Source organism: Heloderma suspectum, chromosome 2, assembly GCF_057233095.1.
Source record: "Heloderma suspectum isolate Gila_16-S chromosome 2, 16-S_ref, whole genome shotgun sequence".
Lineage (NCBI taxonomy): Eukaryota > Metazoa > Chordata > Lepidosauria > Squamata > Helodermatidae > Heloderma > Heloderma suspectum.
The window spans coordinates 13,342,946-13,415,034 of record NC_139459.1 but is presented as its reverse complement, the minus strand read 5'-3'; the positions used below and the strand labels follow the sequence as shown (position 1 = coordinate 13,415,034).

Genomic DNA, 72,089 nt, shown 5'->3' with positions numbered 1-72,089 from the left:
TCCTTCATGTGACAAGCATCATCACCCTCCTCCCAGGTAGGACTCCCTGGGCCCGTTTTCTGTCCCCAAAGTATCATTCCACCACCATTCCTATACTTTCTCCAAGCTGGAGAGTAGCAGAGTCTCTGGGACACAACCTGTAGCATCTGGCCTCTCCGGCACTCAGGGCTGTGATGTCAGGATTTCTTTTTGTCTGTGCAGGAGAAGATAGAGCTGGGTTTGCGTTGGGTCAGCAAAGCTCCGTTCCCTGTCCTTAACACCATTGAACTTCCTTGGTTGCAGTTTCCTCACTCAAGGGGTGGGATCAAGCAACACCCAGGGTCCAAACCCAGTGCAAGGGCCCTCATGAGGATGACAATCCAGCCATTGGTCTGCTAATGGCTACTTGTTAGCAATTATTTGCCAGCCACAGTTCCTTCATAGCTATTGGACATGAAATAGAATCACCATGTTCAGAGGAAGAACCTAAGAAGAGCCACTCTCTTTACACACTGCTGACTAGCTGCCTATGAGCAACCCACAAGTATTTACGTAGCCTATCACGGCAAAAATGGGGAAGCGAGTGGTGGCCGCTGATGTGGCTGCCGTTCGCAAAGCAGCGTGAACGGCACCAGGCAAGTGTTCCGTGTCATGCACCTTTCTCGGGGTGGTGGGTGGGGGGCTTCGTTCCGCCATGGATTTCGGGGGGCCGAATGCCAGTGCATTCTGAGATATCATTCTGATTTCACTGAGATCCTTGGCAGAATTCTCTGACATCCCTATGGTACAGTCAGTGCTCGTTCTGGGTTTCCCCTTTGCAGATATTTCAATAAATGTGGCCCAATTTCAATCCAAGCTAGGGATGTACGAAATTCACTTACCTTTTCGGGGAATCTTTCACAGTGGGGGGGATGGGGGAGGCGATCCAGTCCTCCCCCCTGGAATCCTCGATGGCTGGCTCCGCTCCGCGGCCAGGCCGCAGAGCAGCTGTCCAGGGCCGTCTGCAGCCAGATTTCTGGCCGCGGATGGGCTACTGCAGATGCATATGGTGGCCGCTGTAGCGGCCACCATTTGCATCCAGCCAGGCAGCTGTGATAGGCTACGTAAGAATTTACGTAGCCTATCACTGCTAACCCCCCCCAAACCCAGCGTACGCAAATGGCGGCAGCTACGGCGGCCGCCATTTGTGTTCCCTATTTTTCGCCGATTTATCTTACATAAATATTTACGTAGGCTAGAATGGCGAAAAATAAAGGAACGCAAATAGTGCCTACTACGCTATTTGCGTTCCCCTTTTTTTCGCTGTTTTATCTTACGTAAATATTTACGAAAGATAAATCGGCAAAAAATAGGGAACGCAAATGGAGGGCGCCGTAGCTGCCACCATTTGCATATGCTGGTTTTTTTTTGGGGGGTAGCTTTGATAGGCTATGTAAATTCTTACGTAGCCTATCACGGCTGCAAGGACGGCAATGGCGGCGGCAGCAGCAGCCCAGCTGTGGCTGGCCAAGAGACCAGCCACCGGAGCTGCTGCCGCTGGAGCCGCCGGCGGAGCCACTGCTGGAGCTGCCGCCACCACTGAATCCGTCACATCTGCCCCAGGTAAGTGCCATCCCGGGGGGATTCCGAAGGGGGGCAGGGGGGCAGGAGGCCGTTCCGCCACAGATTCTGGGGGGCCTCACTGGAATCCATGGTGGAATTCTCTGCCATCCCTAATCCAAGCTATTGTTGTCTGTCTCTTCATTACCCCATCTCTGCTCGCTATTGCCACTCTGGCCCTCCAACAATAGATACTGTTGATATCCATTGATATCCAATGTTTGGACGCTTAGCAGAATCAGTTCCTTTTTGACAACAATGGCCAAACCAAATCAGCTTCTATTTTTATTTTCTTTTGGGGGGGTCTGTTCAGCTACCCAAGAGAACATTCCAAGTACAGCTGGGGAAAAAATGTGGAAATATTCAAAATTTGCCCATTAAGGTTTTGAGCACGGAATTTCAAACTCCGAATGTGAATTTTCATTGGTGCAGCTAACTGGAGCAGCCTGCAGCTCAGGAAAACCCCAAATGGCCACCCAGAGAGCAGCCGGTGATGGGGCAGGGGCAGACAGGCCTGGCATCAGCACCTGGGCCACCAATGCCACGTCCTGCTGTGTTGCCTCCACTCCCTGCAGCATTATTGCTCCTTCTCTTTAACACATTGTATAGTCAGGGGGCAGCTGGCCCGACATGCGCATTGGTACAGAAGCTCATTTTACCACTTTAAAAACATATTATCCTTTTCTACAACAAAATGGTGCTTATTCCCAAGTGAATGCTGATTATTATTGTTATTATTGTTGTTATTATTGTTATTATTATTATTATTATTATTGTTGTTGTTATTGTTGTTGTTGTTGTTGTTGTTATTACATTTATATCCCATCCCCCCCCTTTGTAAGGAACCCAAGGCTGCTCACATGGTCCCCCTCCTCTCCATTTTATCCTCACAACAACACTGTGAAGCAGGTTAGGCTGAGAGTCAGTGACTGGCCCAAAGTTACCCAATGAGCTTCATGGACAAATGGGGACTAGAACCTGGGTCTCCCAAGTTCCAGTCCAAGCGCTACATCACACTGGTGTAGTTAGAATCAGGGCAGCAGAAGCAAACTCCTTTTTATTCCTGTAGTCATGATGCTGCTATGATTTAAGTGACTTCAAAATGAGAAACATGTTCACAGTTTTCCTTTCCTTTCCTTTCCTTTCCTTTCCTTTCCTTTCCTTTCCTTTCCTTTCCTTTCCTTTCCTTTCCTTTCCTTTCCTTTCCTTTCCTTTCCTTTCCTTCCTTCCTTCCTTCCTTCCTTCCTTCCTTCCTTCCTTCCCTCCCTCTTTCTTTCTTTCTTTCTTTCTTTCTTTCTTTTAACCAGGGTTAGCAAACAGTTTTTGTTTGTTAATTTGCCCACTCTAGCATATCAGGAATGTAAAAGGCACAGCTGTACAGCATGGAGTGACAGTGAAGGCTGGGGGAGAGAAATGTTAGTTGAGCACTTGCGTTAGCTGTGTAATACACATGACAGTCTAAATGGGTGGGTGGGTGAGTTCTGAGACCATTAAGTCCAGGGTCCAAAATTACCTACCTGTTGTTGTTGTTCAGTCGTTCAGTCATGTCCGACTCTTCGTGACCCCATGGACCACAGCACGCCAGGCCTTCCTGTCCTGCGCTCTCTCCCGGAGTGTGCTCAGGTTCATATTCATTGCATTGGTGATGCTATCTAGCCATCTCATCCTCTGCCGTCCCCTTCTCCTATTGCCTTCAGTCTTTCCCAGCATCAGGGTCTTTTCCAGAGAGTTTTCCCTTCGCATTAGGTGGCCAAAATATTTGAGCTTCAGCTTCAGTATCTGTCCTTCCAATGAGCAGTCTATTGATCTTTTAGCTTTGCTTGTTGGTTTTTGTAGGCTACCAAAAACAATGCACAGTCTCATAAAGTGTCTGCTATGAACACTGTCAAATATGAAATGCTGTTTTTGTTCACTTATACTATCAAAAATAATACAATTTCATGCCAGCTATGATAAATACCATTTTGCCATCTGTCAACTACTGTACTATACATGCCAATGGCAACCATCAGAAACTGCCAAGTACCAAATATACTGCATGCTAGCTTTTAAAAATCAAGGAAATATTAATTATATTGTTAGCTATTCAAATAATGCTGAATGCTAAGTACCATTGCATGTCAACTAACACATAAAGTGAGTCAAATACGAAATAACATGTGTAACTTCTCAAATATTGTCATATTTTCAATACTATTGCAGGGCAACTATCATGTACAGTGAATCAAATATTACATACCATCGTATGATCAATCAAATATTGTCAAATTTCCCATACTGTTGCATGTCACTGCATCTCAACCACCAAATACTTTTTACTATTGTATGCCAATGATCAAATAATGTCAAATATGAAACACGATTGCATGCCATCTATCAAATGCTTTCAGGTATTACCATTCCATGTCAGCTTTTACATAACGTCAGCTACTCAACAGCATTGCATGCCAACTATCCGAATATATCAAATACAAGAGCAAACATTCAGGGAGCCAGTTAATTTCCAGAGACTGTTCAACATTAAAAAAAATTCACAGAGAGGAATTTCTGAGGAGGCCAAACTTGGTTTGGCTTTAGAGCACAGAGTTTTAATTTCCTTAGTATAAAATATCTGTGGACCACTAGTGAACAACAGGGCCACATAAGGAAACTTTTTTTTCCTTTTCCTCCCCTCGCCCTCTTTACTAAGAAAACTGAAGATTCTCAAGAAATCTCAAAGCTTGCCATGTGAAAAAATGACACATCTGATTGATAATGACCAAGGACCATTCACACACGGACTGCTGCCCACTGCCTCACGTGACACCAGCTCAGTTGACATCTCCCTGCAACCCCAGTGCAGCGTCAAATATCAGCCAGCAGGGGGCAGCGTAGCCTAATGAGATAAAGCTTAGACCTGGCTAGGGGAGTAAAACATAGGACTGTGTCAAACACCCAGAACACCCAGAGGATACCTCTTGACACAACCCGGTGATACCAACTCATGCTGCTGGTGATTTTCTGCTCCAGACAGGCCTCTGGAGCTTGTTATCACCCATCCATTCATTCCCAGTGAGGCAGTAATGTATGTCCTAAAATGGCCAGTCTTTTCCAAAGGACAGATGAAAGGCAACGTTGGACACACGTTTCCTCTAGGTACTTGCACAAGGCAAAAATTCACATTGATGGACAGAAAGAAAGGAAGATTGTGCTGAAGGCACAATAAACAAGGCTCAGCATGGTGTTTTATTTCATTTGTTGATTCGTTTCTTTGAAATATGTATGACATGCACAACGTCTCCAAAGTGATGCTCGATTGCAAGCGTTAGAAATGACTTACAAATAAAAATTAAAACTTTTTTTAAAGAGTTTTTTTTTTAAAGTATCCCAAATAAAACCAGAAGAATAGAGTCTTGGTGAATAAGAAGGTCTTAACCTGCTGCCTAAATCACCGTAGTGTAAACACATCGACAGGCTGTTTAAGGAGGGTATTCCAAAGATGGGTAGCCATCCAGAAGACTCCCTTTCTAGTTGTTCCACTCTGTCTAGTGGTCACAGTGCTGGTACTGGATGTGGGAGACTCTGGTTCAAACTACCCTTCAATCCGGAAACCATATGGGCCCTGGGTTTGGGACCATAGGTTACCAAAGAATGTCCAAGGCTGACCTGATCTGACATCACTTGGAAGAATTACATAGTGTGTAATAGCTTCTGTTTCAACCACATTACAAAGATGTCAGCAGAAATTAATAGGGTTTTTGGCCTGCTCCCATCCAAACCATCTCTTCCCGTGATCATTTCTCATCTAGACTGCTGCAATCTTCTCCTCCATGGGCTTCTGTTGTCTGTCTCACCTTGCTCCTTCCGCAGCTATCCAGCACTTGGCTGCCAAAATCATTCACCTCTCTTGTTGGTCTCTGATTACATGACACTCCGCTTAAACCCCTACACTGGCTCCCTGTCCACTCCTGGATCTAGCACAAGCTCATTGTCCTGAGCCTTCAAAGACCTCTGCTGCTCCCCCTGCCTTTATCTCCCTGCTCTTGTGCCCTGATTCATCTCTGCTTGGAGATACATCTCCAGTTCCACCACCCTCTGCTGTCTGAAAGTCTCCTGCTCCCTCAAGGGACTCCACCTTTGCTGCTCCATATGCCTGCGACTGCCCCCCCCAGAACACCTGCAAGAAGCCACCTAACTCACTTCCCTCCAGCCCCTCCTTAAGACTCACTTTTTCCATGAGGCCTTTGGCTCAACACCCTAGTTCCCATCTTCTACTGCAATTAAGCCTGTAACCAGGGCTGGCTTCACGTTTTGAGGGCCCTTGGGGCAAGACACCCTCACTGGGCCCCTTTCCACAGGGACTCTACCTGTTCATCACCATTGTCACCAGCCACAATTGCTCCCCCTCTTTCTTATCATTGCTACAACTTGCTTGCATGACAGGCAGAGTAAGGAGGCAGTGGCATCAACCAGTCACCCTTCTCACCACCACTGTTTTCTGGGTCGGAATGAGAGGCAGATGATCAAGCAGGTCTCAAGGGTGAAGAGGAGGACCAAATCCAGGGGGCTCTTCTCAGTGGGCCCCTGCTGCTGTGTAGGCCCTCAGCTGGTGCCCTACCATGCCTACCCTTGATGCTGGCCCTGTCTGTAACCAAGCGTAAGTCTGTGTAAATGAAATGAGAATGTATTTCTTCTCTATCTGCCACTGCCTCCACTTCCCTCTCATTCCATTTTCACCCCTCCCCCATCATGTCAAGTTGTAGATTGTAAGCTCCTTGGGGCAGAGATCTGTCATTTTGTATTCTATAAAACAACATGCACACTGATGGTTCTCTCTCTCTCTCTCTCTCTCTCCCCCCCCCCCATCTATCATAAATATACTGCTTGCAACTTTTGGAATCACAGAGAAGTAAGAGCTTCCCTTCGACAACAGAAAGGAACACAAACAAATAATCAGGCAGTTTATCTGGTAAAGCCAGGGGGACTGTCCTGATTATGAGATGTAGCTGTCCTAAAATTCAACTTTTTTACCTTATTGTTAACATACTTGACTGGGGGTAGCAGCCTTAGAGGCCATCATGTCCAGTTTGAAGGACATGATTGTAGTACAAAGCACGTCCATTAGTGAGTAAGTCCTATTGAACTCAATTGGATGGACTTGGGTTGGTTTGTGCATTTTCATCACCACCACCACCACCACCTCCACCATACATGGTATTACTTCTGTTAGTAGTTTTCTAAGAGTTTTAATTTCATGGGCATTTGGTAATGAGGACCAAACCAGTTTGGTTCTCTTACTGGATTGTTCCCAGTTCTACCATTCCCCTGATTTATACAGAGCTCCAAAGAACTGGACAAGGACCCTTACAGTAGAGCAGGGATGGGGAACCTCTAGTGTGCAGGCCCAATCCAGCCCATGGAACTTCCCGATCTGGCCCGCAAAGCCTTCTTGGAGTGGCCTCCAAGCCCCACCCCCAGGAGGAATCCCCATCATTATCTCCAATCACTGATGGGGTGAGAGAAAAGTGCACATGTGATGAGCACCGCACTCAAAAACGCATAGACATTATTGTGCAAATTGTACACTGATGCTGAAATGAAGTTAAAGTCAGAAAATGAGAAACTAAGCAGAACTGAAATTGACACATTTGCCTACCGTCATGGCTTCTACCAAAGACTCCTTGAAATTGTAGTTTGGTGAAGATGCTTGGAATTCTCCGCTCACATCTCCCTAGGGTAAAGCTGGTGATGTCGGTGGTGTAGACAAGCAAGGGAGGCTATTGTCCAATCCAGGAAGGGTTGGTATGCCTACCGAAGTCTAATGCTGGATAGGGTACCATGCAAAAGAACATAAGACAGAACAGCCCTGGCGGATCAGACCAAAGATGAAGATGGCCATATTTGCTGGGTCTTTTGAATATGCTTTTTACTGATTGTCATTTGGAGTTTTATCTGCTGCTTCTGAAGTATTTTAATGCTGAATGTTCTATATTTTGATATATTTTTAATGTGGTGCCACTCTATTATCACATCTGTGGGTCTGTGTTTATTTTTAATTCTTTTGATTCTTAGCAAGCCTGAATGGTCCCCAGATGATGTGGGTTATATAAATCTATTAGATGAATGAATAAATGTCCATCTAGAATAGGGCTTCCCTAGCCTGATGCTCAGCAGAGGAGTTGAACTCCCAACTCAGTCTATCACATCTGGAGGACACCAGGTTGGGGAAGGCCAAACTAGAAGGACCTCTTTCAAGGGATGGATCTAGGGATGTCAGAGAATTCCGCCACAGACTGAAATGGGATCGAATTCCCTTCAATCTGTGCCATGGAATCCTCTGCGGAATGGCACCACGAGGTCCTGCAGAGCCAGCAGTCATGCAGCTTTTTTTTTTTGTCATCTGCACAGAGTTGTGAAATTTTCGTAAATAAAAACTTAAGGTAGTATATTCGATAATAAATACATAAGTTTTTTTTTTAATGAATCGTGCTCACTGCCTTGTTTATGGGTATTCTTTTTCAATTGAAATCATGATGAGTTTCATAACATGAGTTTCATGAGTTTCATAACAGAAGTATGATCTAGTGGTGAGAGTCCAGCCAAAGTCACCCAGTGAGATAACTAACAGGAGGTTTGCTAATGAGCTGGATGTGGAAATACAAAGCTGAGCTGGGGGCAAGTGGGGTTCTGACATGTGTAGGAGTAAGTTGCATTGAACTCAGTAAGACTTACTTCTGAGTAGACATGCACAGAGTTGGTTCTCCTCTCCATTTTAGCCTCACCATGTCACCAACAAGGCTGGATGTGGAAATAGAAAGCCTAGCAGGGGGAATAATACTCGTGCAGGGCTCCAGACCGGCATGGTCATTTTAAAAGGTCCTTCCTTCCTTCCTTCCTTCCTTCCTTCCTTCCTTCCTTCCTTCCTTCCTTTCAAACAGCGTTGCTTTAAACCAAGAGTGCATCGCTCAGGCACACCTAGGGCAGCCTTGTTTTGGGAAGCCCCGAGGAGGAGGAAGTATTTTGGCTGAAAGTAATTACTGCACGTCTCAGGGCAGGGGGAAAAAATATTTAAATATCTACAAAAAATAGCCTTTCTTACGGAAGTTATGCAGAATTACGGCTGTCGGTACAGATTTATCTTCGTAATTCTTGGAGCGGAAAAAAAAAGAGGAGAATTCCGGGGGCTTGCGAACGACGGTACGGAGCACTGGCTGCAAACTGCGGAAGTCAAGCGGCACGGAAGGTACACAGTTCGTACATCCCTAGATGGATCAGCCTGTCTGTTTCGCTTTCTCACTGATTTGAATGTTTAAAATCTCAAGTTGTTTCTCTCCTAAATATAAAGAACTTTAGAATTTTGGTAAATTCTTATAAAAAATGGATGGAACTGAAATTTTCACTCATCTGCACCAGCCAAATGCAATAGCTATAACTATTTGGAGTGCCTCTCCCGTCTCAAACATACTTGTACACTATGCTCAATTTCTAAGGTCCTCCTCCGGGTCCCTCTTCCAAGGGAAGCTCAGAAGACAACAACAATGGAGAGGGCCCTCTTGGTGGTGGCCCCCCAATTGTGAAATGATTTCCCCAATGAGGCACGCCTGGCACCAACATTGTTACCTTTTCAGCGCTAGTCAAGACTTTTTTCTTTTCCCAGGCATTTGGCAGCACAATGAGTTTTAATTGATCCTGGATTTGTTTTATGGTTTCGCTGATTGCTCCAAGTTCTTCATGTATATGTATATGTATATGTATATGTATATGTGTGTGTGTGTGTGTGTGTGTGTGTATATATATATATATATATGTTGTCTTTGTATATAACTGTCTGTTTGTGTGTTTTTTATATTTTAAATTTTACATATTGTACTTTTAATGTTCTAATCTTTGTAAACCGCCCAGCTTTGGCTATGGGGCAGTATAGAAATGTATTTCATCATCATCATCGAATCACAGAATCATAGAATAGTAGGGTTGGAAGTGGCCTACAAGACCATCGAGTCCAACCCCCTGCTCACTGCAGGAATCCAAGTCAGAGCATCCCTGACAGATGGCTGTCCAGCCTCGTCTTGAAGGCCTCCAGTGTGGGAGAGCCCACTACCTCCCTAGGTCATTGGTTCCATTGTCATGTTGCTCTAACAGTCAGGAGGTTTTTCCTGATGTCCAGCCGGAATCTGGCTTCCTGTCACTTGAGCCCATTGTTCCGTGTCCTGCATTCTGGGATGATGGAGAAGAGATCCTGGCCTTCCTCTCTGGACAACCTTTCAAGTCCTTGAAGAGCGCTATCCTATCTCCCCTCAGTCTTCTCTTCTCAAGGCTAAACCTGCCCAGTTCTTTCAGTCTCTCCTCATAGGCTTTGTTTCCAGGGCTGTGTTTGTAATAATGATGCTTCCCATCTTGGAGAGGACCATGATGTACCTGCCTCCCCTGTAGCTAAAGTTAATTAGAGATGAGAAACCTATCAGAAAAAAAGAGGTGGAAACCTTAATTAAGTACTAACGTGGTTGAAAACACAAGGACTCAAACCCAGGCTTTTTAGAGCTAAGTCTTGGGCCTGGTTGGATGAGTCTGCCAGTTTCAATTTCTCCCACATTCATTTCTTTTTTAATCTCAAGTTTTTTTGTGTCCTGAAGATAGATAATTCTGATAAATTTTTATCCAAACTGACTGAACTGAAACAAAATTCTCACCCATCCCTAGCTGCTTCTTGCAGTGGCCAACCAGATATTTCCAGGAAGCTAATGAGACAGGCTTGAAGGCTGTTTGGTTCCCAGTAGGGATGTATGAAAGTCACTTACCTTTTTGAAGGGTGACATTCGTAGTGGGGGGAGGCGATCCGTCCCTCCCCCCCAAATTCTCCCCGGCCGGCTCCACTCCACGGCGACTCCGTGGAGCCACCGGCTGGGGCCACCCGCGACCAGACATCCGGCTGCTGGGCAGCCTGCACAGGGACGCAAATGGTGGCCGCTATAGCCACCGCCATTTGCGCCCCTGTATTTTGCCGTGATAGGCTACGTAAATATTTGCGTAGCCTATCACGGCAAAAAAAAAAAAAAGGGAACGCAAATGGCGGCAGCTACGGCAGCTGCCATTTGCATTCCCTTTTTTGCCATGATAGGCTACGTAAATATTTACGTAGCCTATGATGGCAAAAGACAGGGGTGCAAATGGCGTAGTGGCCGCCATTTGCACCCCTCTCTTTTGCCGTGATAAGCTACGTAAATACTTACGTAGCCTATCATGGCCTCCGCAGGGATGCAAATGGCAAAAGTACTTACGTAGCCTATCACACTACTATTATACTAAATATCAGTATTTAGCTGCTGCCATTTGTGTTCCCTGTTGTTGTTGTTTTTGCCATGATAGGCTACGTAAATACTTACATAGCCTATCACGGCCTCTGCAGGTACGCAAGTGGCAAAAGTAAAAAAACCACCCACCTGCCCAGGCATGTGAGCCTCCTGCCTATGAGGAGCACCCACAGCCATCCCTGTTTTGGAGGGAGTCACCGTTTTCTTTTCAAATGGTGACTCTTCTTCTTCTGGCCCATTTACGCTTGTAATGTTGCATCAGTGGCCCTTTTATGGCCACAAGCTACACACCATTTACTTACTGGAAGAAGAAAAGGTGACTCCCTCCAAGACAGCAATGGCCGTGAGCAATCCCTTTGGGTCTAGGTAAGGAGCAAGGGGCTCACACACAGAGCTGGCAGGAGGGGGGCACTTCAGATGTCCAGATCTTGCTTCAGATCCAGAGACTGAAGCAGGTTAGCCCAGCTCCAGATCGGCCTGAGATGCGTTGGAGCCAATTTGGAAGCTCTGAATCAGCCTCTGGAGTGGGTTGGGGGTTCCCTGCACAGCCCTGGATTTAAGGCTCAGTCAAGATATGGAATGGCAGGGGGCTGGGGATTAATCTCTACTTGGATTCACAGTAGATTGCAAGCAGGGGAAGAACCTGCTCCTTCTCAAGGACTGCCAGACCTAGCCATGGGAAAAATGTTTGAGGGCCCCCAAGCAGAGGAACATTCCTTGATAAGTGAGCAGAAGGCAGGTTCCGCTGAAAAAGGGGCATGCCTAAAGTTATCTCCCAGGCATGGCATCAGTTGAAGATGAGAGGCAACCAACGTGATGTCTCCAGGCTAGTTTTCCCAGTAGAGCTAGACTGACAAGCAAGGATCCCTAACTGCTCCACCCCTGCATAGAAGCTAGCATGTAGGCAAAACTGAGTACAATGTCGCTGGTACCAGACATTCCTTTGCCTGCATCCCTAGAATATATCATGCCTTGGATCCCATGTTTGGGCCTCTGCTTTGGATTATAACACTGGACTTTAAGATCCTGCCCCTGGTTTCTGTTTAGATTTCCTGAATTTCCTGAACTTGGGCACACTAAATATTTTAATCCATGGACTCTGGTGAGGTGTTTGTGCTTGGCTGTAATAAAAAAAAGTGTGCTGAATTTTTAACACGTGTCTAGTTGCTTAAGTTACAAGGCAGCCAGTCCTGATGCTTTTACCAAGTCAGGCCATTGGCCCATCTGGCTTAGTATTGTCTACACTGATGGCAGAAGCTCTCCAGGGTTTCAGACAGGAGTCCTTTCCCATTCCCAGCCCTACCCGGAGTAGTGATGCTGCCAAATTTCATAATTAGTTGACTCATTGGTCAAAACTCATAAGTTTATCATGTTCTCCTTTGTAGCAAGCCTGGACTGATGTATTATGAATTTGCTATTAAGTTCTGAATTGATTATGAGCTTGGAATCATATGCAGTAGATTATTACACAGACTCTCTCCTAACTTTTCAGTTGTCCTACCACCTAGACACCCCCCCCCCCCAATTACATGAAGCAGTCTCCTTAGCTGCTTCTCTCATCATTGTCACCATCACAGGTCTGGTTCCAAGGAAGAGGAACCCATCTTCATATTAGTGATTGGTGACACTGAGTAAACATCAGTAAACATCACGCAGGCAGGCCATGTGAAAACAACCAATCATTAAGAGGGTACATAATATGGTCGATGCATGATGTCATGCCACACTATGTGATTCCAAACTACAGCTCCCAAGATGCACCATGATATTGCACTCATATACATGGAACAAGATTTCATATTAAAGGAGAACTCTCAGCTGAGATGGACAGATATGTGACTTTCTGAGCAAGAATTCTCTGGGGGTAAGTTCGCTCATTGTGGGATTTAGAAATAACTGATGGTTTCTGCTTAAACCACCTGTTTAACATTATGACCAGTTCCAATTTCCTGCCTACTAAAATTTGGTGTAGGCAGGAGAGGTGGCTGACACTGATATGTGCTTCCACACACAGAGACAATGGTTTAAAACAGAATAGACTGCTTTTATTAGGAAAAGTAGCATACACACAGCTTTCATACTTAATACAGACATAGAAAGAAAAGAGTTAGACTTACACAAAACCTGTCAACATTGGCTCTGTCTCCCAACCCTAAAACCTCCTCAACACACAGTCCTCTCAAAATCTGGATAGCACAGCCTCGCCCATAACAGTAAACTTTCTTTTGTACCTTTAAACCTATGCCAGCTATTTAGGGATGGGCGAACTACCCAGTGCCTCCCCCACATGCTGCCCACAGACCCCTGCCATTTACCTGCCCCTGTTCTGCTCCCCAATCAAGCTGCTGGGCAGTCTGTGGCACCCGGTGAGTGGTGCGTGGCCGCCCGATTCCTCAGCGAGCCACCATTTTGCATAAAACTGGCAGCTTGTTTTTGGTAAAAGAGATTTTACATAATGGAGGCTGTAAAGTGGCCATTTATGGAAAATAACAAGCGTGAATGGTCTATTCATGCTTGTAATCTGGCATAAATGCCTGCTTTACAGCTGCTATTTATGTAAAACGTCTTTTACGGAAAACAATGAGCCACCTTTTTTACGCAAAATGGCAGCTCACTGAGGAGTTGGGCGGCTGCATGCTGCTTGCTGGGTGCTCATGGATTGCCCACTGGCTTGACCAGGGAGCTGAACATGGTGGGTAAGTGGTGGTGGTCCTGGGAGGCTGAGTGGGAGGGTGTCAAGCACAGGTTGACTTGGGCCAGCTCACAGGCAAGTGAGCCAGAGGTCAGGGGTCCAAGTCAGCAAAAGCTCGGCAGACTTGACCATCCCCCACCTCCAGATGGATTCTTCCACCATCCCTAGTCTCAGCTTTTCCAGGTCAGCAACCTTGGTTTCCAGGGAATGAACTATTTCCCAAGGGCCAGGAGCACATTATGTCGGGAATGCTCACATCTGTCCAGCAGGCAAATAGTCATACATGTGACACGCAGTGCAATAAACTGGATAGCTACTAGACTTCACCTGGTTTTCTACCTGCATAGCTTTCCCCCCCCCCTTTCATTGTTATTATTGGGTTTGCTCACCTGGAGAACCAAGTTACTTGCTATCAGAAGGCAGGGAAGGGTTGACTGACCTAGCCACTTAATCTTGTTGCTAAACTTGCATGGCTGCTTAAATCACATGTGTGCTTTGCTTGTTTTTACCTTGATGTTTTGTAATTGGAGCTGAGATGCTTCATCACTGGGACACTTTGTTGCCAACCTAGCTACTGTTATAGCTCTGCCTTGCTTCCCCCAACTACTGCGGCAGCCAATTAGATTAAATGGCCTCATTTACAAAACAAAGGAGGGTGTAGCTCAGCTACTCGCCTCCACTAGAGTGGAAAGCTAGGATTGTTTAGCTCTGTAGGAATAAAGATTTTTAGGAAGGGAGTGGTCTGAAAATTCGGTTCAGACTTTGCCCCAGTGGGCGAGAGAGTGTAACTAGAGCTGACTTAAGGCTATCTAAAGGTTCAATATGTTTGAAAATATAGTTTAACACTTAAGCAGGAAAACCATGAATGCTTTTTCAACTTGCTAAACAAATAAAAGCATGCCACACAGGAGATCCTAAGACATGAATGGTTTGTAGAGAAAAGCAAATGCAAAAGAACATCACATATAGAAGTAGAGTGTGAAAGATGCAATGATTACAAAGAAATTACATTTGTTACACTACACAAAATAAACTGCAGTTTAACTCTTCCGTGGCCTATTAGAAAACAGTGATATCAAATGGAATAGCTATGACATTCCAAAGGTATAGTAGGCCCAGCTAGCAGCAGTTTGAATTGTTGATTAGCTCCACTTAGGCTCAATCCTATGGGGATAGTAGGCTGCCTCTGAACTTGGAGAAGGCTGACTATTCAATGCAGGGTGGGTGGAAATGGAGAGGATCCTCTCCTCCACATTCTGGCCACCCTGTATTTGCAGCCAGATGGCTGATTTCGGCTGTCTAGCCAGCACGTGTCAGAGCGGGGTGGGGGGGAGGCTGGACGGCACATAGGAAGTGTTGGAATGGTGCTTCCGAGGTCCCCTCCCCGCCTCCAGGAACACCCCCTTTTCGGCCTCTTCGCGCTGCTCTTACAAGCATGGAGCTGGGGATGAACCACACTGCCTTTGAGGCAGCGGGGGAGTTGGAGGGGAGTCAGGTTTCTGGGAACCGAGCTCTGAGGCCTGGCTCCGAGCTCCATTCCCAGAAACCGGCAAATCCTATCACCGTCTAGACGCTGTCTAGCAGCCATAGGATTGCACCCTTCAACTTCCACCAGTCCAAACTAGTTAAATGCAGTATTTGAAACTTTTAACTATATACATGCAGAGATGGAGGATCTCTCTGGTAATCTGGCAAAACCTGGATAAATTCAAAGTTGTGACATAGAAATGAAGTGAGCAGCTTGTGGGAAGGAAGAAGAAAAGCAAATAGGAGTTATATTTATTGCTGAATCCTGGAGGGTCAGAAGCAGTTGATTTTTTTTATAGCATGCACGAAAGCAGGCTAGCTAATGGGATGTTTGTTACAATAAAACCAGATAGGTTAAAAACAGCCTCCAGTTTCACCCATTCAAGTAAAGCAGAACATAGCATCATGTGCACGTGTGCGCGCACGCACACACACAGTCTCCCTTACTGCCACCCCCCACCCATCACAATTTTCCATCATAGTTTAGACAGTCTCCATTTTCTCCAAACTTTGGAAAGAATGTGAGTTTTTGCTCCTTTGAAAACATTTGGAATGAATTATAGCTACTTCTGGAATCTCAATAAAGGAAAAGTTGCTCTCAGAGGAGAAATAGCAGTACAGAATGGGATTCACAGAAGGTCTGTGGATCGTCCTTTAAAACAATTTTAAAGAAATAGAGACAGAAGCAGCTTGAAAAGGGTTTTTGCATGTCAGAAACTGCTATCAAGAGCACAGTTGTTTAAAACATGGGAAGGCATCACAATCCATCTCTGGAAAATCCCAGGCAATCATCTCTTTCTGCAGATCTCCTGGCAACTCAGAAATTCTGGACGACAACGGGCTTGGAGAAAAAGAGCAACATGAAATGATCTGGAGTGGCTAGCAGGTGGCTTGCCATCTTGGCACAGGCCTTCTCACACTGCCAGGAACTATTTGGATGTGTGCTTTCACCAAAGGCATGCTATAGAAGGCACTCACAAATTGGAAAGAAACTTGAAGGCCAAAGAGGTGCATCTCTGAAAAGTCTCATTTGATTTCACTTCTTTGGAAGAGTGATGCTTGCTCCAAAAGGATTGATACTTAAAGTTCCCCCATAGCTCTCACTTGCCCTCACTGAAGCCATCATGCAGCCACACATCCAACTGGCTGTGCAGTGTTGTGACATCATCCAGTTCACTATGTGATCTCTGATTGAGTGGGTTCGTTGTTGGGTTTGCCCATGTAATAACTTCAGGAAGAAGGAACATAAGAAATCTGGGCGGGTGGGGTGGCACTGAAGCAGCAGCTGTCAGGAGAAACTGATACTGAGCAGGATAACAAAGGGATAAATATTCACAGAATCTAAGTGTATGCGCATGCATGCACATGTGTGTGTATAATTTCTACCCCACTGAAATCCTACTGAAAATCCTACTGAAAATGTTCAGCACATCTCTAATACTCCTGTATGATCCTTTTAAACATATGTCTGTCTCCTGCTGGCCCCTTCATCGGGAATTGTAGATCTATTTTATTAGCCCATAAGTCAGCAAGGACTTTTTGTTCTTTGTCCAAGTTGTTGTGGTGGTTTTGCATCTGTTAAGGCAGGGTTTGCTGTTTGGTTGTGGGTTATGCTGCATGGGTTGAGGGGGAAAAAAACACCTTTACCTCAAAATCTTCATCTCTGCCATACGCTGCCCTTCAGCTAATGAGATGACTGTCACCTAAATTCTCATTGTTTTAAGAGCAAGTGGTTGCTGACAGTTCTCTTTCAAGCTTGAATGATGAAAGGAAAACACCACATGGCCTCATCTGGCTAGCTTGCTGAGAGCTAATGAGCCCAAGGCTGCACCCATCTTTGCGAGACTGTCATGACCCCACGTCTGCTAATGCACAGGGAAGGAGTGAAAAATGTACTGCGAGCTCTCTTCAACAATCCCCTGGGGATATCTTGAATGTGCCAAACAATTTAGTAAATAGATATTGAGTTACTGTGTCGAAACACGGCCAACATATTGCAACACTGAATAGCTCAATCGAAAGATCATACTTTAGTTTTAGGTGCAAAACACATTTCTTAAAAACATAATTTATAACCAAAAACAAAATGAAAATCTCTGGTATGTCTTTTCCCCCTTGACTACATATAACAAATTGTTAGGAATTGAATCTTTGTACTGTATGGTAGCCAGTATTAAATCTGTTGAGTAGAAAACTGACATTCACAACAACAACAGGTATTTTGCAATGTTTTCACTTGAAATCCAACTGTGCAGGCCATGTGGATGCTTGATTAGTTTATCATGGTAAAAAGAATGAACATAGCTGAGAGAATGCATATATATATATATATATATATATATACACACACACACACACACACACACGAATATAGCAACATTGGAAGCTGCCTCATACTGAGTCAGACTATTGGCCCATCTAGCCCAGTATTGTTGACAATGACTGGCAGCAGCTCTCAAGGGTTTCAGGCAGTTGATTTTCCAGCCCTACCTGGCGAAGCCAGGGATTGAACCTGGGACCTTCTCCATGCTAAGCAGGGGCTCTATCACACTGAACTATGGTCCCACCTATCTATCTATCTATCTATCTATCTATCTATCTATCTATCTATCTATCTATCATCTATCTATATATCTATCCATCCAGAGTGACCCAAAAGTAGGTATACAGTTGTTTAGAATGTTGATGGGAGGGGGAGAGAATGTGTGAGTAGAAGATGTGTGGGTGGAGTCAGAATGACAGTTGGGAAGAGTGAGTGACAGGGAGTGACAGTTAAATCAGTTAAGTGTAGAGAGTGAGGGGAGTGAGGCCCTTAAGGAGGTATACAGCTGTTCAGTTTTTTAGTTTTTTTTTTTTTTTACTGATATTGTGAATGATGGCAGCAAACTTGAGTCAAGAACAAAGAAAGTGAATTCTAAAGCAGTACTGGAAGACTGAAAAGTCTCTCCCCCTCCCATCAACATTCTAAACAACTGTATACCTACTTTTGGGCCACCCTGTATGTATGTGTGTGTGTGTGTGTGTGTGTGTATGTATATGTATGTATGTATGTGTGTGTGTGTGTGTGTGTGTATATATATATATGTATGTATATATATATATATATATATATATATATATATATATATGTTGTTGTTGTTCAGTCGTGTCCGACTCTTCGTGACCCCATGGACCATAGCACGCCAGGCCTTCCTGTCCTGCACTCTCTCCCGGAGTATGCTCAAGTCCATATTCATTGCATCGGTGATGCTATCTAGCCATCTCATCCTCTGCCACCCCTTCTCCTTTAGCCTTCAATCTTTCCCAGCATCAGGGTCTTTTCCAGTGACTTTTCTTTTTGTATTAGGTGGCCAAAATATTTGAGCTTCAGCTTCAGTATCTGTCCTTCCAATGAGCAGTCAGGGTTGATTTCCTTTAGGATACACACACACACACACACACACACACACACGTATACAGTACTGTGCAAAAGTTTTAGGCCACCATTAGATTTGTTGTTTTAGCAATGGTATAATGACCATATATAATTATTTCTCACCAGAAAATAAAGGAAATTTGTATGCAGTATTCAACAATAGAAAAAAAATCAGAAAAAACAGCTTCCCTAGTCTAAAATGGCAAATATCTAGTGTGACCTCCCCTTACACTAGAGTAACAGCAGGCGCCTGGCCAGGAATGGTCTTCGTGGAAGGGTAGCAGCCAAGAAACCACTTTTGTGGAAAGGGAACAGGGTGAAAAGGCTAAGATATGCTAAAGCTCACAAAGATGGGAATGAGGATCAGTGGAAAAGAGTATTATGGAGTGATGAATCCAAGTTTGATATTTTGGGGTCCAATTGTTGACAATATGTGGGAAGAAGAGTTGGAGAGAGATGGACGAATGAGTGCTTGCAGCCTTCAGTGAAACATGGTGGAGGGTGTGTCCTGGTTTGGGGCTGCATTTCTGCCAGTGGTGTTGGCGATCTTGTCTGTATTGATGGGATCATGAATGCTGAAAAGTGCAGACAGGTTTTAATTCATCATGCCATTCCTTCTGGAAAGCGCCTGATTGGGAATGGTTTCATTTTTCAGCATGATAACAATCCCAAGCACACTGCTAATGCAGTGAAATCATATTTAGCGAGGAAAACAGCTGATAAAACACCGACAGTCATGGACTGGCCTCCACAGAGTCCAGACCTGAATATTATAGAGGCAGTATGGGATCACCTGGACAGAGAAATAAATAAAAGACAACCTACATCTAAAGAAGAACTCTGGGAAGTGCTGAAAGAAGCCTGGTATAATATATCAGAAGATTACTTCAGAAAACTTCAGGACAGTCTCCCCAAAAGAGTTCAAGATGTGCTTAGAGCCAAGGGAGGTCACGCTAAATACTGACTTTTGCCTGTACATATTTCCTGTATTTTCTGTTTGTATCTTTAATACAGAGACCGAAAAATAATAATGAATGGTCATTAAAACTTTGCTAAAACAACAAAGCTGGTGGGGGCCTAAGACTTTTGCACAGTACTGTATATATATATGGGTGATAGTAATTCCACACACACTCAGCTATTGCCCCACATGAAGTCACATTATGCATGGAGAAGGGTGCCTATGTGCATAACTGGTGTAAGCACGTAAGCTTCACGTGACTGGGCACCCCAAATGAGTGGGGTCTTCATTTCCACATACTAAGTGCATGCAGCCATACATGTGTAGGCTCCCCTTTCTAGTCATTCATGCTCAAATGCAGAAGTTCCCAACCTTTTTTTTAGGTCAATGGACACATTTGGCATTTTCTGAGAGTCATGGGCCATCTCACAAAATGGCTGCCCTGCCCATTAACCACATGGCTACCATGGTGGGCATCACCAGTCACAAAATGACCATTTCCCAGAAAGCAAACTGGTGATACAAAAACGGGGGGGAGGGAGATATGGCCAAGAGCTGGGTATGACTCCCGCTGCCCTCCAAAAGTGTATTTTTTTTTAAAAAAAGGGATCTGAAGTGGCTACACAGTGCTAAAAGGGGCAACATCAGCTTGTTTGCAAGTAATTTTGACCCTTTTAGTGCTCCGTACCTGTTTCAGATGCCATTTTTATTTTATATTATTTACTTTATTTTTGGTGTTGCTGGGGGTGGGCTGGGGGGCCCATGGGGGCAAAAATGGACCCTCAGATCTCCCAGATTTGCCCACCACTGGACTGAAAGAAAAATAATTTGCCCAAGAACCTAAATACAAGACAGAAGTGGGGTCTGAAAAAGAGTTGTACTTAAATGACATCTCAAAATTCTCCAACCTATTTGTGGGCAGAGAAATTAGGGGGACAATTTCACTGAATTTCTCCTAGAAGAAAATTCCCCAGCAGTTTCTCACAGATAGGACTCACTACTGGCAGGGGTTCTTTCTTTTTTTCCCTCAGGGTTTTTCATTTATTGCACTGCTCCTGCAAGTGGCAACAGCATCAACTATGTTGAGGCTTCCACTTTTCTGAAGCAGAATTTTGAATATCTTTTGGGTATTTTTTAGCTTACCTAAGCACTGCGAGGTGGCTGAGGGTGCTGTGTGTGTTTTCTTTCTTTTACTAGGGATGTATGAAAGTCACTTACCTTTCGCGGATTATGTTGATGGTGGGGGGGAGGCATTCTGTCCCTCCCCCCGGAATCCTGGCTGGGGGGGGAGGCGCTCCGTTCCTCCCCCCCGGAATCCTGGAATGGCCGGCTGTGCTCCGCGGCAGCTCCGTGGAGCAGCTGGCCAGGCCCGGCCCGGCCAGGGCCGTCCGCAGCTGGATTTCCAGCCGCGGAGGGCTCTGGGTAAAAAAACAACCCCCCCAAAACCGTATACGCAAGTGGCGGCGGCTATGGCCTCCGCCATTTCCGTTCCATATTTTTGCTGTCTTAATCTACGTAAATATTTACGTAGACTAAGACGGCGAAAATAAGGGGAACGCAAATAGCGTAGCGGACGCTATTTGCATTCCCCTTATTTTCGCCATCTTAGTCTACAAAATTATTGACGTAGACTAAGATGGCCCAAAATAAGGAACGCAAATGGTGGCCGCCGTAGCCACCACCATATGCGTACGCCTTTTTCTTTTTTTTACCCAGGCGTTTTAGGCTACGTAAGTTTTTATCATGTCTCTGTAAATAACAAAACAAAACTGCAAATGGTGGTGGCGGCAGCCAGTCAGAAGACCAGACGCCTCAGCTGCCGCCGCCGTGGCCGGAGCCGCCGCCACCCGGAAGGTCCGCCCCAGGTAAGTCTCGTCCCGGGGGGGGGGGATCTGCAGGGGGGGGTGACAGGCCATTCCGCCACAGATTTTGGGGCCCGAATGCACTGGCATTCGGCCTCACCGAGATCTGTGGCAGAATTCTCTGCCATCCCTATGTTTTACACATCTTTCCATCACTCTGCAGCCTCCCAGGTAGGGGTGGACGAAAGTCACTTACCTGTCCTCGAAGCTTGTTTGCGGTGGGGGGGAGGCGCTTTGCTGCTCCCCCCGCGAAGTTCAGGCCGGGGGGGGGAGGCTTCCCACCTTGCCCGGCCGAAATTCAGGCTGGGGAGGAGGCGCCTCGCCTCGCCCGGCCGCGAACTCCAAAGTTTTTTTTTTTTAAAAAACGCCCCCGTGATAGGCTATGTGACGATTAACGTAGCCTATCATGGCTAGATCTGCAAAGTCAGCCGTGATAGGCTACGTTAATCGTCACGTAGCCTATCACGGGTGACTTAAAAAAAAAAAAAAAGCGCGTACACAAATGGCGGCCCCCATAGGGAGCTGCCATTCCCATTCCTTATTTGGTCGCTGTAGTCTACGTAAAGATTTACATAGACTACGGCGAAAATAAGGGCAACGCAAATAGCGTTGCCCTTATTTTCGCCGTAGTCTACGTAAATCTTTACGTAGACTACAGAGACCAAATAAGGAACGGGAATGGCGGCTCCCTATGGGGGCCGCCATTATCCGTATGTGCTTTTTTTTTTAAGTCACCCGTGATAGGCTACGTGATGATTGACGTAGCCTATCACTGCTGACTTTGCAGATCTAGCCGTGATAGGCTACGTTAATCGTCACGTAGCCTATCACGGGGGCATTTTTTTTCTTTTTCTTTTATTGGAATGGCGGGGGCAGCAGCCGGTCAAAAGACCAGCTGCCGCTCCCGCCCCGGACGAACACCCGCCGAACCGCTGGCCAGACCCGCCACCGGGAGGGACATTTGGCAAAGGTAATTCCCGTCCCGGGGGTGTGTGCGGGGGGCGGGGGGGCGGAGAATTTCTCCCCGAAACTTGTTCGGGGGGCCAAACACGTTGGCGCTCGGCCCCCCGAAGTTTCGGGGAGAAATTCTCCGCCATCCCTATTCCCAGGCCACCTGCACTTCCTGGACTGAAAAAGCCCTATGGGAGGAATTACTTCATGATGCCTTCTTAGAATCATAGAATAGTAGGGTTGGAAGGGGCCTATAAGACCATTGAGTCCAATACCCTGGACAATGTAGGAAGCCAAATCAGTGCAACCCTGACAGGTGGCTGTCCAGCCTCGTCTTGAATGCTTCCAGTGTGAGAGAGCCCACCACCTCCCTACGTAATTAGTTCCATTGTTGTGCACTCTGTGATGATCAAGAAGAGATCCTGACCTTCCTCTCTGTGACAACCTTTCAAGTAATTGAAGAGCTTCCTCATGATGGCTTTCATTGAAGTGCGGGAATCTGAGTTAGCCACAGGTTGCCACAGAGATTACTGTACAATGACAGACAGGACAAAGATGCACACTCCTCAGCCGCCTCATAAGTAAAGGGAGGACAAGAACCCCAAACTCAACCCATGAGAGCTTATCCGAAATTTCTTCTCCTTTGAAATTCTTTTCAAAAGCAATTTCTTTTCTGTCAAATTGGATGAGAATGGTTGAAAAAAATTTGGGAGAAATTTTCAGCATGGCATGAGTCTGAAACACAAATCCACTCCTTTGAACCCAAATAAAGATGGCACAGGAGGGCAGCAATTCACTTTGCAGCAAGCCAGACTCCTGGTTGAAAAATGAATAAATACAAAAATATCTGAAGAAATAAAATGAAAATCAGGAGGGGCAGGGAGCCAGGTGGGCACCAAGACAGGTATCCATGGACACACTGGAACCCACAGGCACTGTGAGGGATACCCCAGCTCAAATGTGTTGGGGCTGTGGCTGGTGGATGCAACCAATGAACAGGGCAACAGACATGCATATACCAGCAAACCCCATTTACCATGATTCAACAAGGGAATGTGGGTGATTTTTTTAGGGATGTACGAAAGTCACTTACCTTTTCAAAGGGTGATATTCACGGTGGGGGGGAGGCGCTCTGTCCCTCCCCCCAAAATTCTCTCTGGCCGGCTCCACTCCGCAGCGATTCCGTGGAGCCGCTGGCTGGGGCTGCCCGCAGCCGGACATCCAGCCGCTGCGCAGCCTCCAGGGACACAAATGGCGGCTGCTGTAGCTGCCGCCATTTGCGTCTCTGTATTTTGCCATGATAGGCTACATAAATATTTACGTAGCCTATCACGGCAAAACACACACAAAAAACAACGAACGCAAATGGCTTATGGCGGCCGCCATTTGCGTTCGCTGTTTTTTTTGGCCGTGATAGGCTACGTAAATATTTATGTAGCCTATTATGGCAAAAGAGATGGGCGCAAATGGCGGCCACTACGCCATTTGCACCCCTCTCTTTTGCTGTAATAGCCTACGTAAATATTTACATAGGCTATCATGGTCCCCCCAAAAAGGGAATGCAAATGGCAGCCGCCGTAGCCACCGCCATTTGTGTTCCCTTTTTTTTGCCTTGATAGGCTATGTAAATACTTACCCAGCCTATCACGGCTTCTGCAGGGACGCAAATGGCATCCCTGCATTAGCCGTGATAGGCTACTTAAGTATTTACGTAGCCTATCACGGCTATAGTGAAGAAGCGAATGGCGGCCGTGGCCGTGGCCACCATTTGCAAAGCAGCATGAACGGCAGCAGGTAGGTGTCCCGTTTCACGCGCCTTTCGCAGGGCGGGGGGCGGGGGGGCCTTTGTTCTGCCACGGATTTCGGGGGGCGGAATGCACTGGCATTCGGCCTCCCCGAGATCCATGGCGGAATTCTCTGACATTGCTAGATATTTTTGATTTCTCCAGTGGGGAAGTAGGCCAAGAGCATAGAGTAAAAGATGATAGCCAGTCAAAGAGGCCAAAGGGTCACACAGGAAAATACACATGCCAGAGACTTTTGGAAAGATGCTTCTATGTATAGGTGTATAGGTGTTCCTATGCTGAGGCTAGAATCTTCCAAGCCAAGCTGGGATACTTGAAATGCTTTTTTTGAAAGAAGAACGTAGTTATAGTGGGCATAATGGAAACCTGGCAGAATAGAGAGAACAAGTCGGATAGCGTCATCTCTGGATACAAATTCTATAGGAAGGACAGGGAGGGTTGCACTGGGGTAGTATCACTCTGTCTGTCAAAGATGGCATATCATCATCATCATAATTATGTATCTTGCCTTTTTTCCCTCAAAGGAACCCAAGGGCACGTTACATGATCCTCCTCCTCTCTATTTTATCCTCACAACAACCCTGTGAGGTAGGTTAGGCTGAGAGTCAGTGACTGGCTCCAAGTCACCCACTGAGCTTCATGGCTGAGTGGGGACTAGAACCTGAATCTCCTATGTCTCAGTCCAACACTCTAACCACTACACCACACTGGCTCTCAAACTAGAAAAGACGCGGCATTCTCCACAGAATCTCTCTGTGTGGTGATACCAAATGACAAAAGTAATTTAATAAGAGGGACATGTAATTGCCCCCCCCCATCAAAACACCCACCGTATTCTTGAGATGGAGAATGAAATCAGGGGGGCATCCAACTGAAGTTCTGTTGCAGTAACGGGTAAGTTCAATTGCTCCACATAAATGCATGTTTCAGATAAAAGGGAGTACTTCACATAGCTCGTAGTAAAAATGTGGAATTCATTACCAAAAGATGTAGTTATGATCACCAACCTGGACAGCTCTAAAAGGGGGATTAGACCAATTCATAATCCTATCAATGGCTACTAGTCATGATGGCTATATATCGCCTGCAGTATGCCTCTTTATACCAGTTGATGGGGAACATGAGTGGGGAGTTGCTATTCATATCCTGCTTGTGGACTTCCCATTGGCATCTGGCTGGCCATTGTGGGAACAGAATGCTGGATTAGATGTGCCTTGGTCTGATCCAGCATGACTCTGTTTATGCTATGTACTTAAAATGCACCCCAGCCAGTACTGATAACAGTTGGTGCATTTTGATTTGGTTTGTGGATTCATCTCTCAGTAGATATAAACAGGGGTTCTGTGCTCTATTGAAGATCATATGGGTTAACAGGCTTGGAAATACATGAACCCCCATCCCAGTCTTTTCTTGTTCAGTCACTGGAAACATTTATAACAAATTCTTTTGGCCAGATTTGCCCACTTCGGGTTTTACTTCCACAAATGAAGTACAAATCCATGCTGTCTGTCTCACATTTTCTCTCAAATACCCCATTCAAAAGTATAGCTTTTCTCTCTCTCCATTGTACAGATATTCAGCTCTGAGACTGAACCCTGCTGAAAATAAACAGAAACACATTCCCCAACAGTCCCCTGCTCCGAGAGATCCAGTTTAAACCAAAGCACCCATTTTTAAAATTACAGCAGAAGGAAGTGGCTTTTGCCACAGGAACGAGGCAATATGTACTTAATGGAGCTGTTCCACAGCTGGAAATTATTCTATATAAAGTGTCTGTCCCCCCATCTCCCATGTAAATAAAGCATATCATTTTTGGGTGGGGGAGAGGGTGGGCAATGCATCAGAAAACTCCCCAGCACATTCATAGCATAAGAATGGTGAGACAGCCAGCTTCAAGCTCTTTTGAGGGAGCAGGGAGGGGGTACCATCCATCAGGACGTTCACCAACACAACGCTATTGAATTGAATGGGGCATGCACAGGGAAACCTCCCAAAGAAGTATGCCCTTAAACGTTTAGGACTTGTATGTCCCACAGAGTTAAACTGGATTAAGAGTCATATCCTTTCTGTGACACCACAGATTTAGAACACTTAATCCACCACTCTGGAGGTTGTAATTCTTGGAGGGGGGGGGATTATGACCTCACAACAGAGAATTCTCAGCACCCTCACTGAACTACAACTCCCAGAATTCTCTTGTGAAAACCATGGCATTAAACCAGTATAAAACCCATGGCCTTAAACTGGTATAAAATCAATATAGGTTTGTAGTGTAATATGCTCTAAGACAGTGTATGTGTGTGTGGCGGGGGGGATGGACGCCCAGCCTGTATGTCAAATGTAGACCTCCAGGCCTATCATTCTGGACCACCAGACCCTCTCCAAACCATGCCCCTTCATTGGCCCAGCTCCAGGTTATTGATATTATTTATGCCATCCTCCAACTTCAAAGCTGATGGAAGGAACCTTGCACAAATTGGGGAAGATGAACACAAGGGATGTATGAGAAAAGCGTTTCAGTTCATTTTGATCAGGATTTACCTAGTGTGCACCTTCCAGACTGAACATGGACTCAGATGCAATCTGCAGTCAAAGTCCCACATTTCCAAGCTTGCAATGTGATTTACGGACCCCTCAAATTTGTTCAACAGTATGCATACATTTGAAAAATGCACATGAAAATATGTGCACAAATATACTTTATTCAATGGGAGATGAATGCATACATTTCAAAGATGCACGCACAATTGAAATGTGCACAATTGATGCATACAGTAGGAAAAATGTGCACAAAAATATGCATGGATTTTCATGTGAACAGAAATAAACAAAGCTTGCAAGATATGAACTTGAGTCAGAATTAACTTCAAGATGGAATTTGGAGACCTTTGGCAAGCTTTTGCTAATTTGTACATCCCTGGTGAATGCCTGGATGCAAATGTCTTTTTTACCCATTGCATACTGAAGAAATGTAAGAGTTACATCTGTAACTCCACCCATTTTTGTCTCTGGCTGCACCTGCTACTGGAATGTGGACCCCAATAGATTTTGACTGAGGTAATGTGGACCTCGAAAGGGGGGGGAACCCCCCCACTCTAAGAGGTCACAGGCAATGTATATCAGCAGATATTTTCTGTACAACCAGTTATTTTCTGAGGAGAAATTCTTATCTGGACATTTTGCAAATGCACAATAATGTGTATTATTATTATTGTTATTATTATTATTATTACATGCCTTGCTTTATCTCATATCTTTAAATATTTAAAAAGAAACCTGGGAATGTCATATTATCAAAATGTCCCTAAAATGGCTCCCTGCACCATCACTTCCTTGCCCCTCATTTAAGTTCCATGGGTGATTAAAAGACAACGTTTTATCAACTATTAATTTAACATATGGCACCCATAACAGTACAGGGTAGCAGTAATGGCATGTGTCCATTTGGAGAGGCAGATTTTGTGATGAAGCTGCTACCAGCTGGACCTGCTAAGAAGAATACAATAAAGATTTCCTGCCAGAAGAGCTCCAAACTAAGGAGCACATTGTGAGATCATAAGAAAATGACAGATTATGTGTGTCAAAAACATTAACAGTATTTCATTGGGGATGCTACATTTTAATACTAAGTTCTATGAAATAAGGGACAGGTGGGAGGCCTTATCCAAACTTTGGAAGTAGAAGGGAAAATGTTACTAGCACTTTTTCTGGTGTGACCATATGACTTCCTTTACAGGAGACAGTCCTGTATTGGAAGTATTCCTCTACTTGAAGGGCTGTGTGGTTTAAAGATAAAGAACCCTAAAAAGGGAGAGTTAAGGTCTTGAAATCGCTCATCAACAGTCAGCGCCGAGACAGCAGATGAAACACGTGCACAGGTCACCTGGTCACAATCTTCTTGTGATAGCCTTGTAGGCCCCTTCCAACCCTACTTTTCTATGATTCTATGATTCTATTATTCTTTACTTGAGATGTATTGTATTTCTATTTCAATTACAGCAATTGTTCCTGCATTTGCATCTATACATATAAATCAGCATATGCAAATTTTATGCAAATTGCCCAATGTGTAAATTGCCAGTCTGTTTCACAAAAAAATGTATGCTCATAGGTTGTTGTTTTTCAGACCTTTGGGTAGTACACATATAGAGGGCCTGAAGAGGGCTAAAAATTGAGCCGACGCTACAGAGGAAATGGTGACTTGCCATGGACCTCCTGTGTCCCAAGATCCAGGCCAGTTATGAATGCTGGAAGTGTGCTTTGGAATATTCAGAGGAAGATATCTGGAGCACATGCAGAGTATATTTTCCATCATGTCTGAGCAACTGGAGCCTATCTCCTCCCAACTAGGGATGCTGGAGAAATTCGAGATGGACTAAAATGAGCTTGGATTTCTAAGAATCCGACCTGCAGAATCTGCTGTGGAGTGACTCCCTCAGGCCGAGTCTGTGGATTTTCAGATTTTTTTTTACTTTCCTGAAATTTACTCATATTTATTTGTAGGAAAATACACAAGGTTCTGCTGAGGAACAGTTGAATGGAATGGGGGACAATATGCTAAATGTTGCGTACTAAGGTACATTTATTATGTAAATAGAACTAATATCCTAGAGGGGACCAAAGAACAGAATCAGATAAATAAATGGAGGAATGAGCGTACTGACCTGAGTATTTTAACAAAGGAAGAAATGGTTGCTGGAAATACTCTCCCTTATATAGTTTAGAGGACAATGAATAGGATGAGGGTGGGAGTGCCAAGGTGTAACATGAATTTATTTAAGTGGGGGTTGCTGGTTGACGACAATACAATATGTGAATCTGAAGAAACCCCATGCATCTGATGGTGTGTCAATTACTGCTGGAGCCTTGTACTGTTGACGATCTAAAGCAAGCTAAGGACAAAGCTGTGGCGGTGGCTACATTTTGGCAGAGCAATGTTTGATCTGGACACAAAATAAATAAGTAAATAAGTAAATACTTATGAAAACTGCTTACATAATTATTTGTATATTTTCCAGATGACAAAAAATAAGTATCTGCATCCATCTGTGAGCAGACAATGGAATAAAAGGCACCTCACAATCCATAAAACAGAGACGGAGAGGATTTTTCATAGTCCGTACATCCCTACTCCCAACATCCTTAACGTGATGTCACATGGGAAGCTGCCTTATACTGCATCAGACTATTGGTCCATGCAGCTCAGTAATGGCAGCACCTCTCCAGGGTTTCAGATGGGTCTTTCCCAAACTTGGGACCTTTTCCTTGCAAACCTTGTTCTCCACTGCTGGGCTATGGCCCTTCCCTTCAGGAAAATGGAAGTGAAGGAAAATTGCAACGGCACCTTATATAGCTCCACCATACTGTTTTAAAGTTTATGCTGGTATTCAGTCAGAGAATACCCACTGACTTTCACTTCTGCTCTGAGCTTCTCAGGAAAGGTTTGACACCCATTACAGTGGGTGCTGTTTTTCATGACCCCTATCTCTTGGGCCTTTCATTGTGCAACAGAGGATTCTGATGAGGATGAGTAGGGATGGACGAAAGTCCCTTACCTGGTCCCGCAGCTTGCTTTGCGGTGGGGGGGAGGCGCTCCGTTCCTTCCCCCAAAATTCTTGGCAGGGGGGAGGCGCCCCATCCCTCCCCGCCGAAATTCTGGCCAGGGGGGAGGTGCCCCGTCCCTCCGGCCGAAATTCTGGCTGGGGGGGAGGCGTCCCGTCCCTCTGGCTGCGAATCCTCCTTGCCGGCCGGGACGCAAATTTGCGTCCCTGCAGTCAGCTGTGATAGGCTACATAAATCCTTATGTAGCCTATCACGGCTGAATTTGGAAAAAAAAAAAAAGCACGTATGCAAATGGCGGCACCCATGGGCGCCGCCATTTGCATACACGCTTCCCCCCCCCAAAGTCAGCTGTGATAGGCTACGTAAGGATTTACGTAGCCTATCATGGTGTTTTTTGAAAATCTAGCCGTGATAGGCTACGTAAATCTTTACGTAGCCTATCACGTTTGCTTGAGGTTTTTTTTTTTTTTACAGGGAAATGGCGGCGGCCAGTTGGAAGACTGGCTGCCGCCGCTGAACTGCCGCCGGGAGCCGGCAGCGCCAGGGACATTCGCCAAAAGTAAGTCCCATCCCGGGGGGTTGGCGGGGGGGGGGTGGCGGACCGTTTCTCCACTAATTTCGGGGAGCCGAATGCGTTGGCATTCGGCCTCCTGGAGATTTGTGGAGAAATTCTCTGCCATCCTTAAAGGCACAGGCTTATTAGGGGTAGGAGAGTCAGTGCCTTATTCAGGGGACTCCCAGCCAGAGGACACAGTCCTGCCATCATCATCTGGCTCAGAGGATGAGCCCCTAGCAGAAACTGCATCTCCCCAGCCTTGTAGTCCCAGGGTATAAACCAGGTGAGGGTTTTTTTTAACAATCCATTTTGCTCCTTCAGAAGGGGTGGAGCAGCCTACATAAGGCTTCAGTTAGCTTTAGCTTCCTGCTGAGACAACATCTTCCTATTATGCTAAGAGGAAAGAGTTCCAGCCAGCAGGGCCAACTTGGAGCCATCCAAGGGCCTAGTTTCTTCCTGCCTTGATATTGCTACCTGTTTCCCCTCAAGAGACCAAAGAATTTGTTGTTGTTGTTCAGTCGTTCAGTCGTGTCTGACTCTTCGTGACCCCATGGACCATAGCACGCCAGGCCTTCCTGTCCTGCGCTCTCTCCTGGAATGGGACAGTATAATTATTAGCTTAGTTACTGGGCCTAGAATGTTTAGTATAAGAACAGATTGCTGGCATATCCACAGCATCTTGAGTGAGAATGTACATAACTGTATGACAAAATGGAAGGATTTCCAAGATCAGAACCATCTCTGACAGATGTTTATCCAGCTTCAGTTCAGAAATGTCCCAAAGAGATTCCACAACTTCCCTGGGGCAATAGACTGTACTACTATCCAGTTTTTCTTACAGTTAACTTTTGCCAGATATTCAGTTTGAATTGACTGTAGTGTATACACAACATAGTACATTATTTGGAGTAGTGGTAATCTCCGTATTTTATTTTTGTTTTAATTTAAGAAGACTTTTAAAGGTTTTAAAGTCACATGCTTTGCTAATGAGTGGCCCTGTACACAGGACTGGTAACCTTTAGGAAGGATGTCAACTTAGTACCTGGGGATCAAATAGATTGAAAATATATTGGAAATATATCTGCTCTGAAAGACAGCATAGAAATATTTTAAGCACCTTTTAAATAATCTAAAACTTGACTTTAAAAATAAACCTTTGATTATATCTAGCTACCATATATACCAGACCCAAAGGGAAGTCTTATGTTGATGCTAGAATATGTTCAGGCTTCTGTAAACCTGAAGACAATAGGAATCCCAGCATTAAGGAGTAATCACAATTAATGTGCTTCTTGGGTCTGCCCTTAAATCTGCCCTTGCTGTTAAAAAAAATAAATAGTGCCTAGATCAAGGATGGCATCATATTTGGCCTGTGGTAGCTCAGCCAAAAATGAATCAAGGTACGGCAAGACATTTGCCAACTGTTTCGCTTTTAAGGAAGAGAGAAATGTTTCCAAGGAAGGACTTCTGTGGCAGTGGCATCCTACCAGTGGCAGGGTACCTGCTTTGCATGCGTAAGGTCCCTGGTTCAGTCTCCAAGCAGGGCTAGGAAAGGATCGGGCCTGAAATCCTGGAGAGTCGCTGGCTGTCAGTGTTGGCAATATTGAGCTTGGTGGACCTGTGGGCTGACCCAGGATAAGGCAGCATCCGATGTCCCTATGGCTATGGAATACCCACCCTACAGGACAGAAGTGCTAAACCTCTTTCAAGGGCTGAATTCAATTTTGGGGAAGCTGTTAGAAGTTGCACCCCAGTGGTGGGTAGGGTCAAAGGCAAAAGGGGTGAGACCAAAATAATAAAAAAGCAGCGTATTTAAGTGGAATGTTCTTACTGCCAGTAATTAAGCCTTAGGAGAGGTGTTTCAAGCTTTGGGGTAAGAAAAAGACACCACACAAAAGCTGGGAAGCCACCTGTCAAAGGACCAGCTAATCCGTGTGTGGAAGGGAGACCAAGCCAAACAGAATGCCACCCTCCTATTTTCCCTTCTTTTCCACTGACACCAGGTGGAATTCTTTATTTTCCCTGGTTGCCTAGTGTGGGGTTTGGCTTTTAGGCACAGGGTGTGTAACCTAACAAGAAAAGAGAGCATGCAGTTTAAACAACAAAATGTTAAACATTTGCTGGGGGGGGAAAGAAATATTAGGTGAAAAGTTTTTTTTTAACCATTTGAATTTATATAACATGCATACACACAAACAAAACCATACAAGCAAAAGGGTAAGAAAATAACCAGGATAAAAGCATCCAGCTAAACCCAACTAGGTTGTGTCCCTATTTTCTAAGATCTTCCCAGGAATATCTTACTGTTCTCAGCTGTCCCAAGCATTCCGCTTTTCCCAAGCAGCTCTCTGATATTTCTTTCCTTATAACCTTCCTCTCTATGTCAGCCTTCCTCTACCCAAGCTTCCTTTTTGCCTCAACTTTTATATATTAAAGAGAGCACAGGCTCTTTTAACTCTAACCAATCAGACTCACCTTTGCTCTGTATTCCTTTTGCTGAGCTCTTTGCAACAATTTTTGCAGCAATGAAACTTCTTTCAACCTACAGGTATTTTGACACCACAATATAAATAGTACCCTTGCTGCTAGCTTCTTATCTTGCTAACCATCTGTTCAGCTTCCTGCTTTCTGCTTGTTTTCCAGACCTAGTGGATCCAGACTTAGCGAAACATTAACTGAACCTTTAACCTTTTGGATTTTATGCTCACCAACAGACACAGAAAAGAACATTAACCTCATAATACCTAAGCCAAACTATATACAAAATTTGAAAGCAGTTCTGTTCCTTCATACCACCAAACTATTGGTGGGTGGGGAAAGGCGTGAGGCCAGAGAAAAGGGTGCATGGCCATCTGGAGAACCTCAGAGGGCCAGATTAGGGCCTCAGGCAGGCCAATTTTGGCCCAGAGGCCTGAAGTTCAACACCCCTGCTATAGAGACCCAGATGGCACCCATGTTGCAATATGTTTTAATTATTGAGGGATTTATCTGTTGCTTTATTATTGTATTGATGTTGGGATATAATTGATTGTAAATTGATTGTAAATAGATTAAAAATAGAATGAGGAGTGGTATAAATATGTTTTTAATAAATAAATATTTTAGCAATAAATGTGCAACTCATGGAGGTTACACCAACTTTACTCCTGCATGGAACAGTTTGTGCAGCTCTATCCCATTCCTGGTCTTCCAGGGTAGGTGGTCCAGCTGTGCTAGTGAGATCTTCTGTTTGAGGCTTGTCAGCTACATTCCTGACCAGCAGAGAGCTGTCCAGTGGTGCCAGCGAGGCTAACACAATAAGTCAGAGAAATTTGTTTGGTCGGCCATTTAAGGCAAATTTACCTAATTTGTTACTTTCATACCAATGTGTGAACTAAAACTCAGTTATCCTTCAAAATTTGCACTTCTCCAAATTTCGCAATCGAGTTCTCCAATAATTAAAAAAAAAGTGTACAAAGATGTGCATATTAGGACAAAGTTCACACAAAGATATGTATGTTAGTAAAAATAACATTAACATGCATTATATTAGGTTTGCAAAAATGTGTATGTTAGGCAAAATTGCATACAAAGATGCATGTATTAGGAGAACTATGCACAAAAAATGCATTGCATTCTCATGTGAACTTTTAAATAAAATCTCAAAGTTTGGGATAAAATGAATTTAAGATGGGAAAAATGAGAAATGGAGAGAAACCAAAACTGACAGATTTGTCTATGCTTAGGGAGAGCTGTGCAGGAAGTTGCTAGAACATGGAGCTGGCCTGTGGGGTTGTTGTACCAGTAACTTCTAGAGAGCAACTGTGAGGTTTTTGTAGGCTGCCTAGCTGCCTCATCTTTACTGATGCTCTAGTGGGGCCCTGATCCTGACCATTTCTGTAATAAATGAATGAATGAATGAACAAATAAATGAACGGGTGTTTAAGGTCAGCATTATTCCTCCTTAGGGCTCTGAAACTGGATGGTGTGTGTTGCCTAAGGCAGAGATGTGCTGATTTTTAGTAGAACCCTGAGGTCTACCAGTGGGAAAATAGTAGCCCAGGGCAGGGCGGGGGGGGGGGGGCAGCTGTAGTGATAGAAATACACACAGAATTAAGGAACCAGGTGCTTCTGAGCCCAGGAGTTTGCTTTAGTAGCAGAATTGGGCTTGCAGTCCTTTTCACATACAAGTCAACTCCTGGTTTTCCCTTTAATGTTCTCCATTTCAGCAGACTGATTTACATGGGGGGGAAACACCTTTTTGCTGCTGCTATTGCTAAACAACAAGGAGTCGAGACCCCATGCAGTTCTACAGCAAATTACTGAGAGATCTTCTGGAATGTCCTACTCTATCTTCTGCACACAGTGATCTGAGCTTTGGCTCAGGCTCATTGCTAAGGGGTGCAGAGGGGCGTAGGTGTGTGGGTGTGTGCGTGTGTGCAGATCCATCCAGGGTGCACTAGGTTCCCGACCTCTGAAGGTTCCCAGGGTGGGCATGTCTTACTAGAGTGCGATCTCATAATTTCCCTCAGTCTGCCCGGACTCCCCCTTGTCTAGGTGCTGGGGACTGCAGGGGGCTCCTCCTCATATAATAAGGTCTGATCTGTTTCTGGTGCAGGATAGTCCTGAGAGACGCAATACACTTCCAGCAGCTGGGCCATAGTTAGGAGTTGAGGGAGGTCCCAAGACCGTGACCATCTCTGGCCTGAATGGTACATTTTGAAAGGATGCTCTTGCCTGATCTGAGAGATTGCTACAGGATAGGTCTGCAAGGTTTAAGTGTCTTAAGGTGCAATCCTATGCATGTTTAGACAGAGAAAAGTCCTACAGTTCCCAGCATTCCCCAGCCAGCATGGCTGGCTCTGGGGAATGCTGGGAGTTATAGGACTTTTCTCTGTCTAAACATGCATAGGGTTGTGCCCTTAATCTATCACTGTGCTGAAAATTCTGAATGGAATTTCTTTGGCACATTTGTAAGGGCCGCTTGTGCTCACATTCGAGGTTGCTAATGCGGCATGCTCAACTGTTTTGCAAGCTCAAACGAAATTCTCGTACATCCCTAATTCAATTTAAATGTAAATGTTCCTACAGATTTTTTTAAAATCACAGACTGATGCAAATGCAAAACAGAACAAAATCATAATTGAAGACATGTGAAACTGACCAAGAATAGACTGATCCATCCCTGGTGGCAGCACTCGGTGCTCTCCGTGATGTATTGTCCTTCCAGGAGCATTGCTGGGGGCAGGGGAGCATGGCTCCCGCCATTGAGTCAGTGGGGACAGCCCTTTCCCCCCACCCAACAATGCCCCTGGAAGGGTGCTACATCCTTCCACAGACGTATTGTAGTTGACATAGCTCTGGAGAGTCCTTGGAGCACCACCACCTTTTACATTTGTGAAATGTGTTTACAAATGTGGGGAGGGAGGAAGAAAAGGTGGCGAGAGAAATCTCTGCTGTTGGCCATTGTAAGTGTAAGTTTTCCCCACTCTATAAAATGTAATGACTTCTGCTGCCCATCCCCAGAAAGTATCAAAAGTGCCTCCTTAGTCTGGCAGCCAGATGGGGCAGCAAAGTTCAAGAGGCATATTTGGCTGAGCGCTAGTTTAATCTGGAGATTAATAAACTGGAGCTTTTGTTTATTAATCACTGAGGACCCATTTTAATTACTGGCTGCCAGAAGACCACTTCTGGCCAAAAACAAATTTGAAATAAAGATTCAGCCAAGAAACTAAAATAGTGGGCTCTGAATGCAGATTGAACACTTTCACAAAAAGAAAAAAAGAGATTTCGAACAATAGTAACTGATTTTCATATTTTACATGCAGAATTTTACATGCAATTCCCTAGGGAGGTAGTGGGCTCTCCCACACTGGAGGCATTCAAGATGAAGCTGGACAGCCATCTGTCAGGGATGCTTTGACTTGGATTCCTGCATTGAGCAGGGGGTTGGACTGGATGGCCTTGTAGGCCCCTTCCAACCCTACTACTCTATGATTCTATGAATTTGGTACAAAATCGAAATAGGACTGGTAACTGACATTGCTTTCATTGTAAAATCGCTATTCCCCCTTGAGAATTTTAGTATTATAAATCCTTTAAAAAAATTGCCAGCATTCACACAGTGACTGTTCTTAAATGAATAGTGATTGCATATGCTTTCGCGGCTCAGAGCATTCCCAACTGAATATGACTTTCACAAGAACATTTTCCTCCCCATAATATTGTATTCTGTCTCATTAAGATTACAGCTCTTTCCTTGCTGGTCATCTGTTATTTCAACTCCAACAGTGTTGTTACCTCCCGTCACCCTGGCGGCCTGCCAACAACCTCCAAATCTTTTACAACCAGTATTTTGATCACATTACTTTTTTTTCTTTGCTGAATCAAAAAGTAAAGAATATGTACATTTTGGGGCCTTCAAAGATGGTGTCTCTCACAGAGAGGAATACCAGTGTAACCACAGTTTTCATAACGATGGTGTTAGCTGATAACGGCCTATTTGGTATGATCATCTCTGGGCAGGCTGTATGATACACGTTTTTGCAAAGCAGGACAGGATAAATGAAGCAGAACACATCACTGATGCAACAGCAGCTCTGTAGAAGTAGCTGTTAAAGTCACAAAGTGAGATTATGTTTGGCAGAGTATATTTCATCTGAAAGTATTAATGGTGCTTGGGCCTTGAGGATCTTTGAGGAAATGAAGAGTGGTGAGAGAGGCCCAAAGAGAGGGTAACTTTAAAAACCATGAATCACATTTTCTGTTCCAAAATGGCATCAGAAAAACCTATGGCCTATAAGACAAACTAAATGTATTCCACCAGCCACATACGGCAGCCAGCAGCACCTCAATAAAACTCCTTGTGCAGCAGCCTTCTCTGGACAGCAGAATAATGGCAGCATTTGCACATAACACTAGGCCATGCTTTATGTTACCCATGGCTTGTTGCCTTAGCCATGAATTGTCTTGCAGACTGACAAGCAAACCAACTGGAGCTTGTATTCCTTATTTACGGTTTGTTTCTCTCCCCATTTTGTCAACTTTCAGAACAGTTTCATTTTCAAGCTGCTCTTGCTGGGCACCTCTGTTTCAGGACAGCCAGCAGCAAAAACAAGCTAGGAATAAGCCACAGTTCTGGGATCAGACATCACAACAAGCCATGGTGTAAACAAGCCAGACTTCATTCAGGGTGTTGGAGGATATCCAGTTGGAGCTTGAGCTTGGCAATTTCTCACCAGCTCGGCCCCCCGAATGCCAGTCCATGGATCCTCATGCTTGGCAAGCACAGGGGTCCCTGCTTACCTGCAGGTACCATTTTGCATAGAAATCACAGGTAAGCTACTTCTGTAAATCATGATATCCGCAAAATGGCAGCAGGTTCAGACACAATGACAAGCCAGATTTCAACAAACCACACCATGGCGTATCATCGTGTCCGAACCAGAACAATCAAGCAGAGACCACAGTACATGGCTGTACATAGGTCTGACTTGGACACAAGTTATGCAGGTCTGATACAAGGACTGTTATAGATCCCCTTAATTTGGATTTTTGTAAGCCCTTTAGACAGAGAAGATACTGCTCCTACATTTTGTAACTTACCTCGCATACAGTGACTTTCCATCACAATAGTGATAGAGCTGGCCATCTTAGGGCTGGCATCAGAGGTCAATATTGTTGGCACCTGATGAGGGCCATGCAGTTAAAATGAAATAGCACCATGCACACAATGGCCCCAGTAGTGTCCTAATTCAGTTACAGGCCAAGGTAAAGAGGTGAGTCTTTAGTGACCATGTGAAGGCCTGTAATGATGGGGCTTGGGAGACATCGATGGAAACAGAGTCCCACAAGTAGGTAGGAATTGTGAGAATTTTGTTTCAGTTCCCAAATTACTTAAAAATCCCTTGTTCACAATCCCAGATGTGAACACAAATGGGAAAGCATTTTCTCTGAAAATGTTCACACATTCTAGAACTTACCTTCATATTCGCAAAATGTCAATTTGAAAAATGTGCAACTTTCTAAAAATGCACAACTGTCTTAAAATGCCCATCTTTCTCAAAATATGCAAATCTCCCAAAATGCGCAACTTTCTCAAAATATGCAACTTTCTCAAAATGCACGACTTTCTCAAACTGCGCACATTTTAAATCTCCCACGCTTTAGTCTATGGGGGAAATTTGCTCAGTTTGGGGAATTATTTGTACAACATTCCTGTTTCATAGCAGCTTGTTGGGTGTTCTGTATATGTTCAGTCCAAGCCTGGTTTAAAGTCATGGAATCATAAGGAAGGGAGAGCTGGGCCTTGGAGTTGCCCATTGACAACATGCGGACAGCAGATTCATCAGCAGATACACAGGTCACCAGGTCACAGTCTCCCCCTCCCCCGTTTCCCTGATATGATGAGCTGCATTGGATTTCTATTTAGATTCTAGTAGTTATTTCTAAATTTGCATATGCAAATATATGCAAAGCAGAGTCCTATTTCAGCCTCCTTTTTGGCTACCCTACCATTATAAGGCAGGGCCATCCTTGCACAGACCATCCTTCCCAATCCAGATCGCCATGTGCTGTATACTATGAGCAGGTGTGCTGTGTGAATTGTCACAAATGATAGCAGCCAATTCATCACTGAAAGGACAGAAAATGACAAATGTTGTAAATGTTGCCAACATGCTGAATCAATAGATCACATCATTGCTGGTAGGCCTGCACTGTCAAGTATTGATTACCTAGTGAGATGCACCCAAGTAGCAAAAAATTATCCATGATCAACTGGGCAGACAATGTCATCTTAAAATGTGAGTGCCCTTTATACCTCCGATACCAGAGCCCACTTTGGAAAATGATTGATACTTGTTTTAGTGGGACAAACCAATGATTATCGACAAGTCAACAAACTGCAAAACAGCTCGAAATGGTGTTTTAAAGATAACATTTCAATCAAACAAGCCAGCAATAGAGCATTTCTGCTCACTTGATGTACGGCCAAAATAAAGGGAAAGATGTCAGAAGTACAAATATTTCCCATGAAAATAAAAATGATGGTGTACAAAAGAGTTGAGAGGGTTTTCCTGGTTCATGTCCTTTATTATTCTGTGGTTTCACTCTAGGGATAAACAACCTGGTGCCTGCCAGTTGTTTTGGACTACAGCTCCCATCAGCCTCGGCCAGCATGACCCATGATTGGGGATTATGGGAGTTGTAGGCCAAAACACCTAGAGGGCACCAGGTTGCTTATCTTTAGACTTACCACCTACTCCTTATTTCAAGGAACAGATCCTATTTATGAACCTTATTTATTTGTAAAATGCACCATCATGGCAAAAAGCAACCATGTATTATACATTACCATGTATTATATTTACTGAATACATTTAATGCACATCCAGGAAAACAATAATAAAACTCACACCATCACAAAATCACAGAGTGGAGCTTCAGTAACAAAGAATTCATATATGGAGATTGTATTTAACTGTCATGGCTGATAGCCTGATAGGCAAATCCCCTTCCTTGACATGGTTTTAGCCTAGGCATCTTCCTGAGGTGCTACCTTTCTAATCGCAGGGAGATGTTGTTGTTTCTAATGGGCAACCATTCTAAAATGCACCTCCCAATCCACAGATTGAAGTGGTGTAGGACTTCTACCACGTGGTTTCAATGGATGTGTGGATCTGCCTTCAGTCTCAAGGAAGTAGCTCCCACAGGTACTGATAGAGTGAGCTTGCACTGAAATGGGTAGGCTATCCTTCAGGACTCATATTAAGAGGAAGGGTAGCTTGGGGTGTGTGATCCGATGTCACAACATCTACTAAGGGTGCAGTCCTATCAGATCAAGGTCCATTAGACAGATCTCAGAGCCCTCCGTCTACCCTAAGCCCTGCTGGCAAGAGTCAGGCAGCGCAGGAGGAACAACAAAGGCTTTTTCACTGTGCGTTCCTCCTAAACTGTAATTACTATTAGACAGGTCTGTGAGCCCATCAAACTCTCTTACTTTGCTAGGGGTGGTGACAGGAGCTGAGAGTCCAGTTAATCTGTGGGATCCATGGCCTCTCCTCTCCTCTCCTCACCTCTCCACTCCTCACCCCAACCTGCCCACTGACACACTCCCTCCTTCTTCATCTTCTTCCCAAGGTAAGAGCTCAGGAGAGAAGCTCAGAAGCTCCCTGCTCAGATTTCCTCCTCTGAGGTTGTAGCTATGGCCTCAAGGAGGGAGAATCTCCAACATTCTATGGCCCCTGAGATGCCATCCAGGGGTCACAGCTTTCTGAGTGTTGGCCCTACATAGGGATGGGGGAATGAGCCATGTTGGAGATCACCAGGATTCTCCAAACATTGTTTCACTGCTTCTCTTGTGCCTGATTCCTGTTCGTATTTGTGATCACTGCTTGCTCTACGCAAATTGGAAAATTGCACAAATCAAGCAGCATCATTAAATTTGCACAACTTTCTGAATTTGCATGACTTTCCTTGACAGACTGAAGCAGGGCAAATTTCATGAATCATAGAATCAAAGAATAGTAGGGTTGGAAAGGGCCTATGAGACCATCGAGTCCGACCCCCTGCTCACTGCAGGATTCCAAGTCAAAGCATCCCTGGCAGATGGCCATCCAGCCTTATCTTGAATGCCTCCAGTGTGGGAGAGCCCACTACCTCCCTAGGTCATTGGTTCCATTGTCGTATTGCTCTAACAATCAGGACGTTTCTCCTGATGTTCAGATGGAATCTGGCTTCCTGTCACTTGAGCCCATTATTCCGTGTCCTGCACTCTGGGATGATCGAGAAGAGATCCTGGCCTTCCTCTCTGTGACAACCTTTCAAGTACCTGTAGAGCACTCTCATATCTCCCCTCAGTCTTCTCAAGACTAATCTTGCCCAGTTCTTTCAGCCTCTCCTCATAGGGCTTTGTTTTCAGTCCCCTGATCATCTTGGTTGCCCTCCTCTGAACCCTCTCCAGCTTGTCTGCATCCTTCTTAAAGTGCGGTGCCCAGAACTGGGCACAGTACTCCAAATGAGGCCTAACCAGTGCTGAGCAGAGGGGAACTAGTACTTCCCGGGATATGGAAGCTATGCTTCTATTAATGCAGCCCAACTGAACACAAGCACATATCCAAAATGTATCAAATAATTTCGGTGGACATATGCACCTGTGATTGCATTTGGGGTTGTGAACAGGGCATGTTTGCATGTTTTGTGAGCAAAACCAAAATTCTCATATATCGCTATTCCCACAACACCTTGAAACTTGCAAAGTTTAACATATGTCCAAATACACCCTCAAAAGGAACACAAAAGTAGAAGGTAAAGAAGACACAGTCCCTTGGGTGATTTCCAGAAGTACTTGATCGAATATTGAAGGTAATCTAAGATATTCCTGAATGTCCCTTGAAATATTCATAGGGGATGTTCCCTAGTGCCTCTAATATGAAAAATACAGAGAGAACTTCAGGACAGCTCCTTAGCTGCAAATCCGTATAACTCGATTGGGCTTTTTCATGCTAGTGGAGGATCTGGACCATCATATTGAGAAGCATATTAGAATAAATGGTTGCACTCAGAAACTTAATAAAATTACAAATCAGAATATCACCAGTGAAATTAACGAGCCAAAATATTACAGTCAGGCAGAAGTCAGTGAATTTTGAAGGTCATTTTGAGCTATAAAAAAATGATCAGTTTAATGTTTTATGCCTTGGAAGAATAATAAGGCTGAAAAGACATTTGGCAGTGGTGGGGGTGGGTGGGCAGGGGGAGAAATCCTCTCCACTTTGCACTGAAGTTAATTTCATATTAAGACTCCAAATAATGACTTTTGAACTACCCTAACAAGATCTTCAAGATGGTACAGATTCTTGAAGCCATGGTCCTTGGATGCAGTTCAGGCATGGTGGGGTGCAATCTGATAGTTCTACTGTAAAGCATGGGGGAGGAATCCCCTTCAGCCAGTACTTCCAGCAGCCATTTGCTGGTGCCTTACATCCTGCCCATGCTCTGGTTCCTCACCAAACCAGGCATAATAAACTCTGTGTGTTGAGGATTCCTTCTAGACTGCAGTAGCAGCCTGGGTTCCATCAGCCAACCTCACAGTCTGAATACTGTCAGCTGATCCCACAAGCCAATTGGAACCCACCAGGCCCTTTAAAAAAATGACATTTGAGTCAGCTGCTCAGTCTAGGGATGTCAGAGGATTCCGCCATGGATCTCAGTGAGGCCGAATGCTAGTGCATTCGGCCCCCCGAAATCTGTGGTGGAACGAAGCCCCCCCGCCCCACCACCCCGCAAAAGGCATGCGAAATGGAGCACTTACTTGGTGCCATTTGCACTGCTTCGTGAATGGCGGCCGCGTCTGCGGCCACCATTCGCTTCCCCAGTTTTGCCGTGATAGGCTATGTAAATACTTACGTAGCCTATCACAGCTAACACAGGGACGCCATTTGCATCCCTGCAGAGGCCGTGATAGGCTATGCAAATATTTATGTAGCCTATCATGGCAAAAAAAGGGAACGCAAATGGCGGCCGCCATAGCCGCTGCCATTTGCGTCCACAGGCTCTGCATGCCTGCTAATGCACCCAGCTGATGGCTCCGTGGAGTTGTCGCGGAGTGGAGCAGGCCGGGTTAGGATTTCAGGGGGAGGCGCAGAGCGCCTCCCCCCCACCGTGAATCACCCCTTTGAAAAGGTATGTGACTTTCGCACATCCCAAGCTCAGTCTGAGCTCCTTGCCTTGGTGAGTAGCCATACAGATGGCTCCTTCTTGACTGAGAAGCTAGGGATATTGCGGGAGTCTGAGAGGGTGGTGGAGTCCAGCAGATTCCCCTCCACTCAGCCTCTTGGACCCTTTTCGCCGAGCCTCTGCACGCTTACCAGACCTGTCCACTGAGTGCAGCATGGTTCACAAGTGCCTGGCAGCCGGCTGTCTCCTTAGCAATCTCCTTTTGTGTAAAAATGGTAGCTTGGTGTTTCCTTGGAAGAGAGAGGAGGACCCCAACCAAGAACAACTGCAAGGTGGAAGGAGAGGGAATCTGCTGCTTGCTGTGACCTCTGCTTCTGCCTCTGGGGGTCCTGATCCACCACATCACTGTGAGTGCTGCCTCTTCACAGGATTAAGGCCCTGACTCAGCATCTTCTCCCAGGACTGCCACCCCCTCCCAGCCCAATTGTGTCATCTTCCTGGGCCAGAGGCATAAAAGCTAGGCTCCAGTGGGGGCAGGACTGCCACCGAAGGGGTGACACCAAAGGGGTTCACCCCTTTGGGGGAACACTAGGGCAAGGGCCCTGCCCCTTGTCAACAGAGGGGTGGGGGGTGTTGGTTACACATCTATCTTTTGAGGGATGTGCTTCAAAGAAAGAAGGGGAGATGAAAGGACACAGGGAGCAGCCATCACAACTATACAGGGCAGAGGGAGATATGGTAAGGGGAGACAGTTGCATGTTTAGGGGAGCGGGGACCATAACAAGGACCTGGTTGTCCCCAAGAAGTAACCCAAAACAAATAACCTGGGTAGCCTTGGCAGCAGTCCTCCTGGGTTGAAAATACTGTTGGTGAATGTGAGGTCGGTGAATGGTAAGACAGCCGCCATCCAGGGCTTGATCCTGGACCAGCATGCCGACCTGGCGAGTACAGTATTACACAGACCTGGTTGGATGAAGCTGGGGTGTTTATCTATCCCAGCTTTGTCCCCCAGAGTTTTCTGTACAACAGCAGGGTAGAACTGGGGGGCGGGGGGGGGGGTGCAGTGGTCTGATATTATCCCCCTCACCAGGTGCCCTGGCCCACAGTCTACTGAGTTTGAGTGTGTATACTTAAAAGTGGGTGCTCGGGACAGAATAGGGGTTCTGTTGATGCACCGCCCACCCTGCTGCCCAACACTCTCCCTTCCTGAGCTAGCTGAGGTGATCTCAGCAGCGGTGATGGAGTCCCCTCGGCTTGTTCTGCTGGGAGACTTCAACATCCATGCTGAGGCTGCCCTGTCGGGAGTGGCTCAGGACTTCATGTCTTCCATGATGACCATGTGTCAGTCCAAAGTGGTTTCTGGCCCCACTCATACAGCAGGTCGCACTCTAGGCCCAGTTTTCTATGCTGGGCAGGATGACGGTGATCTGGATGTGGAGGAACTTTCTGTTGTTCCATTGTCATGGACAGATCGCTACCTGGTGGGGTTTAGACTCACTGGAACTCAGTGCCTCTGCAGTGGTGGGGGACCAATTAGGCTGGTCCGCCCCAGGAGGCTGATGGATCCGGATGGTTTCCTGACAGCTCTCGGGGATTTTCCTGCTGCCTTGGCAGGCGATTCTGTCGAAGCCCTGGCTGATCTCTGGAATAGGGAAATGGCCAGGGCAGTGGACACAATAGCTCCTCCTGAGCGCCCCCTCTCACGGAGTGGAGCCAAATCAGCACCCTGGTTCTCTAGGGAACTGGCGGCAATGAAGCGAATGAGACGGAGACTAGAGCGACACTGGCGGAAGCTCGGAACAAGTCCGATCGAACATGGGCTAGAGCTTATTTGAAAGCCTGCTCCGCGGCAGTGAGGGCAGCAAAGAAGTCTTTCTTTTCTGGCCCCATTGCATCTTCAGGGAGCCGGCCAGCGGAGCTGTTTCGAGTGGCCAGGGGTCTTCTACATCCTGGCCCATGTGATGAAAATTCTGACCACTCGACAGCCCGCTGTGAACAATTTGCTCAGCGCTTTGCTGATAAAACCGCTCGGATCCGTCCTGACTTGGACGCTGCAGTTGATGCAGATCCTGTGGATGCCACTTTGGCTCCTGCTTGTTCAGTGTTGAGGGATTCTTTTCAATTTGTGCAGCCCGAGGATGTGGACAGGATCCTTGGAGTGGTGAGAGCCACCACATGTATGCTGGATCCTTGCGCCTCCTGGCTCCTTAAAGAGGCCAGCAGAGGACTGGCTGAGTGGATAATGGGAGTGGGTAATGCCTCTTTGGAACAAGGTATTGTTCCATTATGCTTAAAAGAGGTGGTTGTGAGACCTCTGTTGAAGAAGCCTTCCCTGAATCCCACCATACTAGATAACTATCATCCAGTCTCTAAGATACCATTTCGGGGCAAAGTTTTGGGAGTGCAGAGCATGGGGCTGTTCCACGCTGCCTCTGAGTCTGAGGCAGCGCGGAAGTGGGAGGAGGTCAGCTCTCTGGGAACCGGCCTCAGAGTGTGGGCTCCGAGGTCAGTTCCCAGAAAACCAGATATCCGATGGCCGTCTAGCCACTGTCTAGCGGCCACTGTCTAGCGGCCATAGGATTGCTCCCTTAGTCTATGACCAATATGCTTATAGAACATCTACAGTAAAATGGCCTAAGCAGGAGCTTGATGCCTAATGAAGAGTAGAAGTACAGTTTATGCAGCATATAAAAGGTGTGTGTGTGTTTGTGTGTGTAATTATGTGTGCATGTGTGTATTAGTCAGAAAAAAAAATAGGGATCTGTACTTGGCTGGAATTTGATCAAAAGTTTGATGAGCTTCACCACAGGAAATAACTGGCAACCATGGTGCTATAATATAGGGATGTATGAAACCACTTACCTGTTTTGTAAGTGGCATCCGCGGTGGGGGGGAGGTGTTCTGTCCTTCCCCCCAGAATCCTCCCTGGCTGGCTCTGCTCCATGGCGACTCCGTGGAGCCGCCAGCTGGGTGCATCCGCAGCCGGACATCTGGCTGCGGCAGGTCTGTGGACTCAAGTGGTGGCTGGCATAGCGGCCGCCATTTGCATCCCTTCGCTGAGCTGCGATAGGCTACGTAAATATTTCTGTAGCCTATCACGGCTCAGCAAAGGGACGCAAATGGTGGCTGGTGTAGCGGCCGCCATTTGCGGCCGCAGCGCGGCAGTGGCCTGAGCCACCACTGCCGCCGCCGCAGCTGCCACCACAGTTGCCGCCACAGCTGCTGCCGGAGCCACAGCCAGGTACGCTGTGTTTCATGGGGCTTCTGCGGGGTGGTAGGGCGAGTTGCTCTGTTCCTCCACAGATTCCGGGGTGGGGGCGAATTCACTGGAATTCAGCCTCCCTGGGATCTCTGGCGGAATTCTCTGACATCCCTACTATAATATCTGTCTAAAATCTAGGACTGCAGGTGATGTCAAGTTTAGGCTGGGCAACCAGACTCAGGGCACAACCCTATGTGTATTTAGACAGGAAAATAAATGTCCTACAACTCCCAGCATTTCCCAGGCAGAATGTTGTAGGACTTTTTTTTCTGTCTAAACATGCATAGGATTGTTCCCTAACTGTTTTCAGCTGCCTGACTTCTGCGTGAGCTCCACCATCCAGCAGCAGCTCCTAAGTGACTATGGTGGGCAGGTTTTATCACTTACCTCAGACCCGTCACCCAGATATGGCCTCACTGTGAACGATGCTCCTTCAAACCTAACACTCAAGTGGCAATATGTGTACAACATGGCCCCTCTTATGATCAAATGGCAGTGAGAATAGGAGGCCTGTACAGTACTGCTCCTGTGAAGCGCTGGAAGTGTAATCATTACCATGAGGTTAGGGATGTACGAAAGTCACTTACTTTTTATGGATTATGTTGATGGTGGGGGGGAGGTGTTCCATCCCTCCCCCCGGAATCCTCGATGGGGGGGAGGCACTCCATTCCTCCCCCCCGGAATCCTCCGCGGCCGGCTGTGCTCCGCGGCAGCTCTGCGGAGCAGCTGGCCAGGCCAGAGCCATCCGCAGCCGTACTGGACGCTATTTGCGTTCCCCTTATTTTTGCCGTCTTAGTCTACGTAAATATTTACGTAGACTAAGACGGCCCAAAATAAGGAATGCAAATGGCGGCGGCTGTAGCCGCCGCCATTTGCATACGCTTTTTTTTTTACCCAGTCGTTTTAGGCTATGTAAAAACTTACGTAGCCTATCACGTCTGGGTAAAAAAAAAAATGCGTACACAAATGGCGGCGGCCATAGCTGCCGCCATTTGCATACGCCTTTTTTTTTTTTTTTACCCAGACGTTTTAGGCTACATAAAAACTTACATAGCCTATCACGTCTCTGTAAAAAAAACAAAAAACCCCTGCAAATGGCTGCCGCCGCTGCCACCACCGGAGCCGCTGCCAGAGCTGCCACCACCGGAATATCCGCCCCAGGTAAGTCTCTACCCAGGGGGGATCTGCGGGGGGCAGGGGGGTGGCAGGCCATTCCACCACAGATTTTGGGGGGCTGAATGCACTGGCATTCGGCCTCACCGAAATCCGTGGCGGAATTCTCTGCCACCCCTACATGAGGTGTGGGGTCCCTTCGGAATTGAAGAAAGATAACAGGCCTTTTGGAGGAGTGTTTCCTGTGGAATTTGTATTGTTGCAGGAGGTAACGTGGCTTATAGCTCACAAGCAATTCTCAGCCATCATTCAAGGGGATGTGGAGGGACAGAGATTGTCAAAACACTGTTGTCAAGGAACTGGAGGTGTCCCCAAATCCCTACTGCAGAGGAAGGGTGCAGAAAATTTTGGTGGGTTCTGATTATGAGTTAAATAATCTCTGGAAGGTTTAATGTTAATGCCCAAGGTTTTGAACAGGTGTTGGAAGTTCTTTGTTTGTTTCTTTGCTTGGACTAGAGAAGGATCATTATGCAAGTTTTCCTCATAAGAGAATTTACGTATGTACATCCCTCCCTCCCCTTCATGGATCACTGCCTTGATGTGGCGAAGGGGCTTGCGTAACTCAGTGAAGCCATAAGCTATGCCGTGCAGGGCCACCCAAGATGGACAGGTCATGGCGGAGAGTTCTGACAAAATGTGGTCCACTGGAGAAGGAAATGGCAACCCACTCCAGTATTCCTGCCAAGAAAACCCCATGGAACATATCACAATGTTAAAAGATATGACTCTGGAAGATGAGCCCCTCAGGTCAGAAGGTGTCCAATATACTACTGGGGAAGAGCAGAGGGTATTTCTAAGTAGCGCCAGAAAGAGTGAAGTGGCTGGGCCAAAGCCGAAAGGATACTCAGCTGTGGATGTGTCTGGTGGTGAAAAGAAAATCCGCTGCTGTAAAGAACAATATTGTTTAGGAACCTGGAATGTAAGATCAAGGTGGTCAAACATGAGATGACAAGATTGAACATCAACATCTTGGGAACCAGTGAACTAAAATGGACAAGAATGGGCAAATTTAATTCAGGTGACCATCATATCTACTACTGTGGGCAAATGCTATTCCATTTCCCTTAGAAGAAATGGAGTAGCATTCATAGTTAATAAAAGGGTGGGAAAAGCAGTACTGAGGTACAATCTCAAAAATGATAGAATGATCTCAGTATGAATCCAAGGCAAACCATTCAACATCACAGTAATTCAAGTCTATGCCCCAACCACTAAGGCTGAGGAAGCTGAGGTTGATCGGTTCTATGAAGACCTACAACACCTTCTAGAACTAACACCAAAAAAAGATGTCCTCTTCATCATAGGGGTTGGAATGCTAAAGTAGGAAGTCAAGAAATCACCGGGATAACAAGCAAGCATGGCCTTGGTATACAAAATGAAGCAGGACAAAGGCTGATAGAGTTTTGCCAAGAGAACATGCTGATCATAGCAAACATTGTTTTCCAACAGCACAAGAGGTGACTCTACACATGGACATCACCAGATGGTCAATATCGAAATCACATTGATTATGTCCTTTGCAGCCAAAGATGGAGAAGCTCTATACAGTCAGTCAAAACAAGACCTGGAGCTGACTGTGGCTCAGATCATGAGCTGCTTCTTGCAAAATTTCGGCTTAAATTGAAGAATGTAGGGAAAACCACTAAACCATTCAGGTATGACCTAAATCATATTCCTTATGAATATACAGTGGAGGTGAGGAATAGATTTAAGGAATTAGACCTGATAGACAGAGTGCCTGAGGAACTATGGACAGAGGTCCATAACATTGTTCAGGAGGCAGCAACGAAATCCATCCCAAAGAAAAAGAAATGCAAGAAAGCCAAGTGGCTGTCTGATGAAGCTTTACAAGTAGCTGACGAAAGAAGGGAAGCAAAAAGCAAGGTAGAAAGGGGAATATATATCCAACTGAATGCAGAGTTCCAGAGAATAGCAAGGAGAGACAAGAAGGCCTTCTTAAATGAACAATGCAAAGAAATCGAGGAAAACAACAGAATGGGAAAGACTAGAGATCTCTTCAAGAAAATCGGAGATCTCAAGGAAACGTTTTGTGCAAAGACGGGCATGATAAAGGACAAAGAAGGTGGAGACCTAACAGAAGCAGATGAGATTAAGAAGAGGTGGAAAGAATACACAGAAGAACTATTCAGGAAAGATCTTAATGTCCCTGATAGCCATGATAGTGCGGTCACTGAACTTGAGCCAGACATCCTAGAGAGTGAAATCAAGTGGGCCTTAGGAAGCATTACTAGCAACAAAGCTAGCGCAGATGACAGTATTCCAGCTGAGCTATTTAAAATCCTACAAGATGATGCTGTTAAAGTGCTGCTCTCAATATGCCAACACATTTGGAATACTCAACAGTGGCCACAAGACTGGAAAAGGTCAGTTTACATTCCAATTCCAAAGAAGGGCAATGCCAAAGAGTGTTCAAACTACCGTACAATTGCGCTCATTTCACATGCCAGCAAGGTGATGCTCAAAATCCTACAAGCTAGGCTTCAGCAGTATGCGAACTGAGAACTACCAGAAGTACAAGCGGGGTTTTGAAGAGGCAGAGGAACTAGAGATCAAATCGCCAACATGCGGTGGATCATGGAGAAAGCAAGAGAATTCCAGAAAATGTCTATTTCTGCTTCATTGACTACGCTAAAGACTTTGATTGTGTGGATCACAACAAACTGTGGCAAATTCTTCAAGAGATGGGAGTACCAGACCACCTTACCTGTCTCCTGAGAAACCTGTACGAGGGTCAAGAAGCAACAGTAAGAACTGGATATGGAACAACTGACGGGTTCAAAATTGGGAAAGGAGTATGACAAGGCTGCATATTGTCACCCTGCTTATTTAACTTCTATGCAGAGTACATCATAAGAAACGCCGGGTTGGATGAATCACAGGTCGGCATTAAGATTGCCGGGACAATTATCAACAACCTCAAATACGCAGACGATCCCACCCTAATAGCAGAAAGCGAAGAGGATCTAAAGAGCCTCTTGTTGAGCGTGAAAGTGGAGAGTGCAAAAGCTGGTTTGAAACTCAACATGGCATGTGGCCCCATCACTTCTTGGCATATGGAAGGGGAAGAAATGGAAGCAGTGACAGATTTTACTTTCTTGGGCTCCAAGATCACTGCAGACAGTGACTGTAGCCATGAAATTAAAAGAGGCTTGCTCCTTGGGAGGAAAGCTATGGCAAACCCAGACAGCATAGTGAGAAGTAGGGATGGCAGAGAATTCAACCACGGATCTCGTTGAGGCCGAATGCCAGTGCATTCGGCCCCCTGAACTCTGTGGCGGAATGGCCTGCCCCCCGCCCCCCCCACGGATCCCCCCTGGGACGAGACTTACCTGGGGCGGATCTTCCGGGCGGCGGCGGCTCCCGCGGCAGTGGCGGCGGGGGCTGCGATGGCCGGTCTTCTGACCGGCTGCTGCCGCCACCATTTCCAGTGTTAAAAAAAAAAAAGACATGATAGGCTACGTAAAGATTTACGTAGCCTATCATGGCTAGGTTAAAAAAAAAATGACGTGATAGGCTACGTAAATCTTTACGTAGCCTATCACGTCTGACTTAAAAAACAAAACAAAACCCCGCGCGTACGCAAATGGCGTACGCAAATTAACGTAGCCGTGATAGGCTACGTTAATTGTCACGTAGCCTATCAGGGGGCGTTTTTTTTAAAAAAACTTTCGAGTTCGCGGCCGGGCGAGGCAGGAAGCCTCCCCCCCGGCCTGAATTTCGGCCGGGGCGAGGCGGGAAGCCTCCCCCCCCGGCCTGAACTTCGCGGGGGGAGCAGCGAAGCGCCTCCCCCCCACCGCGAACATCCTTCGAGGACAGGTAAGGGACTTTCGTCCACCCCTACCCATTACTCCATGTCCTGCATTCTGGGATAATCAAGAAGAGATCCTGGCCTTCCCCTCTGTGACAACCTTTCAAGCACTTGAACAGTGCTATCATATTCCCCCTCAGGATTTCACCAGTTTGCAGCATCTGGACTGAACACCGACTTGGATGCAATCTTCCGTTGAAGTCTGTACATTTCAGAGCTTGCAGTGTGATTTGTGGACCAGAAAAAAGAGTGTTTGACAGAAAAAAGTGTTTGAAAAATGGGCACAGCTATACATTAATCAATGGTAGAAGAATACATACATTCAAAGATGTACACAACTGATGTGTACATTTGGAAAATATGCACAAAATATGCATGGATTTTAATGTGAAAAGAAAAAAGCTTACTATCTAATATGGACTTGAGCCAGAATGAGCTTTGAGATGGAATATGGAGAACTTTGGAGAATTTGAGTTTTGCTGATTTTCGCATCCCTGATGATAACTTTAATGTGACTGTTAGCTTTTTGTACGTCTTTGCTGATATTTTCAGTAATTTTGTACGTCTTTGCTGATATTTTCAGTAATTAAAAAATCAAAGACTGTCAGCTGCTCAGAAGCCTCTTGAACCTTGGAATGGCTTTCCCCATTCTCCTTTGATGCCCCTTATTCCTGCAATGCCCTCCCAGAGAGCACCTGCATGGTGCTGTTATGGGGAGGGGCTGAAGATCAGTCCTGGCACACACGCTTTGCAGGCGCACATGCTTGGGTTCAAGCCCTGGTCCCTCCAGATAGGGCTGTGGAAAACTCTAGTCTGAGACCCTGGAATTATCCCTGGCCAGCCAATGGCCACACTGCCTGGGGATGATGGGAGTGTTACCCAACACATCTGGAGGGCGTTAGGTTGGGGAAGGCTAGCACAGATAATAATGTGCTAAATGGACCAATGGTCTGTTCCCAATGTGTCACCTCTCTCAAATTCTTCCTTTTCCATGGAGCCTCTGGCTTAACCCCTTAGTCCAGGGGTGGGGCCCTTGTTTTGGCCTACAGCTCCCATCAACCCTCATCAATGGCTGTGATGCCTGGGTTTGCTCAGCTTTCAACCGTCTTGGCAAAGCAAGCAGTGGTGTGGAGCCAGAGGGCTCAAGGGGACTCAGCGCCAGCATATGTTTTATTAGCAGGGATGCTGATGTCATCTGCCCCCACCCTGACTTCCCTCTTCCCTCTGAGCTTAGTGGCAAATCCTCAGAGTACTGTATTTGGTAGCATTTGGTCACGATCATTCCTTGCTATACCTGTCTCTCTCTTTCATGCCTTCGTCCCTTCCCAATGTCGTTTTGCCTATAGGCACAATTTAGATTGTATGCTCCTTGGGGCAGGAGCATACCTTTTACGTTTGACAATCTGTAAACCAGTCTATGTGTTGATGGAGCAAAATAAATACATGAAAATATTTGACGGTCCAAAGGTTTGGCTTCAACTCGGTGGTGGGGTGTAATCAGTGAAAGGGGGGGACCAAATCACCTCCCCTTTGTCCCTTTTGGGTGTGTGTGGCTAGGATGAAGCTCAAGGGCAGGGGAGAAGAACTGACTGGCACTCCTGCTGGCACCAGACTCCTGCTGGCTGCCATTTTGTCTTCCAGCGAATGCCTGGAATGACACCATGCCATGATGAAGCACCATCCAGGGCATGCTAAGGAAGCCAAAAGGGCAGCAGCAAGGAGCCAGGAGGCGTGCTGGTGAGTTTTACACTCTCTCCCCCCTGCTCACAATTCACCTTACCCAATAGGTAAAATGCCCTGCCACTAGGGATGCATGGACCGTGAAAAATCTGCTCATATTCCAGGTACTTGCAGATGAGACTGGAGGACAGCCTGCAGAGGAAGAATCACAGGGTAACCTGCATGAGAGTGAGCAAGAGGCTGAAGGTCAGTCAAACAGAGGCGATGAAACCCAGGCCTACAAGAAGAAGAAGAGAAGAGTGGTAGTAGTGGGAGACTCCTTGCTGCGTGGGATCGAGACCCAAGTATGTCGCGAAGACCCGTGGACTCGCCAGGTATGTTGTCTCCCGGGAGGACAGATTAGAGACGTGACTGAAAGGTTACCTGCACTCATAAAGCCCACTGACAGGTATCCCTTTCTTCTCATCCATGTGGGAACAAATGATAGCGCCAAGCGGAGCTATGAAGAGATCACGTCAGACTTTGAAGCTTTGGGAAGGAAACTCAAGAACTTTGGGGCCCAGATAGTTTTCTCATCCATCCTTCCAGTAGTTAGAAGAGGGATAGAAAGGGAACGAAAAATACTCCGGGTGAATGACTGGCTACAAAGGTGGTGCCGACGAGAGAGATTTGGATTCTGGGACCACGGGCTGTACTTCCTGGAAGATGGGCTGTTGGCTAGGGATGGGTTGCACCTCACAAAGGCTGGGAAGAATGTGTTTGGCCACAGCATGAAGAACTTCATCAGGAGGGCTTTAAACTGAATCCTACGGGGAAGGGAGATGTAATGTTGGGGGTAACAATGGACGTAGGCGCATGCACTGCAATGGAGAGAACAGCGCTGATAGCGCCCAATAATAGTCTTCAGACACATGTAGGAAGAAAGCCAGACTATGAAGCACATGGTCTTCGATGTCTATATACTAATGCCCAGAGTATGGGAAACAAACAGAACGAACTTGAACTCTTAATACAAGAGGGAAATTATGACTTGATAGGTATAACTGAGACTTGGTGGGATGACTCTCATGACTGGAAAACAGCAGTTGAAGGATATAACTTGTTCAAAAAGAACAGGAGGAACAGAAAGGGAGGCGGGGTTGCACTGTATGTGAAAAATACATCTCTCTGCACAGAAATACAGGAGGAGGAGCTTGGTAGCCCCATCGAGAGCATCTGGGTTGAAATAAATGGAGCAAAGAATAAAAGGAACCTGGTGGTCGGAGTCTACTACCGGCCACCCAATCAAGGAGAAGCCAAGGATGAAACTTTTGAAAAGCAAATAGCCAATGTTTTAAGGAAGCATGATGTAGTAGTAATGGGGGACTTCAATTTCCCCGATATTTGTTGGGAGACAAATTCTGCAAAACATGGCCCCTCCAGGAAATTCCTGACTTGTGTGGCGGATCACTTCCTCCTACAGAAAGTAGAGGAAGGAACTAGAGGATCGGCTATCCTTGACTTGATCCTAACCAACAGAGATGACTTAGTGGATAAAGTAGCAGTTACAGGAACTCTGGGGGAAAGCGACCATGTTGTACTTGAGTTCTTGGTTCTAAGGGAAGCAAAAGCCGAGTGTACTCAAACGCGTACCCTGGATTTTAGGAAAGCTGATTTTAATAAACTCAGAACAATGATCAGTAAGGTCCCATGGCAAACAATGCTAGCGAGAAAAGGAGTCCAAGATGGGTGGGAACTTTTAAAAAAGGAAATTCTCAAGGCACAATCACAAACAATTCCAACAAGAAGAAAAGGTGGAAGACAACAGAAGAAGCCAATGTGGCTTCACAAAAAGCTTAGGGATGACCTGAAAACAAAAAAGGACACATATAGGAAGTGGAAAGAAGGCCAAGTAACAAAGGAAGAGTACAGGCAGGTAGCACAGAATTGCAGGGATGGCGTCAGGAAGGCTAAAGCTGAGAATGAGCTGAGGTTAGCGAGGGATGCTAAAAACAACAAAAAGGCTTTCTTCAGCTACGTGCATAGTAAAAGGCAGAGGAAAGAAATGGTTGTTCAGCTATTAAATAAGGATGGCAAAATGATAACAGATGACAAAGAAAAGGCAGAGGTGCTCAATTCCTACTTTGGCTCAGTCTTCTCCCAAAAGAGGGTCTATGACCCCCCTGGCAAAGGCGAAGTACAGGCTGAAGGGGCAGGATTGCAGCTTGAGATCGACAGGCATATGGTCAAGGAACACCTCATTACTTTGAATGAGTTCAAATCTCCAGGGCCAGATGAACTGCATCCTAGAGTAATAAAGGAACTGGCAGAAGAACTCTCAGAACCGCTGTCTATTCTCTTTGAGAAATCATGGAGGACGGGGGAAGTGCCAGATGACTGGAGGAGGGCTAACGTTGTCCCTATCTTCAAAAAGGGTAAAAAGGAGGAACCTGGGAACTACAGACCAGTCAGTCTGACATCAATCCCTGGGAAAATTCTGGAGCAGATCATAAAGCAATCCATCTGGAAGCACCTTGACATCAATGCCGTGATTACTCGAAGCCAACATGGATTTGTCAAAAACAAGTCCTGCCAGACAAATCTGATCTCATTTTTTGATCAAGTCACCTCCCTTGTAGACCGTGGGAATGCTGTAGACATCATATACCTCGACTTCAGCAAAGCTTTCGACAAAGTGCCCCATGATATCCTGATGAGCAAACTTGCTCGAAGTGGGCTAGATGAAACAACGATCTGGTGGATCCACAGTTGGCTACAGAATCGGACTCAAAGAGTGCTTATCAATGGGACCTTCTCAAACTGGGGAGAGGTAACGAGTGGGGTACCGCAGGGCTCAGTCCTGGGCCCAGTGCTCTTCAACATTTTTATTAATGACTTGGAGGAGGAGGTGCAGGGAATGCTGATCAAATTTGCAGATGACACAAAATTGGGAGGGATAGCTAATACTTTGGAAGACAGAAACAAAATTCAAAGTGATCTGGATAGACTGGAGTGCTGGGCAGAAAACAACAGAATGGCATTTAATAGGGACAAATGCCAAGTTCTGCACCTAGGAAAAAGAAACCAAATGCACAGTTACAAGATGGGGGATACGTGGCTCAACCACACTACGAGCGAGAAGGATCTTGGAATTGTCGTCGATCACAAGCTGAATATGAGCCAACAATGTGATGTGGCTGCAAAAAAGGCAAATGCTATTTTGGGCTGCATTAATAGAAGCATCGCTTCCAAATCCCGGGAAGTACTAGTTCCCCTCTACTCAGCACTGGTTAGGCCTCATCTGGAGTACTGTGTCCAGTTCTGGGCACCACACTTTAAGAAGGATGCAGACAAGCTGGAGAGGGTTCAAAGGAGGGCAACAAAGATGATCAGGGGACTGGAAACAAAGCCCTATGAAGAGAGACTGAAAGAACTGGGCATGTTTAGCCTTGAGAAGAGAAGACTGAGGGGAGATATGATAGCACTCTTCAAGTACTTGAAAGGTTGTCACAGAGAAGAAGGCCAGGATCTCTTCTTGATCATCCCAGAGTGCAGGACACGGAATAATGGGCTCAAGTTACAGGAAGCCAGCTTCCGGCTGAACATCAGGAAAAACTTCCTGAGTGTCAGAGCAGTACGGCAATGGAACCAATTACCTGGGGAGGTGGTGGGCTCTCCCACACTGGAGGCCTTTAAGACGAGGCTGGACAGCCATTTGTCAGGGATGCTCTGACTTGGATTCCTGCATTGAGCAGGGGGTTGGACTCGATGGCCTTGTAGGCCCCTTCCAACCCTACTATTCTATGATTCTATGATTCTATGCTCCATCTGTGTTTTGTGGATTGTGAGGCACCTTTTGTTCTGTCATCCGTCTACAGGTGGATGGGGATTTTTTTTTCGTCGTTTGGAAAAATACGCAAATAATTATGTAAGTATTTACTTAAATATTTACATGATTTACCTCAGTATGTAACATTTAGCGTATTGTCCCCCATTTCATTCAACATTTCCTCAGCAGAAACGTACATATTTTCTTACAAATTTATATGTGTAAATTTCGGGAAAGTAAAAAAAATCATGCGAAAGTCCACGGACTCCGTGCAGACTGCGGGAGTTGCTCTGCAGTGGATTCCGCAGGTTGGATTCTTGGAAATCCAAGCTCATTTTAGTCCATCCCAAATTTCTCCAGCATCCCGAATTTCTCCAGCATCCCTACCTGCCACTGTGAATGCCCTGCCACTACACAATGTTGGATTTTTGCTTGGGGGATTTTTGCTTGCCCCCAGTGCTGATTTCAAAGGTAGGCATGGTTGGGCACCTGTTGACCATCAACACCCCAGCAACCTCATTGTCCACCTTCCTCTCGTCCTGACCCAGACAGTGGAGATGGTGAGAAGGAGGAGCAGTAGATGCCACGGCCTCCTTGCTCCCTGGCTCTCTGCCTGCCAAGCACACAAGTGGGAGCGATGATGAGGAAGAGGAGGAGGTCAAAAGCAGCGGGTAGAGATGGTGGAGAATTCCGCCACGGACCCCAATGAGGCTGGATTCCAAAGAATCCAGCCTCCGGAGTCCATGGCAGAATGGAGCACTTACCTCCACCTCCCTCTGGAATCTGTCTGAGCTGGCTCCACTCTGCGGCGATCATGCTGCTGGCTCCACAGCACTGCCGGCTCCACAGCACTGGCGATATGGCCGGCCACCATTGCCGTGCTGTATTGCTGGCTGAGTGAGGGCTAACTCCGGACGCAAATGGCATAGTGGATGCCATTTGTGGCTGTAACGCTGTTAGATTAACCTAAATGCAGCCGTAAATGTCTGTATTTAGGTTAATCTAACAGCTTTATGGCCGCAAATGGTGTAGTGGACACCATTTATGTCCGAAGTTAGCCCTCACTCAGCCAGTGATATGGCACTGCAGTGGCAGCCAGCCATATCGCCAATGATGCAGAGCTGGCGGCCGGCTCCACAGGATCACTGTGGAGTGGAGCCAGCTCAGACAGATTCCAGGGGGAGGGAGGGATCGCCTCCCCCCACAGGCGGATTCCCACTTGGGCCAGCAGGTAGGGAATCCGCCCATCCCTAGCAGCTGGTGACAATGGTGATGAGAAGGCAGACTCACTAAGAGAGGGGGTGCATGTCCAAGGGCCCCCACAAACCTGGAGCTGGCATGGTTTGGCCCTATTAAAACCCCCAATGCCATGGTTTTTAAAGCTTTGTCAGATATTCTCCTGTTTCTGAATGTGAGCCTCAATACTCTGCTACTGCTGTGAAGAAATCAATAGTGTCATACTGATACCTAAGAATGTTTATTAAAGTAGCCCTGGGCATCTCCAAAACCTTTCCCTATCAAGCTGGCTTTCTAATTGTTTTGCGGCAGAGTTCCTGCCACCCAAATTATCCAGCTCTGTCATGTGAAAATCCAGCTCCATCAGCACCAAAAGCACAAACAGCTGGAGAAGCAGGCAAAGGTCATGCCCCAGATGTTGAGCATGGAAAACAAAGTTAACATTTAGTTGCTGTTTTTCTGAGGGTTGTGGCAGAGACTCTGGGGACCCCCTCATGTGCGCTATGGAAAAGCAAACTTTTGGAGGGTCCAACAAAAGCAGTTATGGTTCTTTCTAACTCTTTCTAGCTCCACCAGCATGAAATTGTCGAGAGCTGGTGTAGCATAGTGTTGTGGCTCAAGTAAGCACTGGGCCACGAAGTCATCAGTGGGAATGTTTCCTCAGCCATAAACATGGCCATACATAGGGTAATGTACAGTCAGCAGAGGCTGGTGTCTCCAATGTCACTGGGCCCGGGGTGGGGAATCCCTTCCAGGTATCAGTCAGAACCAGTCAGAACTCTATAGGAACTATCTGAGGTGTGATAGCTCCTGTAAAGTTCTGGCTGAAGCCCAGAGCACATTCAACTCCCCACTAACATTGGAGACACCAGCTTCCACTGCTAGTATATCTTAATCCTAAAACACACACACACACACACACACACACACACACTGAAATCTTGTGAAGCACCAGTAGAGGAGGCTGCTTAACCCTGTCCCTCAGGCTGTCTTTCTACTTAACCCTGTCCCTCAGGCTGTCTTTCTGCTTATCCCTGTCCCTCAGGCTATCTTTCTTAAGGATGTTGGAGAATTCCACAACAGGACTCCAGTGAGGTCGGATTCTTTAGAATCCGGCCCCCCAGAGCCCATGGCAGAATGGCCTTCCCCACCCCCCCTGCCATCCCCCCCCCCAGAATGGACCTACCTGGCAGCGGATGCAGCAAAAACAAAAACCCGTGATAGGCTACGTAACGATTAACGTAGCCTATCATGGCTAGATTTCCAAAGTCAGCCGTGGTAGGCTACGTTAATCGTCACGTAGCCTATCACGGGTGACTTTGGGGGAAAAAAAAGTGCATACGCAAATGGCGGCGCCCATGGGTGCCGCCATTTGCATTCCTTATTTTGGCACGTCTAGTCTACGTAAAGATTTACGTAGACTACGGCGAAAATAAGGGAACGCTATTTGCTATCACTTTTTTTTTTTTACTTTTTTATTTTGTAATGGCAGCGGTGGCAGCTGGTCGCCCCCGACGAAACGCTGCCGAACCGCCGCCAGGACCCGCCTCTGAGAAGGACATTCGCTGAAGGTAAGTCCCATCCTGGGGGGGGGGCGGAGAATTTCCCCAACACTTTCGAGGGCCAAATGCCTTGGTGCTCGGCCTCTCGAAGATTCGTGGAGAAATTCTCCGGCATCCCTAGCTGCCGGGCTGCTCCGGCCGCAAATGGTGGCCATCGTAGCGGCCGCCATTTGCGTGCCTGTGTTAGGCGGTGAATGGCTAGGTAAATACTTATGTAGCCTATCACGGCAAAGAGCAGGGGCACAAATGGCGGCTGCTATGCCATTTGTGCCCCTCCTCTTTGCAGTAATAGGTTACTTAAGTATTTACCTAACCTATCACGGCAAAAGGCAGGCACACAAATGGCATAGCGGCTACCATTTGCATCCCAGCTTTAGCTGTGATAGGCTACATAATTATATATGTAGCCTATCACGGCCTAGTGTAGGGACGCAAATGGCGTCCCCTACACAGGATGCCATTTGCGTCCGCAGCAGCGCGGAAGCGGATGCAGGCCCTGCTGCAGATCAGCCCGGCAGGCGGCTCTGTGGACTGGCCGTGGAGTGGAGCCGGCTGGGCAGGATTCCTGGGGGGAGGACCGGATCTCTCCCCCCCGTCGAGGATTCTGGGGGGAGGACCAGATCGTCTCCCCCCCGCCACGGAACCCAGCGGAGCCAGGTAAGTGGGGTTTCGTACACCCCTAGTCTTTCTACTTATCCCTGTCCCTCAGGCAGTCTTTCTACTTAACCCTGTCCTTCAGGCTGTCTTTCTCCTTAAAACCATCCTCCCCAACCTGCTGTTTCTCCCCTGGGGACATTTATTATTTATTTATTTCTTATCAAATTTGTAAACTGCTCCACATCAAAAGAGATTGGAGCTGTGTACAATAAATTAAAGTAGAAACAGTGACAGTAGAAGCAAATTCATAAATAAAAGCATTTGCTGGAATTTGTTCATCAGTCAGGAAATGCTTGCCAGAAAAGAAATGAGTATGCCCTTCATGGGTGAAAAAGCAGCTGCCACAGGGTGGAAAATTGAGGGGGGAAAGTTTCAGCCTTCTGTTGGTACTTTTGGTTTATTAAAAAAGAAAAGAAAAGAAAAGAAATGTCAGGGGAAAGTTGCACCCAGTGAGGTTTTAGCCTTATGACCTAACTAGTTATTACAATCTTGCAAAATCATGCCACCGCCTCCTCCTCCTCCTCCTCCTCCTCCTCCTAAGTGGTGTGGGGTGGGGTGGCTTGGGTTGGGGGCTTCCTGCAGCTCATACAAGGGAGATTTAACCATTCCTCCAAGTTGATTCCCTAATGCAAATTCACCTCCTCCTGCCCCAGGGTCCAAACCACTTTTTGTGAGAGTTAGAAGGAGGGAACAATGGAAGCTGCCTTGAGTTCCTTGAGGAAAAAAGGATAAAATGTATAATAAATAATAATATCACCAAATGGCAACTTCAACAAAATGTTACAGCATGGAGTGCTGCTACTTGGGATTCCAGCCACTGCATTCCATTCCTCCGTCCAAGCAGTTTTCCATAGTTTCTGACAGTCCATGATGACTGAGCATGCTCAGTTCTCACAGGGCTGGTTTTCCCCTTCTTGGTGTTTTCCCCTCCAAAAAAATGGCGCCTGCTGATATCTCCCTTTTATTCATGGGTGGTGCTGTTTTGGCTACATAAGCAATGGTACTCACAGCTTGAACACTGGGAATAGAGGGACTAAGAAGAGAAAGGAGGAGAAGGAGAAATATGCTCCCTTTTAATTTCTTTTGGCCAGGTTGGTCCAAAATAAAATCTCCTTCATCCATGATTTGATTGTGGATGGGGGGGCTGACCTGGTATGTATTACTGAGACCTGGGGGGGGGGGAACTGGGAGGGGTCACTCTCTCCCAGCTGTGCCCTCCTGGGTACTCGGTGCAGCACCAACACTGACTCGAGTGTTGGGGAGGGGTTGCCGTGATCTATAGGAATTCAATCCCCCTCTCCAGGCTTCCTGCTCATTCGAGTGCAGATCTTGAGTGCTTGTGCCGTGGTTTTCCTGCGATAGGCTAGCCTTTTAACTTTCTAGCCTTTTAGCTTTGCTGTGTTAAATCTGTATTTTAAATCCCTGTACTGCTGCTAGGTTTTATTCTGGTTTTATTCTGGTTGTATTGTTATACTGTGGTTTTAATGTTATATATATTTTATATTGTTTTATTGTGCACTGTTTGGTTTTAATTTTTGTGAACTGCCAAGAGAGTTTCGGCTATTTGGGCGGTTTAGAAATGAAATGAATGAATGAATGAATGAATAAATAAATAAATTATTTTTGTTCAGATCTTTTGCTCCATATTGTTTATGTCACATAGAATTAGAAATGAATAGAAAGGGTGAGGGTGTGTTATAGAATAAAACACGATGATCCCAATCCATCTCTAATCACATGCAACTAGAGGCCCTTGATCAGTTTTCTCTTTCACATCCACAGCTCAGACTTTTCAACTGGGTTCACATGAGCATCACAGATTCCCCCCCCCCTCAAAATAGAGCAACTGGTTTTGAAAACATTTAGGTCTATGAATAACTCAAATCCCTCCAAATCGGGTGTGTGTTTGTTTGCCATATTGGGCTCTCCAGCACCCCCTTTCCTGGCACAAATAGCAAAGAAAACTGTGGCTGATGGGAAAGTATGCAAATCAAATCCAGCTTTGATTTTCATGCTTACTTTTCTGCTCATCCCAGTTGTAAAGCTAAGCCGTAATTAATACATTAGAGGCTGGTGATTATGCAGCATTATAGCTGAATGTATAGAGGGAGCATGCAGTATTAGGTGCCCTTTGGAAAAAAAGAAGAAAAAGATAGGCACCTTGAAGAAACAGGATCTTCATGGAAGGATCATATTAGCAGGCTGATAAGCTGTCTAAATCAATGGCAATCTTGAAACCCTCCATCCATGTTGGTGTCTTCAGCCTCATTTCTGATAAATGGATGTTTCTGTTTGCTTCCATTTCTATGCAACTGATTCCAAGCCCTTTACTAGGACCTGGTTCTATGGATGCCCATCGCTGGGAAATCTGGTTCTTTTTTGACTTGACTTGTGTTTGCAAGCCGAGCTCTAAGAACGTTTTTGCACATCCCCCCACCAGTTCTGCAATTTGTGCACATTTCTGAGCAATTTGCACAAATTATGGCCAAATTTGCACAAATTGCACAGAAAACTGAGCAAATTGCAGAACCTGTGGTAAAAAATGTACGAAATGCCCATAGAATCTGTGAACTGGTCCAACTTTGGAAATCAAGTTGGGCACTGCAGTGGGCACCAAAATGAAGTCTGGGGGGCAAACCTAGGAAAATTTGTTGAACTCTACTCCACAAACAGATTTCTCAGACATCCCTACTTGGTTCACACATGCTTTAATTTTTTTTGATTTCTCAGCACTTGATTGAGCTTCGATTGATGCCTAGCATCTGATTCCACTGAAAAGCAAGTTGGCTTGGCAATGATCAGAGAATTCTGTCTTTAACATTTGGTTTGTGATTGGTTCAGCCTGCTCTATCTGGGAATGGCCCTTTGAGGGAGGAGTAAACTCCACTTGCCAACTAGACATCCAGTTTAGTTTCCATGGGGGGAGAGTGGAATTGCATCTGGAATGATGTGCAAACTTCTGCATAACCCAAGTGGAATTGGTTGCAGGAAGGAGAGCCTGAATGTAACAATATGTAACCATGTGCAGACATCTGTCCGCACTATGTTACTCTCAATGAGCTTTGTATGCGCCTGTGCATTAAAATGCATATTCCCCATCACAACTGGTTAACAGACATGTATTGCCATCACTATGATATGTATCCATTTGTGCAACTGATCTTTCGGGGGGGGGGAATCCTCAAGAGCCTTGAAGGTTGTTTGGACAACTCTGGATGTCCTGGATCCTCCATGGACTTTGGGTGGGTTTCTGAAGACATGGAAAGTAGAGCTGATCTTTTGCAGGTGGCAAAAGGGGTGGTGGTGGCAGGTCTTTGATGATTTTAGAGGTTGTCAGAATGACAGTTGTGAAGGTTTGAGCCCTACAGAGGTCCCAGGCATGGTCTGAAGGCACATGAGACAGCTACCTTGCTGAAGCTAAGCAGGTCTGGGTCTGGTCAGTACCTGGAGGGGAGACTACCTGGGAACCACACATAGCCATCTTGAGTTCTATGAGTTGATGGAAGAAAGGTGGGATGTAAATGAAGTAAATAACTACAGAGGCAAAAGGAAAAAAACATGTTCAGGTTTAGAGGCGTGGATTTCTTGTTGCTGGGGGCTGGTAATCCTGAGAGGATTAGTTTCATTTCTCTGGCTAAGTGTCAGTTTCATTTCTCCACTTCAGTTTAATTTCTTCAGGTTTGAAGCAGTACTTTTGGTTTTGAGGAAGGAGGGTATATAAAGAGAAGGAGAGAGCCAGTAAGAGTCAGAAAGACCAGGCTGCAGCCAGAGCAAGATCAAGGAAGAGAGACAGCTAGAGCCTGAAGCAAGAGCAGAGTCTGAAGAGTGAGCAGGAAGAAGCAGCCTAGAAAAGTCTCAGGACAGCTAGGGTAAAGGAACTTGCGTTTTGCAACTTTTATTTTCTTTTAATGCCTTTTGTATCACTCAGCTCTATTGTGTAAATACCTTTCATTGTCATTTGGTTGCTTTAATTCTACTAGTAAACTGTTGTGGTTAAACCCTGTGTGTAGAATGTCAGTCACCCTACATCTACAGCCTAAACTCATTGTTACTGGGAAGGGGAAGTTTAAAAGAAGGAAGATGGGACGCTTAAGGAGGCAAATCCATAAGGCATTGCTCAGGGGGTCCAGGTCATAAGTGGAACCTTGACAGGAACAAAAGATGGGTGGAAAATGTAGGTGTTACTACAGGTGATAAGTCTCTTCTGGGTGTTTGGGTGGGGACAGCAAAAAACAAACAAACAAAAACAGAAAAATGGGGGAGGAAAAAAATGGTGAGCTGGGACAATGATTTAAGTTGGACATTCACCCCAGCCTCCTCTGAATTTCAATCTGATTATTTCCCCCCCACCAGAGAACTTTCAGCTAGGAATCCTTGAGGAAGTGGACCATTGCAAATTCCTCAATGAAATGACCTGATCCGTATAGATTGGAACTTGGTTATCAGCTGATTTTTGGACTTCCCAAACATTGTGACTCAGTTCCTGGAAGTTTTAAACATACCAAAATACTCTTTTCAATGCATAATTTGAGGGATCATACACGTTCCAATATGTGTTATAAGACATATTGGAATTAAAAGAACAATATTCACAGATCAATGCAGGAATGGAACAGAATGGAATTATGGGTAAAAACTTGGAGGTATAAATGTTTAAGCAGTAGCATATCCTTTGTAGGCACTAATGTTTAAAGTTTGTCATTGTGTGTGAGAGAGAGAAAGGGAAGGGGGGAGAGAGAGAGAGAGGCTTGCATTAGCCAGGATCCATTTCATTTAATCTCTGGAACTCCACAAGGGTTAGCTTTTGCACACTGAGCACAATGTCATGCACATATCTCTGTGCCATTTCCATTGCACCCTAATGAGATCATGTGTGGAAAGCCAAAATTATGCTAATTTCTTTTCTTTCTTTCTTTTTTTCTTTCCCCTTTTTTAAAGGCTCTGCTAATCCTACTGAAATATTCCTGGAGTGTATACTTGACAACCTCCAAGTACATTTCACACCACTAATGACTTCATCACGAGCGCAATTGTCATGAGTCAAGCAGTTGCCACGGCAACGCCCTGGTACAGCTGTTTACCCACGAAATGCGCTGCAGCTCCTTCGTTGCATATACAGGCGGATCAGTAGATTCCTAGGTAGTGAAACTGAAATAATTCAATTTTCGACGTCTCTCTTTATGAAGTGATTTTGCCAGCTATAAGTATTAGCATATCAATGTGACTTTGACGGGCGGCTGCTGCAAGAGAGATATTTCCCCCCCCCTTTTTTGTTTTGCTTTTTTTGTTGCTCACACTTCATGTCAATTAGAGCCCTAACTGTTTCATGGAATAATCATTCCTGCCAGATTAAGGTCAGGCAGTAAGGTAATTTAATTGGTGCCATTATATCTAGGAGGGGGAAGAAAGGGGGGAAATCTCTAATAAAGTGCGCACACACACTGAGGCTGACAGAGGAGAAGTCAGTGTCGCATGGCATTAAAAGGAACTGCCTGCCTCTCAAAGTCCATGGGCAAATCATTTAGAGAGAGACGAGAAGTAAGATGGTGACCATTTTGGTTGCGTCGCTTCTGGGTTCAAGCAGGAAAAACTGCAGGGCAGTTTTATTCATTCATTCATTCATTTTCTTAATTGCCCATCTGGCCAATCACCTGGCCACTCTGGGCGATGTGCAACAATGCAACAGTTTAAAACAATGAAATTTCACATTAAAACATCGTATTTCTAAAAATACCCTAACCCTCCCCAAATGCCTGCCTGAACAACCATGTTTTTAATGTGAGGCGTAAGCTCATTAAAGACAGGGCATGTCAGAGTTCCCTAGGGAGGGAGTTCCACAGAATGGGGGCCACCGCAGAGAAGGCCCTCTCATTCAGTTCCCTGAATGAAAAGCTGCTCTTCTCTCTGAAGGATTTTGTGTCCCTGGAGATGAAAGCTGGTTCACGTGTTACAGGAAAGGAGGCTGCTTTAAATCACTGCCTGTCACTTCTGCCACCACATAGGGATGTGTTCCCACCAATGGCCTCACACAGGAGTAGCATCCTCTGGTAGCAACTCTAGGAATAAAATCTTCCATTTCTGCACTGTCTGTGCCAAGGCTGGTGCCAAGAGTAGGCATCGCTGGAAATCTGCCAAGGCCCATAGCCCATTAGGGGTCTCACTGCCAATTCCTGGAGCCCTGTTTCTGCTTCTTCTCCTCCTTACTGTTGCTGTCTGTTCACCTGCTCTCGCTAAGTGAGTGAGTGGTGACAAAAGCAAGAAGGAGTAGAGTTTGCTGCTCACTTTGCCCTTTCCCTGAGTGGTGCACAGGTTGGGCTCAGAGGGACAAAGCAAACAAATAGGAAGCAGCAGCAACAGCAATGAGGAGCTGGATGTCAGAAACAAGAGCCATCCCACAATCTTCAGGCAGAGACTCAATCTTCTTCAAGTCAATAGTCCTTTAATCAGTGGTGTAGTGGTGGCGGGTTGTGCCGGGGCGTCACTCTGGCACTTTTTTTGAAGCCAGCCCCCAGCCGGGTTGCAGTCTGCTAGGGAAGGAGGGGGGGAACAGAGGGAGTGCTGGCGGCTGCCTCTTGGCTGCTGGCCAGACAAAGGGAGCGAGCGAGCGAGAGAGGGAGCCGGAGGCAGCTCTGTAGCCTCCTCTCGCCCCCCCCCTCTTGGCTTCTCCTCCCGTCCCTGCTCCGTGCTTGCGCGCCCAGTGCTGCCCTCGTCTCCTGCAACACCGGCCACCCATTCAGGGCTGCTGCTGCTGCTGCTGGCCATGGCAGCAGTGGGGTGGGGGTGGGGCGCTGCCACCATTATTTACTTATGGGGCAGGGCAGATGGCTGGTCTGTGCCAGTTTTTAGGATTTATCACACAATCCTATGCATGTTTACTCAGAAGTCAGTCCCACTATGTTCAGTTGCCAATTGGGCTTTCTCCCAGGTAAGTGTACGTAGGAGTGCAGCCTTAGCTGCCTTGCCAAGATCTCTGTAAATTTAATTCGAAATAATCACCCATCAGATTGCACTGTTAATTCTTGAACATTAATTTCTACAGTACACAGAACTGCCAAATGCAACCTGCTCTGTCAGCTACACTTTTTGGTACAAGGTTGGCCTGTATCTGGGCAAACAAACCCTGGTGGTGGGAAGGGAAACAGAAAAAAATCAGTTGGGGGGAGAGGAGAAAGAAGGTGTGTGTGTGTGTGGTTCAATCCAGCTGGGTGTGTGGACGTTTCTGTTGTGGGATGGGAGAGATATAATGAAGGAGCTTAGGGAAGGCTAATGGGTAATGTTGGGGCGCTAAAGGAGTGTGCAAGGGGCTGTTTACATGAGAAGGGATGTGTAAAGGAAATGTCTCTAAATTACTACAATCACTACAGGATCGATCCAGGAGGGCTGAGTTGAGAGGTTGATGCTTCCATAGAGTATCACATTTTGAAAACCTAAAATGTTTGTGTGTGCGTGGGTGAAAAAGAATAACACCCCAGCATTTTTTTTCTCAGACATCCAATGGAAATGCCCCTGCCTTACTCTTAGCTGCACTGTTTTTGGATCCCAGTTGAAGGCCGTATATCTTACAAGGTTGTACCATCTTAGAAGGGGTGTGGCTGTGAGGGGGCTGCGTGGCTGTGACTGTCACCAAGGGACCCTGCACTTCTGAATTTGCCACTACACTACTGCCTTTAATATGCTAACAGCTAGTCTTTCAGACAATACAGACTCAGGATTTGCCCCAAACTGCCCCGGGTCTAATCAGCTAATCCCGAGAAAAAGTTTGGTGGAGTAAGAGAGAGAGAGTTGCTGCTAAACTAACATTAAGCGACCTACACAGAACTCCAAGGGCTTCTTCAGTCCCCCTCCCTCAGGGAGGGTCCTCCTTCCTTGTCTCTGGCGAGTAGCTAATCTGGCAGGGCGTCTCAGTTCTCTCATACGTTCCACCCTCTTTGAGCGATGGCATCTGCCAAGGCTCGCCCTCCCGTGAGTTGCTGCAATCCCACAGAAGGGAGGCGGCACTCTGGCCTCAGACCCAGGAGTCTGAGTTCCCCACCTCCTCCCCTGCCCTCTCACAGCTGGCATGGAGGGGTCACGAAGGCAATGTTGGGGAGGACGGAAAAGGCGCATGCTGGTGGAAGTGGGGATATGAGTAATCTGTGGCCTCCTTCTCTCCCCCTCCCCAGTGCCTCAGCTAGACAGGTGAAAATGCCCATCTAGCTAAAATTCATGGGGGGGGGGGAGCGCGGAGGCAAATATCATCTCTGTGCTCTGCATGGGATCCCCATCAGCCTCCAAGTTCAGAGGCTGATGGGAATCCCAATATGACCAAATTTGCTAAAGGACCACCTTCATCCATATTAGCCTGCCCACCTTTTAAGATCAGCAAGAGAGGCCCTTCTCATTTGCTCACCTGTGAGAGCTGTTTGGTGGGCAACTACATGAGAGAGGGCCTTTTCTGCAGGGTCTTTACTGTATTTTCACAGTTTTTATTGCCTTATCTGTTTTTATTATGTGTTTTATTGTTGTATGCTGCCTTGGGAGGGCTCCTGCCCTGAAACAAAGCCAAGAATAAATAAAAAATACTGCCATCCACAGTCTGTTCCGGAGAGTTCTGGTAGAGTGGGATGGATCCACTAAAACTTTGCTTCGTTCTTCACATTCCTGGTCTCCACTGGAGTTGTTTACTTCTTTGTGCACTCTCTTTTGAATGCTTATTCTCTTTCTTTCTCCTCTTCACTTCTGGTTACTTGGCTAACCCAAAAGGGTTTAACTCTGGACTCTAGGGCTTTAATCCCTCTTCTTGGGGAGGTATCATCCAAGACATTTACACATTGCACCTGGTCCTATTCCTGGCCCCCACCCCACAGACCTTTGCTAATGAAATGTTTCTTTCTTATTCCCCTTCGATAATTAACAACATGTCGAGATTTCATTTCCATGTGTACTTTGAAAGTTTTCCTCCACTGCTCTTGCTTAGTTCTCGACTCTGTCTTAGCACAAGCCTGCTGTCACAATGGATATCTATTGATCAGTCAATTTAATCTACCCTATCTAGAGATTTATAATGTCAACATTACTAAAAGCAATCAGGTTGCCTAACTTAATGCCTTATCATGGAAGTGTGCATGGTCAATATTTATTTCCAAGTTGGCCGTCCTCAGCAAAGTTGTTATTGCAAGAAGCAAAATGTCAAGGGAGCAATCTTGCACGGTGTTTTGCAGGAGATAAAGATCCATCCAGTCTAATCAGAGAAAGCACAAGAGTTAAACCTGAAAGTATAGACCAGTAGTTCTTTCATTTACTAAGCAGACCTGACTCACTTTATTTGAACTTTTCCAACTCAGATGGATCCAGGTATGAGGAGGCCCATGGCAAAGTGCCCTCTGGTGGGGTCCCTCCCACATAATTACCCCCCTTCCACAGGGATGGCAGCAGTGGTGGGCAGCGAGGCTCTGACCAGTGCTGGGCAGCTGGATCAACTGGGACTGGGAGGCTTAATTTCCCACAATACCACTGTTGTAGTGTGAGAAATTTGAACGGCAAGTACCAGATCTTCACTGAGGAGGGCCACCGTATTACTTTCCCACAGAGTGATGCTACATCTTCAGCATTGCGGGAGATTAAAAGGGTGACTCCCTGAACCATCAGAATGGAGCTAATCAGAGCAGCAAGAGGACATTTTTAAGGGGAGGGCAGGCAGCAGCATTGGGCCTTGACAGTCTGCTGGGGCCATAGCAGCTGCCTTAGGATCCTACACGCTAATGCTGAGCCTGCCTAAGGGATTGTGCTAACCAAAGGGGATTAGGGATGTGTGAACCCAACCCTGTCCAGGTTCACCACATGCCCACCCTACCCCTGCCCCTGCTCGCTGGTCCCCAGACCGTGCTTAAGCCCCTCCCCCACCCGGTGAGCAGCCGCACTCATCCCAGCAGCCTCTTCAAGCTCCACGGTCGCTACTTTTTGAAAAATAAAGTGGTAACCACAAGAATGCGCATATTCGTGCATGCATGAAAATATGCATTTTGCGCATATGCAAATATGCGCACTCACAAAGCACACATTTTCATGCAAAAGCAACTATGCGCATTTGCAAAATGTGCATTTTTGTGCATACGCACCTATGCACATTTTGTGATCGCAGTTTAATTTTTCAAAATTGGTGACTGTGGAGCTTGATGAGGCTGCCGGGGTGAGGGCAGGGGGTTTTCTGCTGGATTCCCAGATGGAATCAGGTGCCCACACTATCCCTAAATGGGATTGTGACATTTATTTTTCTTTGAGCATCTCTGATCTTGATCTTGGCTCCAGTTGCAGCCTCCCAAGGTGGGAGGGCCAAGGCCTGGTATGGAGATGGCCCTTTGTATGGAAATGAATAGAAAGAGACATGGTGCATCTGCCCTGTTGGCCTACCCAGTAGGGTGGCCATTGACAGATCTTCAAAAAAGATCCTGGTGGGCTGGAGGTTAGTTTGGACTCAGCATAGCTCATCAGGGTAAACAAACTCATGGCATTCCACCAGAGGGCTGCACTGCACAGGGTTATGCAAGATTTTGAAGAAATAAATACAGGGAAGGAGTTCACCCATCTCTAAGATGGTGGAGTCTACTTCTGTGAGCCTGGCTATCCAACCCCTCACTAGAGCAAAGTTAGCCTACTCCCCATAGGGAGAAGTACAGTAACGATGCAGGACTTCACTGCTCTGAGGACTAAGGACTACAATGATTTGGATAAGGAGGCCATGTGTCCTACTTTACAAAGGACAGGCCTCTGTTTGAACAGCTGGCTGGTCCAAGTGTGGTTTAAGGATAAAAAGCCATTGGAAGGGAGAACAGGCGCCTTGAAGTTGCCCATCAACAGTTGACACCCAAACCGGGGGGCTGAGTAGCAGGCACTAGGGATGTACGAAATGACTCACCTGTTTCATTTCGTGACATTTGCGGTGGGGGGGAGGCGCGCTGTCCCTCCCCCCGAAATCCTTGCCGGCCGGCTCCACTCTGCGGCGACTCCATGGAGCCACTGGCCAGGGCCACCCGCAGCGACATCCGGCCACTGCTGGGCTGCACAGGGACGCAAATGGTAGCCACTGTAGCCGCCGCCATTTGCGTCACTTTTTTTTGCTGTGATAGGCTACATAAATATTTACGTAGCCTATCATGGCGAAAAAAAGGGAACGCAAGTGGCAGCGGCTACGGCGGCCGCCATTTGCGTTCCCTTTTTTCCCCCATGATAGGCTACATAAATATTTACGTAGCCTATCATGGCCTCCGCAGGGATGCAAATGGTGTCCCTGCGTTAGCCGTGATAGGCTACGTAACTATTTATGTAGCCTATCACAGGAAAAATCGTGAAGCGAATGGTGGCCGCAGACGTGGCCGCCGTTCACCAAGCAGCGCGAACGGCACCAGGTAGGTGTTCCGTTTCGTGCGCCTTTCACAGGGTGGGGGGGCGGTGGGGGGGCTTCGTTCGGATCACTGAGATCAGTGGCGGAATTCTCCACCATCCCTAGCAGGCACACAGGTAACCTGAATGCAATATGGTGAGGAGGTATTGCACTTCTATTTAAATTATAGTAATCTAGCAATTCTAGCAATTTAAATTATTTGGCATCCCTCGGGGTTCCATCGTGTCCCACATGCTATTTGGCATAGCATGTTCAATTAACATATTAACTTATGCATGTTATGCATTGCTGGGAGAGGTTGTCCAAAGTTCTGGGGTTTGGTGCCACTAATATGCCAATGACAGCTAATTCTCTCCCTATTTTCCATCTAAATTGGAGGAAGCTATTCAAGTTCTAAATCAGGGTCTGATGTTGGGAAAGGACTGGAGGAGCCGTGATAGGCCAGGTAAGTATTTACGTAGCCTATCATGGCAAAAATGGGGAAGCGAATGGCGGCCGCAGATGCGGCCGCCATTCTCAAAGCAGTATGAATGGCACCAGGTAAGTGCTCTGTTTCAAGCACCTTTTGCAGGGTGGTGGGGCAGGGGGGCTTTGTTCCACCACGGATTTCAGGGGGCCGAATGCACTGGCATTCGGCCTCACTGAG

General features: G+C 46.2%; 1 pseudogene; it reads left to right on the top strand.

The window, feature by feature from the left end:
* Positions 1 to 38,507: 38,507 nt before the first annotated feature.
* Positions 38,508 to 44,691, top strand: LOC146351919 (uncharacterized; annotated as a pseudogene).
* The last annotated feature ends 27,398 nt before the right edge of the window (positions 44,692 to 72,089 follow it).